The sequence below is a fragment of the Macrotis lagotis genome, chromosome 1, assembly GCF_037893015.1.
Source record: "Macrotis lagotis isolate mMagLag1 chromosome 1, bilby.v1.9.chrom.fasta, whole genome shotgun sequence".
Lineage (NCBI taxonomy): Eukaryota > Metazoa > Chordata > Mammalia > Peramelemorphia > Peramelidae > Macrotis > Macrotis lagotis.
This window is the reverse complement of record NC_133658.1, coordinates 910,990,588-911,062,676: the sequence shown is the minus strand read 5'-3', so window position 1 is coordinate 911,062,676 and position 72,089 is coordinate 910,990,588. Positions and strand designations below refer to the sequence as shown.

General features: G+C 37.3%; 2 pseudogenes; both read left to right on the top strand.

Moving 5' to 3' along the window:
- Nucleotides 1-7,354: 7,354 nt before the first annotated feature.
- LOC141508876 (vomeronasal type-1 receptor 1-like) lies at nt 7,355-8,293 on the top strand (annotated as a pseudogene).
- Nucleotides 8,294-26,568: 18,275 nt separating this feature from the next.
- LOC141508873 (vomeronasal type-1 receptor 3-like) lies at nt 26,569-68,402 on the top strand (annotated as a pseudogene).
- Nucleotides 68,403-72,089: the final 3,687 nt, after the last annotated feature.

The window sequence follows — 72,089 nt, the reverse complement described above, 5'->3', positions numbered from 1 at the left end:
AACTAGAGTATCTCTTGGACCAATCCCAACATATAAAGAAGCAGCTCTCCCAGTTGAGTAACAAGGAAACCTATACAGTCTCCTTTCTTCAAGGCAATGGAAACATTTCAGGGACTGGTAAGACATGCAGCACTGAATTTACCTTGCTTACAGGGTTTTTTATATTTTCTGTTTAAAATCACCAGTCAGTGGCCAATTGACATAGCCTACAGATAACATTCACAATTTTTCCCCAGGATCCTGGTAGTGGGAGTGGAAGAGGCATTTCTCAATACTTCCCTCCTCCCTCCCCCCTCCCCCTTTCCAAGTGAATGACAGAAATGCTAGGCATCATTCATGAAGCACTTCAGTACATGATGGAAACCGAGAAGACAAAGGCAAGCAATGGCTGCTCTCCAGTAACTCACAGTCTAAGGAGGGAGACAACAAGAAAAGATCTCTTGTACACAAGTTAGAGAACAGATCGAGTGGAAATGATCAGCAGAAGGAAGGCCAAAGGTTTCAAGAGAATTGGAGAAAGTTACTTCTAGAGAATGGGCTTTGAGATGGAACTTGAAAAAAGCAACAATGAGGCAGAAGAGCATTTCAGGCATGGGGAACAGCAGAGAAAGGACTTCAAGACTTCAGGGGCAAAATCTCATGGAAAGGAATAACAAAGAATCCAGTCACTCAAGCTAAAAGAAAGAGGTGGCATGTTAAGTAGCAGAAGACTGTAAACACAGGCAATGAAGGGATTTAAATGGTAAACAGAGGACTTTAAAACTAAGAGTTGCATTTATAAATAAGCAAAAGAGATAAACAATTGGAAGATTTCATTTTTGAAAACAGAGAAGAAAAGCAAATCTCTAATATCCTAATTAAAGGTAAATATTCCTCTAAAGAAGATGAAAATAAAGCAATTAATGGAGTTCCTTTGGTCCAACTGTATGAGCATAAATTTAACATTTCAAGTGAAATGAGAGAATATTTATAGAAGCATAATTGCCTAGATTAGCAGAAGAGGCAATAGGATGTTTAAATTGTGTATTTTTGAAAAAAATAATCGACCATATCATATATATGAGATTTCTAAGCACTAAGCAACAGGACAAAATGAATTTCCATGTGACTTGTACCACATATTTGAAGATCCTCTGTTTTTAATATTGAAAAAATTATTTGAAATAATAGACAAATAATGACTACTACTAGACTCCTAATGGAAAAAATAATGATTCTAATATTCAAACTAGTAAAGGCAAAATTAGAGAAAGCAAATTATACCTAATTTATTTTAGGAATATGGGAGGAAGGTGGTAGTGTGGTAACTTTATTGGTAAAAATATCTACTTAGGATTTTATCTTAGGCTTGGGGTGCCTAAGTAGCTCATTGTTTCGAGAACTGGGTCTGGAATCAAACAGATTCACTTTCATGAGTTCAAATCCAGTCTCAGACACTTCTTTACTGTTGTTTTTGGCGTGGGCAAGTTTGCCTCAGTTCTTCATCTGAAAACTGAGCTGGAAAAGAAGGAAAACATCTCTAGTATCTTTGTCAAGAAAACTCCAAATGAGATCACAGAGACCCAAATGACTCAATAAGAACAGTGGGTTCTTTCCAATAGAGAATTTGGTTCCTGTGATGTCCCAGAGTGAGCCTAGTTTCTCACTCTGCTTCTACTTTTGGTCTTCTCAATCATGGTCATGGCCCCACAGAGAACATCTTTTTAAAAGACATTACTTGGGGCACCTAGGTGGCACAGTGGATAAAGCACCAGCCCTGGAGTCAGTAGTACTTGGGTTCAATCGGGTCTCAGACACTTAATAATTATTTAGCTGTGTGGCCTTGGGCAAGCAACTTAACTCCATTTTCCTTGCAAAAACCTAAAAGACATTTCTTTCTGAGCCTACTTGAGTCATCTGAAAAGTCACTATTAAGCTAAAAAAGAAATTTGGAAGGGGAAGGAGGATAAGAGTTATCATAGAATGGGAAAAACAGGGTAGAGGTTTTCACATTATATAAACCATGATATTTGCTCTTCGTATAATTTTCAAAGAGGCAGGAGTGCTGGTGTGACACTTTGCAGGGTTAGGTACAATATGGATTTGTCCATGGAGAAATGAGAGTCAAAGATAATGCATAGAAATTATAGTGAACCACTTCCCATAGAAATGCCACCTGCTCCTAGTGTGTGATCCTAGTGAACCATGGCTAAGATCTTTTTGCTAATATTTTATTCAAAATTTTGCATTAATATTCTTTAGGGTAATTGGTCCGTAATTTTATTTCTGTTGTGGCTCTTCCTTCTTTAGACATTAGCACCATGTTGGTGTCATGGAAAAAAAAAATTGTTAGGCCTCTTTCTTTGCCCTTTTTCCCAAATAGTTTATATAGTCCTAAAGTTAAATACTTCCAATATTTAGTCACATTCATGTTTAATCCATCTAGCCTTGGGGATTTTTTTCTTAGAGTTCATTGATGAAACTCCTACAACTCCTAGAAACCTCTATCTTAGAAAAATATGGAGAGCAAAATGAAGGAGGACTGCTGGTTCACCTTAAATCTTCCCAGAGTCTTTTCCTTTTTCCAAGGTACAGTTGGCCTCTTCCATTTTTCCTTTTTCAACTCAAAGTCAGAAGTATCCAAAGTAATTCAATGTTTGAACACTCTGGAATTTCATTATGGTAATCTGGACCTCTTATGTTCTTTCTTTAGTTTGTTTTTTTTTTTTTCCTTAAAATGGGGGTCCTTTAAAATGCATTTTCCTGACTGGTTAATCTAGTCCATTTGTATTTTTTGCAAATATGAATCCATTTAACCTAGATTATGAGAGTTATAGGCGTATCATTGGGCAATTAGCTCTTATTTATTGCTTTCATTTGCTCTTCATGAGTGATGAATTCAGCCTTTGGGATTCTGATACTCTTATTTGGGTTTTCTTCCACAAACCAGTTCTTAGTTTTATTGATTAGATCGAAGATGTTCTTGTTTTCAGTTTTATGAATCCCTCATTTGATTTTCTGGATTTCCAATTTGGATTTTATTAGGGATTTTTATGTCTTTTTCCATGTTTGTCATTGGTGTGCTGAATTCATTGATCTACTCTTTCTCTATTTTAAGGATATAGCATTTTCCCCATGAATACCATTTTAGCTGCATCCCATAAATTTTGGCGTGTTATCTGATAATTGTCATTTTCTTTCATGAAAAGAGTCATGTTTCCATGATTTATTCTTTAAAGATTCATTTTTCAGGATGAATGGACAAATTTCTTCTCAGTTTTGAATCTTTCTTGCCATGACACTTTATGAAATGAAATGTTTGGTTTGCTATGATCCAAAAAGGATGCACTTAATAGTTCTGCCTTTCAGCATTTGATTGTGAGTATTTTTGTGTGTCCTAATAACTGAACAGTTGAGAAGGCTACTGAGAAGGCATATTCCTTTCCATCCCCATTCAATGGTCTCCAAAGGTCTATGATACCTAGCTTTTCTAACATTCTATTCACACCCTTAACATCATTCTTTGCTGAGCCAGGTCATTTGAGCCTCATTGGCTGATTTGTTTTCGGCCCAGAGGCTTCCTGCAGCCTTACCTGTGTACCATCTGCACTGGGCCATGCTCCCCCATTATTCAACTGAGGCAGACCTCCACTGGAGTCCTTCGAAGTTATCTTGTCCTGGAAACTTGTTTCACCCTGTCCTTTTGTGGGTTCTGTCACTTCGGAGCTCATGTTGAGGCTTGAATTAAAATTGTTTCAATTAAAACTGCAGAGACCTCAGGCCACTTCCTGCCTTTTTGCCATCATCTCATGACATGTGATGGGAAGAACTACATTAAGATGTTGGAAAGTAGGAAGGAACCAGTTTGTATTTTGCTATAAACACAAAAGAGACAATGTTTAATTTTTTTTCATATTGAAAAGATAATGACAACACTTTCCTGAAGAAGGGAGTAAGAATCTTTTCAATTTCTGAGAAGTGTAACAAGAATTAACTGAGATCCTATCTTTAAAGCTAGAAATACTAGCTACTGCTATTTTTGTCTTATAAACCTCTCCTTTTTCACACACTACATCTCCTTCATACAATGGCAGCTTCTTTATCCTCTTGCTAATCTTCAGACTTAGCAACTCTTTCCAAATTCTACTCTGGTATCAAAGAAAAGTCAAAGATCTCTGAATCCTCTTCAGAAGTTGAAGCTCTTTAACCTCTCGATGCTCCTCTTCAGCATTCTTTCCAGAAGCTTCACGAAGGATCAAGTTGAACAAGCCGTGTGTCCCAATCCACTGGTTATAGTGTCCTGTAATCCTAAACGGAATGCAATGGTTAGAAGCAAAGCTAAAGCTTCCATTGATGCAGGTTGGATTTTGGAATTCGAAGCCCTCAAACATCCTTCTGCTTTTTGACACCAACTGCATGTTCTGGGCATTCCAAAGTGATTTGATGTATCCAGGCATGCGTTGTTCTCTAATTTATTCCTTTAACACCCAAACCTTCGAATGTTTCCTATATAATGAGGGCAACACAGCAGTATTTGGTGCTAAACTTTCTAGGACAGCAGTCTACATTCTCAATTTTCAGAATGATCTTTCACCAAGGTCTTTTATACAGGAGGGTTTCATGTGTGAGTTAGGCCTCTTCCCTGACCTGTAACATGGGTGAGTCACTGGGTGACTGTCTCAGAGGGTCTCTAGCCTTTTTGATGCCCATCATTCTCCAAGGGACACTTTAATTCTTCCCAAGAGAAGATGCAGAAAACTGGGACCAATGATCATTTCTCTCCTCCTCAGTGAGACAAGATATGGGTGAAGATTTCGATCTCTGTTCTCTTAAAAGCTATTAGTGTAGGGCATATGAACTAGTTCAGTCTTACTACTGGTACTTTTTTCATTATTGGGAGGAAGGGGGATGCCAGAGCACCTAATACAAATTCCACTATCTTCACACAATTTGAATAGCAAGAGTCTCAGCCAGAGACAGTTCTTGAGCTCACTCAAGGGAGACTTCTAGAAGTCTATAATGTAGCAAACTTAAAGAGCAAAGTGATGGAGGTTACTGGTTTCTCTAATGGATTCTCAGAGTCTTCCTTCAGCCCGCTGAGACAGAGTTCACCTCTTCCATGTTTCTTCTAGAAACTGTAATTCAGAAATTCTCAGAGCACTCTAAAGTTTGAATTCTTGATGTTTACTAAAGATTTGGGGACCTCTGTGAGTCTAGACAACTTTTCCTTACCACTCAATGAGAGCAGAGCATTCATTGCTACAACAAGGAGTCCCATACCAATTGGTTCAGGGTTTAAGGTCATGTTTCTGTGAATCTTGTGAGGGGGGAGAAACCTATTGGGAATGACTGATGAGTCCATCGCTATGACTTGTGAGAACTAGGGTAATCTTTTACTCCCTTTCCTTAATCACAGTTGATACTTTAGACCATAAGTTTTAAAACATTCAAGTTTCTTCCTCTTTCTGGGTGCATTGGCCTATTTATAGCCATCTTTAACATAGTGATAGGGGAAGAAATATCTTCTGCTTTGGTCTTGCCTTGGATTCTGCTTTTTAAAATCCATCCCTGAGGCAGAACCTGCAAGATCATTTCTTCATTAGATTCCTAGTAGCAAGAAAAGATATTAGTTGAAGTTGAATATTTGCCTCGTGAGACATTTCTTGACATGTTATTCACATGAACAATAATTTTTCATAATCTATCAGTTTATGTCAATTCAATGTAAGTTTGGGGTCTGTGACACTTATGTAGATAGATCCTTTCAAGCCAGGCCAGCTCATCAATAGGGTACAGGAAGCTCATGAATCCTGTCAAGTCTTTGTTCTTAGAGATTGAAACTTTTGCTCCTGGCCTGAATAAATTATTGTATCCCTGAGATAGAAACTGGGATGGAAGTTTCCCCCTTCATCAATTTTTATTCCAGCCATAATCAGAGCCCATGCTAATTTTTGGTCATGTCCAATCCACAGGTAGACAATACTCCTTATATTTAAACAGAGGCTGTGTTATCTTGTAACCTTATTAATATTCTACTTAATTGCTGATCTCTTGGTAGTTCCAACAATTTCAATGAAGTAGAAGACTTTGGGTAACAAAATAAAAGATACTGTTATGGTTTCTGCAGTTAGACAATCATAGGGTATGGAAGGTCGGGAAAGAATCAACTTTGGGTCTATTTCCTTCAGACTGGATTCTCATTTCTGTGATGTCCATAGAATAAAGGACTCTCCTTGGCACTCCTTTCCCTGTTATAGCCTAGTCTCTCCTTTGTTCTGTGCTTGCTCCAACATCTATAACCTAGTCATCCAGTTTTTTTCCTCAGATTTTCAGATGACTTTTCCATTTGTATCAAAATAGTCTAGAGCACGAGACAAGTCTCTTGCATCATCAAATACATATATACCTATAGAATAATGCTGAAATCTGTTCATGCAAATGTGAATCTGTGAAATATAATTTAAAGTTTTATTGTTTTTGGATCCAACTCCTATGGAAACATATAAAATAAAATAAAATAAAATCTTGAGACAAGGTCTCAATAATCCTTGCCCTGAGGCTTGGCCCCATGGTTCAGTTAAGTTTCTGGGTTGCCTCTCATTTCTCACTATTTGTTAGAAAGTTTTAAAAAAATTCTCCTATTACCTGCATCCATGGAAGAGAAAGTAACATTCAACTTTTCCAGCTTCCATGTTTTCTAATTATCTGTTTCCTCCCTGAAGGCCTTTGGGACTTCTAATAGAATTCCAATAGGCATACCTTATATATGAAGGAATTATCTCTTTAAAATGAGGAGAGCTCTCAGCTGGAAGAAGAGAAAGGCTCTTTTCATGAAATGGAAAATTCTCCTAATGTTCTATCGAGTCCAGATAAGAAGGTATTTCCCCCAAATTGTTGTCCTATTATCTATCTCATTATCCAAGAACCACATGAGCCCTTTGTGACTTCAAAGTTTTTCCTCCGAATTTGATTCACCAATGAAAAGTCATTGGTTCCTTTTCAAATATTGAATCATCCAAAAAACCCTAGACTTTTCTGGAAGCCCAGTTATACATCCTGTCACTAGGAGTCAGTGTAGCAAATGGGATATTTGGATAGCCCACCTAGAGTAAATGGTAATATGAATATGCAAGTGTATGAGATCTGGTGCTTGTGAGAAAGGGTATGATTTTGTTTATGCTCATGTATACTCATGAGCATGTAATATGAACTTAGGGATTTCTGGGCCACTAGCTAACAATTGATCATTCCTCCTTCCAAATCCTCACAGGTGAACTATGGACCTTCATTTCATTCACCATGAAAGATTTTGGAATGATTTTTTATGTCTTCTTCCATGATATCTCCTTCTATGCCCATTTAACACTCCAAGAGCATGCACCTCTATAACAGAGTAGTGGGGATTATTTTCTTTTCTCAAAGTGGATTTGCTTTCTCTGCTGTTATGGCTTCCCTTTGTTCAGCAGCCACAGGTGAAGGCCAGTGGAACCCATAGTGGTCCAACTTATCTTGTCTAATACCATAGTGCTCCTCTCCCAGGGATGCCCACTAGTACTCTTCCATTTAGAGAAAGGATATTTCCTGGGAAATGCAGGTTGTAAAATGGTATTTTACCTTCATTGTGTTACCGGCAGATATTCCATCTCTACCATCTGCCTCCTGAGTGCTTTCCAGGTGGTCACTGTCAGTCCCTGCCACTGTAGCTTGGCGAAATTCAAAGTCAGATTTCCAAAGTTCATTAGACCATCATGATTCCTCTGGTGGATATTCAACATGCTTATAGAACTGAGGGTTCCCATACATATAAAAGAATCTAGGGGTGTCAACAGCAGCCATACAGGTGGAATGGATTTCCTTTATTGCTAGAGGGAAAGGGCACTTAAAGTGCTTGCCATCTTCCCTTTGAGATATGTTGTTAGTAGGATTCACAGTCTTCACTAGTAGCGACATGAGATTTTCACACTACAGACATCATCAGAGAGTCCGTCATATTCACAGCAGTTGTCTGGCTCCAAGGACATTTCCAGAGATGGAGGCCAGTCAAACCATCCTGCTGCTGGTGAGCATCTTTGCCACTGCTTACTGTATCAGTTGTGGCTTCACACTTTTCAAAGTGTATGTGATACATTCTGGTGCCTGGGTAGTGGTTGTGAGTTCATTCATTGCCCCTTTTTTGTTGAACCCTCCAAGTCCTGCTGTGCTCCCTGACAGAGGCCAAGTCTCTAGTCTCAGAAGAACCATCAGGGCTTGTGAGTCATTTTGTAGTATCTGGGCAAGATTCCTTCATGAAGACGCCTCGGAAAGACCTGACTGAGCTGTCCTTGTCCCAGTAGATAAGTCAAACCAGGATCTACGGGGGTAGGAGATGTCAGCTTTTCTCAGCCCTTACTATGTGGGACAGAGAACCTAAAGAAGGACTTGCGGCCACTAGGACTACAGGTTTTTAGTCACTTCTAGTATTAGCTCTTCGCTGCCTGATCCCATAGTCTCTAGTCAGCATCATCAGATATCCCTTCTGCTCCAACACTCTGCATTTCACTTATCTCTTCTCCCTTTGTTCCTCACCTACTATCTCCCATCTGCATGCTTTTATACTAAAGAAAGACTCCTTACTTCCTACCACTGTCATATCACCTAAATTCATTGGTTCACTCATCTTTTAGATGAAATTTAGATACTACCTATATGGGAAGCCTTTAACAATCTTTTGCTTTCTTAAACAAGCTTCTTTCATAAACTACCTTGGATTCAATTGCTTTGGGTTTACTTGTATTAATTTACATTGTATTTATTTTGCATGAATTTATGAAAGTCCTTCCTGTTTCCTCTTTACAATGTAAACTCCTTCAGTACAAGGACAGTTTTGCTCTTCATATTGTAATCCCAGCTCCAAATCAAGAGCCGGGCACATAGTGACCACTGAATACATACTTGTTGCTTTGCTGATTGATAGGTTTTCCTGAAATGAGTGAGTGGACTTTCTTATACCTTCCTTATAGCAGTCATTTTGTGCCTATGATATATGGCAGGTCAGATCTGTAGGACAATGAGGAGTGTCCTTTACTGAAAAGAGCTCCAGATTTGGAAGGAGACATCCTGGGAGTTCAAACATTCTCTAATTAAGATCCTGTGTAAAGTTCAAATGATTTTATAGCAGCTCTTTTTGTAACAGTAAAGAATTGGAAATTCAGGGGATGTCCATTAATTGGGAAGCAGCTGAATATGTTATAGTATAGGTCTGTTATGGAGGTCTATTGTTCCATAAGAAGTCAGGAATGATTAGACTTTAGAGAAGTATGGGAAGAATTATATGAACTGAGGCCGAATGAGGGGAGCAGAATCAAGAAAATATTGTATACTTTAATAGGAAGAATATGAGTTAATCAATGATGACAGATGCAGCTTTCCCAGCAGTTCAGACATGAAGTGTAACCTTGGGAGACCTGTTATGGACAAGTTCATTCATATCCAATGGAAAAAAAAAACAGAAATTGAACATATACTGTATTCACTTTTCTGACTTTCCTTGTGATTTTCCTTCCTTTCTCATGGTTTTCTTTCTTTCCCCTTAGTCCTAATTTCTCTTAAATAAAATGACTAGTATATAATAAATATGTTTGAACAAATGTGCTTGTACAACTGTTACCAGATTGTTCCCTTCCAAGGGGGGAATGGGTGGGTAAAGGAGGGAAGTAGAAAAATGTATAACGCATAAATCTGCAAAAAATGAATGTTGAAAAACTCACATAGCTTGTACTGTGAAATATAAAATAAAATATCCCAAAAAAGGACCCTGAATTGTCAACATCAGTTGGGTGATGGACTCACAAGTTCTGAGCAACCATGCCACTAAGGACCTGTTCCAGCTGGCCCTCATATTGGTCAACTAACTCATGGGTGGTTGGGGACCCTACATGATCTGGAGCAGAGTCAGCAATGAGGATTCTGCGTTCTAACTAGAAAATGCTTTAGACCAATCCCAAAATATAAAGAAGCGGCTCTCCCAATTGAGTAAAATGGAAACCTGTACAGACTCCTTTTTTCAAGGTAATGGAAACATTTCACACCTGCTAGGACTTGCAGCACTGATCTTTATCTTGCTTTCAGGTTTTTTATATTTTCTTTTTAAGATTTCTGTTTAAGATCACTAGTCAGTGGCCAATTGTCATAGCATATAGATAACATCCACATTTTTTTCCCAAGGATCCTGGTAGAGGGAGTGGAAGAGGAGTTTCTCAATACTTCCCTTCTCCCTCCCCCTTTCCAAGTGGATGACAGAAATACTAGGCATCATTTATGAAGCACTTCAGTAAATGATAGACACTGAGAAGACAAAGAAAGGCAACCAATGGCTGCTCTCCATCAGCTCACAGTCTAAGTGGGGGGACAACAAGAAAAGACCTCTGGTATACAAGTTAGAAAAAGGATGAAGTGGAAATGATCAGCAGAAGGAAGGGAGCATAGTTCAAGAGAATTGGAACTTGAAAGAAGCAGAGATGAGGAGGAAGACAATTTCAGGCATGGGGGACAGCAGAGAGAGAGGACCTCAAGTCTTTGAGACAAAATCTCATGGAAAGGAATAACAAAGAATCGAATATCACTCAAGCTAAAAGTATGAGGTGGCAAATTAGGTGGCAGAAGACTGTAAATGCAGGCCATGAAGGGATTTCTTTTCCTTTTTTTTTTTTTAGGGATTTTTTGTCAGACAAATGGGGCTTAGTGGCTTGCCCAAGGCCACACAGCTAGGTAAGTATTAAGTGCCTGAGATAGCATTTGACCTTAAATACTCTTGACTCCAGGGTTAGTAATCTATCCACTGCATCACCTAGCTGTCCCTCCATGAAGGGATTTCACTGATAAACAGAGAACTTTATATTTGAATCCAAAGGTGATTGAGAAGCACTGAAATAGTCTGAATGGAGTGGGGCATCATCTTCGAATGATACATCATAACTTGAGAAAATCTGGTAATACTTTGCTTTAGGTAAAGCTCTCTGGCAGCTGAATAGAGGATGCATGAGAGTAGTGGGAGATGTGGGGCAAGCCACTCCACCAGTAGGTTCTTGTTATATGTAATAAGTTCAGGTATGAGTTGATGATGCTCTACAGTCCGTCACTAAGTGCTGGTAGAATAAGTGGAGAAATTTAGTTGTTCCTGTTGTCATTCAGTCATGTCTGCCATCCTCCTCAGCTTCTTCTACTTCTATTATCACTTGAAGGCTGTGCCAGTTCATGTTCATTGTTTCTATGACAGAGGATTTTCCTTTTTCTTTAAGTATTTTTTGAAAGGCAATGGGATTAAGTGACTTGCCTGAGGCCACACAACTAGGTAATTATTAAATATCTGAGGCCAGATCTGAACTCAGGAACTCCTGACTCCAGGGCCAGTGCTCTAACCACGGCACTCCCTAGCTGCCCCCAAACAGAGGATTTTCTATTTGATCCTGCAATAGAGAACTACTAGAATCAATTAATTAGTGTGGGGGAGGCTACATACATCATACCTACTTTCAAGCTTTCTGAACATCAGGGTCATTTCCCATGAGTCATGTCATCTCATTATTCATGAAAGTATTCAAATATCAACCTTAATATTGCACTTTACAGTGAATAGTCTGAATTAATTTCTTTAAGTGATTTGATGTCTTTGCTGTCTGAGGGACTCTCTAAAGTCTTCTCTATCACCATAGTTCACAAGAATCAAGTCAGTGACTATGTTTCCTTTATAATTCAACTAACACAGTCACCCATTGCTCCTGGAAAAACTATAGGTCTGGCTATTTGAGCATTTGGTGGCACGGCAAGTCAGTGGCTTTAGTATATTAGCAGGCTGCTCCAGATGAACCATGGCTTTCCTTCCAAGGAGAAGGCATCTTTTAATTTCGTGGATGAAGACACCAACTTCACTGATCTTTGAGCCCAAGAATATAAAACCATTTCATCACCCTCTGTTTGCCAGGAAAGGATGGGACCAGTTGTTAAGATCTTCATTCTATGAATATTTAGGTTCAACAAAAGCTTTTACTGTCTCTTCTTTCACCTTCATCTAGAGTTTCCTAAATCATGAGCAGGTGAACTTCAGAAAATCCTGGAAGGACTTGCTTCCATGAAGTCATGCTGAGTATAGACTGAAGTCTTCTCAGCCATTCAATGAGGAAAGACAATTCCAAAAGACTTAAGAGAGAAAATTCACCCACATCCAGAGAAAAAGCTATAGTGTCTGAATGTAGACCAAATCATATTATTTTCTCTTTGGAAAACTGACTATTTTTCTTCTCATTTTTTTCTCTCTTTTCTGGTGATTTCTTCTTTCATGTCATGACCAATATAGAAATGTGTTCCCCATGATTGACCTTTATCAGTATATATGCTATTATAGGGAAGGGAAGGAGAGAGAAAAATGTGGAACTGAAAAGCTTATAAAAATCCATGGTAAAACATCTTTGCATGTAATTTGCAATAGCGCTTATTCAATTTTCAAAAGATTTATGTTAGTTCCTTTTCACTTTCTGCCATCTCTAGCATCATCTGCATATGTGAGATTGTTAATATTTCTCCCAGCAACCTTAATTATCCCTTTACATTCACCAGGTCTGGCATTTCAAATTATGTACTCTGCATATAAATTCAGTAAAGTCAGGTTCAAATAAATAAATCTCACCTTGCCTTAATCCTTTCCCAATCTTAAGCCAATTGGTTGTTCCATATTTGGTTCTCAATGTATAGTTCTGCCTGTTACTTCTTACCCAGTATTCCTCAGGAGATAAGTAAGATGATCTGGTCCATCCATGTCATTCAGGAGTAGACAAAGATGGTTGGAATCTCCACCATCAAAGGCTTTAGTGTATTAGGTGAAGAGGAGGTCATGTTATTTTTTCTCCTGAAACTCCTTTGCTTTCTGGATACTCCAGAGAATGTTGGCACTTTGATCTCTAGTACCTCTACCAATTCTGAAGTCAGCTTCTTCTTCTGGTCATTCTCAGTCCACATAGTTCAGAAGTGAAGCTTGAAAAATTGAGGCATAATGTTCTGGCATGTGAGATGAGTGAAATTACTTGGTAATTTGGACATTCCTTAGCATTCACTTCTTTAATTCTTCTAATCCAGTGGCCACTATTGTATTTTCCAAATTTGTGCTCAGACCATGGGTCAGGGTCCTGTCTTGTTACTTGACTATGATGTTTCAGGTGCTCACTGTTTGTTCCCAGTATTAGGATAATCCTATCCAGTCCTGCCTGTTGCACCAGTGACCCTGGCATTCAAAATTTGTCCTCCAACCTGGGGTTGGGACTCTCATTACTGGCCTGCTGCACCTCTGGCTTGATGAGCCAGAACTGAACTTTGCTGAGGCTAAGAATTCCTTCTGGCTTTCTAGTTCTCACACTGCTGAGCTATAATGCCCTTTTATTCACAGGAAACAGCCCTTTACTAAAGTTTGTCTATAATATCTTGAATCGCAAACTTGCTTCACTTTTTTTTGTGGGTTTAAGGATCTCTTTGGAAGATTCATTTAAAGCTGTTTCAGGAAAAGCTCCCATCTTGACTCTACCCCCTCCTTCCCAAATTTTATTTTCTTGAAAGTGTTTGGAAGTCTTTTTCTTGGAGTCCTCAAGATGATTGTTTGAGATAGGAGATAATCTGTCTACTAGACTCCTTGTAGAACTTTGCATTTCTGATTCTCATTTCTTTCATTCTGTCCTTGAGCCCCAATACAGAAGCTGCTACCAGTCGATCTTGGATGCTTTTCCAGAACTGATAAGATCCTCCTTACCTTAGGTTATGGAGAAAATGAAAGATGAGCTTCTTTCCTCCATTACCTGCTAATTCCTTTCTTCTAAAATATTTCTTTCTCTTCTCAATGAGGATGGATGCAGCTTTCCCAGCAGTTCAGAGATGAAGGATAACTTTGGGAGAGCTGACATGGACAATACCATTTGTATCCAAAGGAAAATAAAAAATAGATTCTGCACCTATACCATGATCACTTTTAAAGCCTTCCTTTTGATTTTCCTTCCTTTCTCGTGGTTTTCTGTCTTTCTCTTTAATCCTAATTTCTCTTAAACAAAATGACTAGTACATAATAAATATGTTTGATACGAATGTGCATGTGCAACTGTTATGATTTTTCCCTTCAAAGGGGGGGAATGGGTGGATAAGGGAGGGTAGGAGAAACATGTTTATCACAAAAAATCTGCAAATGGATGAATGTTGAAATACCCACATAACTTGTATTGGGGAAAAATAAAATAAAATATCCAAAATAAGGATTCTGTGTAGTCAACATCATTTGGCTGATGGAGTTACAGGTTTTGCCACTTACGACTCAATCCCACTAAGGTTCTGTGACAGTTGACCCTCATATTGACCAACTAACCCAGAGGTGGCTGTGGTCCCTACATGATCTGGTGCAGAGCCAAGAATAGATACATCATGATCTAACTAGGAAATGCCTTGGACCAATCCCAAAATATAAGAAGCAGCTCTTCCAGTTGAGTAACCAGGTAACCATATACAGTCTCCTTTTGTCAAGGCATTGGAAACATTTCAGGACCTGTTAGGACATGCAGCATTGAATGTTATCTTGCTTCCATGCTTTTTTTCATATTTTCTTTTAAAGATTTCTTTTTAAGATCACCACTTGGTAGTCAATTGTCATACCATACAGATAACATCCAATTTTGTTCCCCAGGATCCTGGGAGAGGGAGTGGAAGAGGAGTATCTAAATGCTTAGCTGCTCCCTCCCCCTTTCAAAGAAATTGTAGGCATCATTGATGAAGCACTTCAGTACATGATAGACACTGAGGAGACAAAGCAAGGCAACCAATGGCTGCTCTCCATCAACTCATAGTCCAAAGGGGGACACAAGAATAAAAGTCGTCTTGTATAAAAGTTAGAGAAAGAATGGAGTGGAAAAGATCAGAAGAAGGAAGGCAGCAGGGTTCAAGAGAACTAGAGAAAGCTACCTCTAGAGAAGGGGCTTTGAGATGGAACTTGAAAGAAGCAGAGATAAGGAGGAAGAGCATTTCAGGCATGGGGGAAAGCTGAGAAAGGACCTCAAGGCTTCAGAAGCAAAATTTCATGGAATGTCCAATGTCACTCAAGCTAAAAGTATGGGGTAGCATGATAGATGACGGAAGACTAAACAAAAATCATGAAGGGATGAAAATGCTAAACAGAGGATTTGATTCTGAAGGTAATTGAGAACCTCAGGAAGTGATTGAATGGAGTCGGGGGGAGGGCATCATCTATCATATCTTGAGAAAATCTGGTCATCCTTTCCTTTAGTAAAATTTCTCTGGCAGATAAATACAGGATGCATTAGACTAGTGAGAGGTATGGGTCAGGCTGCCCCCCCCCATTTAGGGTCTTGCTGTATGTAATAATTCAAGCATGACTTGATTATGCTCTATAGTCTACTGCTATGTGGTGGCAGAATAAGTGGAGAAATTTGGTTGTTCCTGTTGTCATTCAGTCATGTCTGAGTTTCCCCTCAGCTCCTTCTATCTCCATTATCCCTTGAAAGCTGTGACAGTTCATGTTCCTTGTTTCTATGACAGATAATGAAGGAGTTAAATGCTAAACAGAGAATTTTCTATTTGATCCTGAAACTGAGACCTACTAGAATTAATTAATTAGTGTGGGGGATGGTACATACATGATATTCCCTTTCAATCTTTCTGAACATCAGGGTCATTTCCAATGAGTCACGTCTTCTCATTATCCGCAAAAGTATTTAATAGTGTACTTTACAGTGAATAGTCTTAATTAATTTCTTTAAGTGATGTGATGTCTTTGCTGTGTGAGGGACTCTCAAAACTGGGCTAAGATTTGATGATGTTCTTCCAACTGATGAAGATATTTGAATATCATTAAACTCCTTCCAAGTGGTAAAGCACCTGGTACTGATTCTATTCCTGCTGAGATCTCCAAGTGGGTGGGGGGAGTCCATGGGTCTTCCAAAAACTGACTGAAATATTCCACATTATATGGCATGAAGAGGTTATACCTATTAAACATGTGGAGAGCCACATCTGTAATTCCCTAGAAAAAGGAAAAAATAGATTATAAAAATAAATCACTTCATAGTCTTTAGATCAATTCTGATCCTTCTATAAAGTCTCCTCTCCATAGGCCCCTGTGAACTGGCACCTTGAGCTCACTGGAAGGAGTGTTATGAAGCTCTAAAATCTTGCCCTATTTACTTTGAGATGCAATTCTGTTGAGAATAGCTTGGAGCCCAAAAGAGTTGTGTGTGAATCTAGATGCATATGAATAGTTGAGGGCATGTATAGATATATTCACATGTGTATGTACATAGCTTTCATGACATTCTTGAGTCATCTTGAGGGATAACCTTTCATGACTCCCGTTTTCTTTCTCCTTTACTCTTTCCTCTCCTCTCCTCTGCTCACCCTTCATCTCCCCTCCCCTTCTCAGGAGGAAGAGGGGCTGGTGTCATTACAGCCTAATCCTCTCTCTCTTTCATCTGTTTTTCTTTCTAGTCTCTGTTTCTGTCACTCCACACTCCTCAATTGTTTAGTAAGGTTGGAATTAATCTCACAGAATCTGAGCATTGGCTTGGGTTTGTGGAAGGTCTTTATGGTTTGGGAAGAGCTCACCTGAGGTGAAAACATGACTAACAAGAAGACTTCATCATTTGATTGCTTGGAGATTAAGGGAAAATTGACTCCTCAGTCCTGAGTTCTTCTGTTACAGGAAAGAAAGGGAGAAGTCTTAAATTCATCTGATTTGAATACACATTTCATAGATGATGAAAGGACCCTAGGAAGGATGTGACAATGTCAAAGCCAAACATGTTACAAGTAGGTAAACTCATGTGTAAACCCCAATCCCATAGTCTTTCCATTTCCCAGTACTCATATTATCACCTTGTGGAGCACTGAGTTTCTCAGACATTTAGTCCAAATAAAAGTTGAAAAGAAAAATCAAAGCTGTTACTATTATTGTAGTAACTATTAATATTAATAATAATAATATCAGTAATAAACTAGCATATGACTCCTTAAAGTCTTATTGCTATCTTATTGTATCCATGCAACAACACTGGCTGGTACATGCCAATCATAATCTTCATTTTACAGATCAGTAAATTGTTCAGGGTCCCAGAGCTGGTTACTAACTGAGATAGGATTTGAACTCAGACCTTCCTGATTCAAGTATTCTCTCCTGGCTAAACACCTGGTTTAAAAATGGGTAAGACTATGGAAAAATAATAATGATGACAATGATAATTTGTGGTTATTTAAGCTTCAGTTAAAATGTTTTATATCTCATAGCTATTGCTATTTTTTCCATTTTATTTATACTGTGACTGATAAAATGTACACGATGCACTCAAAGACACAGGACTAGTTCGAATATGACGTAGTCTTTGAACTCAGGGTTTCCTAACTCCAGGATTGTTGTTCTACTACTACTGCTGCACATTGCCATCTCTAAGCACCTTTATACTCTTTGTTCTGCCCGACCTTTCCAAAGGATGATCTGAACTGAACAATGTCCAGTGTTTTAACTTTCATTTCATTCTTCTACATGGATTCAGAGAAATTTCCTGTATCTTCATTTGCAACAACTCATACAAAGTGTATATAAAATGACTCTCAGGTCTGAGAAGTAAAGCACTTGTAATAAAGTCTTTTCTCTCCTAGTCTTGAAAGGATAGTATAAATTCCTTGAACTTGTTTACTTATTTATTCATTTCTTTATCCATTCATCAATTCAAACATCTCTGATTTATTCTGTGTTTTGTACTTAATGTTTGAGTTGTATCCCTGCCATTAATCTTTGGGTTCATTAAGGGAGGAGGCTATTTATTCATTTCTCTTTCTTCCAGTCCCCTGCCCTTAGAGCAGTGGAGCCAGCGGACAATTGTCACTTAATGGTTACTGACCCAAAAAGTCCAGTGTCAGAATGCCATTCACTACTCCTTCCAGCTCCATTACTATTTTTAAATTTGAACTATATTGAATTGAGAAGGAAAGCAGTAATGGGACCATTATCAGTAAAGAAATCAAAGACACACCTGCCCAATCTATCTCCTTCCTTTTTCTAGGAGAATAAAATAGGAACTCAGATGAGGACTACACCGAATATTGAAAACTCACATATAGTCGGGTTTTATTTTTTTTATTTTTTTGCAAGGCAATGGGGTTATGTGGTTTGCTCAATGCCACACAGCTAGGTAATTGTCTGAGGCTGGATTTGAACTTGGGACTCCTGACTTCAGGGGCGGTGCTCTATCCACTGTGCCACCTAGCCGCCTCTTCAAATTTCTTCTTTATTGGATCTATAGTGTGCTTTTCATACCTGTTATCAATTTCCATGTGAGCAGACCATCACACACCACAGAGATATAGAGACCATTGAAAGACCCTGTTCTCGTCTTTAGAGATATTATGGGCAAAGCCTCTTTTCATCTCAGTCTGACCTCTACCTCTTCTAAACAAGAAGATCCTGCTTTATTTTCCTGACAGCCAGACTATAAGGCATTACAGTTTTTAGTTGAATGTTGAAAATGTGTTTAGGTCAGGCTTTAATGACAAAAAGGATAAGCATTGTCAAAAACAATAGAAACTGCATTTTTCTCTTCCAACAATGTTGTGTTAGTGTATACAGTATTACCTTGGTTCTGCTCCTTTTGCTCTGCATGATTTTGATCAAGTTGATCCCTGGTTTTCTAAAATCTCACTGGTCGCCATTATAGCACAGGAGGGTCCCATCTCATTCATATACCACAACTTGTTCAACCATTCCGCATTTGACAAGCATCCCAACACTTTTCAGTTCTTTGATACTACAAAGAGTTTTTCACCCTTTTTCTCTCATCATCTTAGGAAACTGACTTGACACTACTGTTGCTGAGTCAAAGGATATAAGCAGTTTAATAAATCCTTGGAAATTCTTCCAGATTCCTCTTTCAGAATGGTTGGATCAGTTCACAGTTCCACCAATAGTGAATTATTTTTTTTCAATTATTCCACATCCCCTGCAACATTTGTCCCTTTTCCCTTTTATCATTTTAATTAACACAATAGGTATACAATAGGTATACAATCTCAAGATTGTTTTAATTTGCATTTCTCTAATCAGTGAATATTTCGAACATTTTTCATAAGACTATATATTTTTTCAATTCCTTATTGGAAATCAGCCTGTTACCATTGAGCATTTAATCCATTATAGAATGACTCCTTATAGAATTTATAAAGTTCTTTATTTATTTGAAATGAGTTTTTTTCTGAGAAACTGCCAATAAGTTTTCCCTCAATGTTCTGTTTTCCTTCTGATCTTGGCATTATTTGTACTAAACCCTTTTAATTTAATGTCATTGAAATTCATTCTACAACTTACACAGCTCTATCTCTTATCATAAATTATTTGCCTATATAACTGCTGGATGATATGTGCAGTGTCCTTCAAAGTTTCTTGTAATATCTCTGTTTATATTGAAGTCATGGATTCATTTTCATTTGATGTTGATAATTCTGTAAGATATTGGGAGCTTCCAATGTGTTCGTTTTTCCAACACTACATACTATTGTAAGAATGGAAATAGGCAATAGGCAGGAGAAGTAAGACACTGGTAAAGGGGCCCAGGAAAGTGGAAAGTAAAACCAAGAATGAGCAGGACAAGGAATATGGAAGAGAGTTCTAGCTAGACTGTTTTCCAAGATTCTCCCAGTGGCAGTGGTTTAACAAGGCTATCAAGTTTAATCCTTTAAGAGGCAATGATTACATTCAAACCTGATGGATCATAAAAAGAAAATAGAGGGCACAGGGATTGTGGAAGGGGCCCCAAAAGTTGGCCCTTCAAAAAGGAAAACTGAATGAAAGAAAAATATTGAAAATATGAAATTATGGCAAATGCACCATAGGAACATTAGCAGGGACAAATAAGGAGAGTCTTACAAGGAAAGATATTCATAATTAAAAGAAAATAACCATCTCAATGATGAAGTAAGTTGCAATAAAGAAAATAGAATACAATTTCCTGAGGAAGAGAAAGTTCTAAGAACTAGTTTTGTGAATGTAACCCTAAGTACCTTGGCCCTCTACTGCCTTGGATGTTAGTGAGATACATCTTTCTGTTGTGCCAGGGTTCTCCAGGGTTGTTCTCAAACCCTGCTGTTTCTATGCTCTCTGCCACTGTCCCCTATCTTCATCATTCTGTTTCCTCAAGTATTGGGTTTGTGTCTCCTGCTCCCCAGTCAGCTTAGCTTAAAAAGAGTCTTTACTTCAAAGGTATAGAACCTATTGATACAAATATACTCTTCCAGTTTATGGAATCTCCATTCCACTTTGTTTTGGGTTCAAGGAGGGCTAGGTCATAAATTCCCTAAGTTCATAGTGAGCAGAATGGCAGATTCTCAAGTCCAAAGTCCCTTCCTCCTCTTGAGGTCATCACCCTAGCTTCTTAGGGTTTCGCTAGGGTGCTGGCTTACATTACCATCCTCTTGGAATCCTGGCTCCAAAGAGACCATGACTCTCATTCCTGAGTCCAATGAGGAACCCCCTCAACACCTAGAACTGAGGAAAAAATATACAAAATAGAAACCCTATACCTCAATCCATGGGGCCTAAAAAAGGAGAGTAGGAAGAGAGAGATTCCCCCCTTTCCAGTTCATTTGATGGGGTTCCTACTATGTATAAGCTGCATGTCATCTTTCCCTTCTATAAGCCGTCACAGGTTCGAGGATCCCAAAAAGGCAATGATGAAAACAATCTGGATGTGTGAACAGTATACATTAATTCAGATATACAGTCAAAATAGTAGGGGAAAAGAAGAATGCCTCCCTATTAGGTAAATTGGACATGCTAGAAAATGCCTACAGAGGTCCTGCTAAAATGAATGTAGAACAATTTTTTGAAAGAACTGAAAAGCAATCAAGTGAAAATGCCAAAATATCAATGATAGAAAATTGAGTTTTTAATGAATAAATCTTAAAATATGAGACAAGAAACCTGGGGAATTTCTGGTGGAGGAGGTTAGGTTACTTTGAAGAATAGTAAATTCTTTGAAATAATATTAGAACCAATGACAGAATTAGAATTCAGGGTCAATGAAAAAAGGAAAATTAACTGGATAAAGCAAAAAAAAAGAATACCTGAGAACTGCAGAAAATAGTAATGATATGAAGGTGTATAACCCTGAAGGATGATAGAACTTCAATAATGTCTTGCATGTCACGTAATTATGTTAAATGTGTCAACTATTATAGCTTAATAAATACAGAATACTTCAATGATTTATTATGGCAAATTAGCCATAAATATTAGGAAAAATCCAGTTCCCTTGGGAAAGGAGTGTGACATAAACCTTGAATGACCTGTAAGAATTAGAGTCACCTGGATTTCTCCATTTCTTCCCTCAATCACAAATGTGATCTAAATGTGAATGAGGCCCAGGTGTTCTTAATTAAAGTATCAGTCACTCAAAGGAATTTCAATGGAGTGTAATAGGAAAAATAATGTAATTGGCTGAAGCAAATTAAAGTTTGTCCTATGGATTTTACAGAAAATAGCAAGCCAGTTTGGAAACATTCCATTGTTTGGTCACAGAGAACAGAGAGAAGTTCTGGTGAATCTCCTGAGAGGGCCCTATATGGGTGTGGGTTTGAGTTTGTCTTTACCTCTGTCTCCCCAAAGGAAAAGGATTTGGTGAGGTTCAGAGATTCCAACAACTCAAACCTTCTTCACAATTCAGCAGTATCCCCAGGACCACAGTGACTACTGACAGCATCAGGATACTCATAATCAAAGATAATGTTGATTTACTGGGGAAAGGCTGCTTTAGCACTCCCTGGGAAGATCAGTGGAAAGCCACAATTTACCTAAGGAGGAACACCTTGAGGACTCCAGAAAAATGATTTCGGGAGAGATCTGTGAGTTATCCCCTTGCCCATATATGCCCTCGGAACTTGTGATTAATTTCTCTTGACCTACACATGTACCTGTGGAGAAAGTATCACAGACTGTTAAATGAGTTTTGGACCACACTTACTATAGCACCTTACAAGGTAATTCTTTCTGGTTGAAAAACATCTATGAGCTGATGATCATGGGAGTGGCACTATGATGAAGGCAAATCAACTCTCTCACTCCAAAATCCCTGCCTCCTCCTCCTTCTCCTTAAAACATCCTGAGTGAAGGAACAGCACTAAGTTCTGGAGACTCACTGAGTCCCCACTGGCAGAGTGAGTCACAGAGTCTGTGCTAGAAAGAGCTTTGAGCTAGTTCATCCAAAACTTCAAATATCATAAGATTTGTAAAACTCTTCTAAAGGGCTTAAGGAGGCATTCTTGACCAAGGGAATAACCAAATTGATGATTTAGAAATAGAATTGGACTGCTGTGTGGAGAATAGATTGAGCAAAGAAGAGAGCTGAAGTAAGAAAGCCAACTGGGAGAGTATGGACATAATGCTTGAAATTGTAGTGTTGAGATTAGAAGAATGTTTACATTACGGTGGAAGCTCTGTGCATCTAGAAAGAACGAAACAGAAGAGATACAGTTAAAATGGATAATTTTTGAAATCTGATTTGATTGGGAATAAGGATGAGAGGAGGGAATTATAACTAGGAGTTAAGGAAATTGAGGTGCAGGAAACTCGGTGGTTCTTTCAATATAAAAGTGGAAAAAAGGTGAGAAGATTTAGGGAGGGAACATATGAGTTCTATTTTGGACATAATGAATATGCTGTTGGAAATCTCCAAGGGATGATTGGGAATATTGAATATAGAGAATCCTTTAGGATCTATTGCTCCTAAGGATTTAAGAGCCCTTCTTCATTGATGTGTCATAGACTCCTTAGTGATCCAGTGATACTCATCCACCCCATCTCAGAATCATGGTTTTTGTTTTGCCTTTTGCAAGGCATTAGGGTTAGGTGACTTGCCCAAGATCACACAGCTAGGTAATTATCAAGTGTCTGAGACCGGATTTAAACTTAGATCCTCCTGTCTCCAGGGTCAGTGCCCTATCCACTGGGTCATCTAGCTGCTCCAGAATCATATTTGAAGTGCATAAAATGCATGTCATTAAAATTAGCCAGGTGAAATAAGGTCTAAAACACTGGACCTATTGTAGAGAAGAGTTGAGTTCTAAACCAGACTTCGATACCTGAGTTTCTTCACCTATAAAAGAAAGATAATAATGGAACTCAACTCCCTTGCTTATTATGAGACTCAAATGAAATCAAATCAGTGTTAACTTTTACTATCAGTGATTTATGAGATTTATAATATTAGAGAAATTCTACTTAATAGTTAATATTATATGAACATATGGTACATTAATATTGTCTTACAGATGAGTAAACTGAGATTGGGAGGTGAAGTGAATTGTCCTGGTTTGTCCACCCATTGTCAGATGCAATATGAACTTGAACTTCCTAAAGACACATCCAGTATCTCACATACACGCCCCAGCTAGGCTGTTTTGCTAACTTTTTTTTTTATTTTTGCAAGGCAAATGGGGTTAAGTGGCTTGCCCAAGGCCACACAGCTAGGTAATTATTAAGTGTCTGAGACCAAATTTGAACCCAGGTACTCCTGACTCCAAGGCTGGTGCTTTATCCACTACACCACCTAGCCGCCCCTTGCTAACTTTTTTTAAAGTGATAAGGGAATGTTTTCTCTGCTGGAATGAAGCTTGGGTTCATAGAAGTAAAGTATCTTTTAGCAGCTTTGCTTTGAAGAATGGCATTATACCATGAGGAACCTTTTCCTCCTATGCCTGAAGCAGATCCCTGTACATCTTTTCCCTGAGACTAAGAATGTCCCAGCTAGCAGGCAGATGAGGTTCTCCAGGTGCCACATTCATCTTTATTTTACGTCTTATGATTCTGATGAATGAAAAATAAAATCATAATACATGCTTACAGCGTGGAACAATGGTTCATGTGTTAGTGATGCTTCTCTTTACACTGCCTTTGTCAAGTTATTTCAACCACAATGCTGTTGACAGAAGCTATCTGAAGACCTCACCTGTATGTGGTTTCTACATTCCAGCTTGCCTTTCCTCCTTGCCTGTTGCGGAAGTTGCTTGTCTGCTTGCATTGATAGTTACTGACCTTTTGCTAAGGTAGGGCTCTGCCTCTAGGGTGGGATGTCAAGCTTCTCTGGTTTTCGGCAGCTGCTTTCAGAGCTGTTTTTGGTTTTCTAAGGTGTTATGATCCAAGGAACTACATTTCCTCTCCTCTTTCCCCTGGTCCTGAAGCCCAGGATTGCACCATGGATCCCAGTATAGGGAAAAAACCTCTAGATTCTTGATAGCAAAGGGATCCTGTAATCTCCGACCAATTGCTTGTCCCCCTGACCATCTATAGGTGGAGGATTCTGGCAGCTCATACTGCTGCTGTTCAGTGTGACTCAAGGCCTGCTCCTGGCACAGTTAGTGCCTCTCTGGTGTAATAGGCTTTCCTGTGAAACTCCTAAGTTGTCTTATGCAGGAAAACTGTTTCTCTCCATCTTTTTACTTTATTTTTTGTTTGCAAGACTACGTAATTATTAAGTGCCTGACGATAGATTTGAACTCGGATCCTCCTGACTCTACAGCCAGTGCCACCTAGCTGCCCCTTCACTCCATTTTTTTGTGCATTCTGCCATTTCACAGTCATTATTAAAAGGTATTATTTAAAGGGAGAGCTCCAGGGAGTTCCTGCCTTTACTCTGCCATCAGGGAGCTAGATTTTCCAACACTGATTCTCCATTCGGGTTCCAGTTGTGGATTGTTCTCTTTCCACAGTGCTATTATTATTAAGGCGGGAAGATTGCACAATGGGTAGTTCTCTGGGTAATGTGTCAAAAAGGTCTGCTACGGCAGCTTCTTCCTGGGTCATACTTCATCTCTGTTTGCCTCAGTTTCCTCAACAGTAAAATGAAAATTATAAAAGCACCCTGTTTACATGGTTATTGTGAGGGTCAGAGGAGACAATATTTTTAAAGTACATAGGGCAGTGCCTTCTTTCCCTCTTTTTATCTTTTCTTCTTTCCTTTCTCTTTCTTTCTTGCTTTCCTTTCTTTCCGTTTTTCAAAATCTCTGATTTCTGTCTTCTAGATGAATTGACTTGATTTGTTCCACATCTGAAATTACTGAAGTGGTAGAATTCTGATTCAGTTGCCTTCACTACCTCTTGGTACCATATTCCTCTAATAAAGAAACGTAGCAGTTTTTCTCATTAATGTCAGTATTAACAGGGTTTAGTGACTTCAGACAAAATAACTCTGGCGTTCCAATTCACGTGTCCTTGTATCTTGGCATTTAGTAACTGAAATATATTTTCTGTGTTTTTGCATTGTATCTCTATGTTCATGTTTGCTATCTCTATTTCCCCTGATCTTCTGAGTCTCTGACTGTTCTTTTCCTATTTCTACCTTTCAGCTCTTTGCATTATTCTGGAAGGAGCAGGAGTAAGACAATGATGTCTTTGGGATGGTGCAATAGAAAAAAAAGTTATTTGATTAAGAGAATTTGGGTGTAAGTCATATCTGTCGTTTATTCCCAGCATGATTTTGGACAAGAAAGTGAATATTTCTGACCCTCCCTTTGCTCAGCTTTCAAATAATTGACTTAAACTTGATGACCTCTGAAGTTCCTCCTGTGATCATCATATCCCATAATAACATTTTATTGCCTTCTGATAAATTGCTTCTGGAAATATCTTTACCATTATTTAACAAAATTCTTGACAATTATTCCTTTGGACTAATATGTTGATGCACAAATATTTTTCAATCCTGAATGGAATACATTTGGTTAAACCTCATAAATCTGTTGAACGTATCTTGCATCTTTCCATCTTTCAGATTTCTTTCCTGGTAATAAGCCATATTCGATTCTGGTTTGTTTACTATTTATGGTAAAAATGATATATAAAGCCTTTATCACTGAGATTGTGTCAGTCCTTATGGATCTAGTCTCAATATGACACTGAATCTCTAGCTGATTTTAAATTGATGTGTGTCTCCTTGTATATACATCTTTATAAATGGGCAATGCACAGGCACACATTGTCACTGAAATATATGGGGAAGTCTTTTAAAAATCAAGTCTATTCACATGCCTTATTTATGTGAAAGAAGGCCTCGTTTAAAATCAGTATTTTAACTGAACTATGCTACACATATTATAGCCACTTCTGGTACTGGAAGATGTCTCTGGTCTAGGTGTTACCTAGAGGTGTATGGTGGAAACTCTAATTTTTATCTTAAAGTTTTTACTTTTGTATTCAATTGAATCCAATTTATAAGCTTTAATTGCATGTCTCTGGACTCAGAGCAGAAGAGCAAGAGTCAAAGCAAGTTTCAGTCATTTTTTAACTGAGTGACTCTGCTGAAGTTCCTAACCCAGCTCTCTAAGGGGGAGCTTACCTGCTACTTATCAGCCTTCTGGGCCTCCCCAGGCCTGTTAATCAGCAGCAGTCTTAGGTGAATAGTCAAGGAAGACTGGAGACAAGGAAAGTCTATGCAGCAGTCTTTATTGTGGCCTGTAGCAGCTACAACTTGGAGCCTCTTTTCTCTCTCTCTTGCCCTTCCTATTATCCTCCTAAGTCTACCTGGACCTCCATGCATGGGAGTGAAGGGGCCAATCAAGGAGAGCCTTGCCAGCATGATCTACACCAAGCCCATTCCAACGATTCCCAGAATAGTGGTTCCTGGGAGTAACTCACAACTGGCTGGAGCCCTCAGCACTCATTTAATTCTCAAGGTTCCAACTTTCCCTTTAGTCCCTCGGTCCCATGGGAACTCAGCCTGTACTTGACCTTAGCTCCCTTCATGAATCTGGGCAAGCCCCGGACTCTCCAACCTCAGTTTCCTCATCTGTAAAATGAGAGATAGTTGGGGAGTGAATGAGTTTTGTCTCTGATTCTCACAGATATAGAATGCTTCATTTTTGTATTGTTGGGTAAAGAGTTCTCACACAAAACAAAGATCCAAAGGAAATGTGCCTTGTGAAACTGGGTGGGGGGATTGAACCTTAATTTTTTGCTCTCCCCCCACCTTTTGTACATATCTTTGCCCCCCCCATACATTGAATTCTTCAGAACTCCATGGGGTCATTCCTGGGATTTTCTTTTTTAAAGATACTGGAATAGATTGTCATTTTCTTCTGCATATATAACTGAATACATATGTGTAAACATGAGTGCATGTGTGATGATATGATGATATGAATATGTGTGTATATGGTATATATATGCATATATGGTCTCATTTGTTGGTTTTTGTATTGTATGAGTTGTGTATTATTATTGTCAACATTTGGAAGACAGGGCTAAGAAAAGTAAACTGTCTTCCCTAGGGTCATGGCCTAGAATGGAACAGGAAGCCCTTTAAGGGGCCTCACACCTAACCCTTTGCTATTTTTCCAAATGTTTCATAACTTATTCATTTTATGAAGACAATCTTCCTGTTCCTTTATGTGACCTTTCCCATATCACACCTTTATAATGTCTGCAGTACTATCACTTTCAAGCTTGAATTCCTGCCTTCTCTGGCTTCCTGAAAATTTCACTTTTACAAGAAGTGTTTGGAGTCTCTTTCAGGTAGTTCTTCCTTTATGATAATATCTCTGACTTCTCCTCAGTTTTTTTTTTAGTTTTTTCCAAGGCAAATGTGGTTAAGTGGCTTGCCCAAGGCCACACAGCTAGGTCATTATTAAGTGTCTGAGACTGGATTTGAACCCAGGTACCCTGACTCCAGGGCTGGTGCTCTATCCACTGCGCCACCTAGCCATCCCTCTCCTCAGTTTTCTTCTTAATGTTTGGGTTGTGCCACTGCCATTAAACTCTGAGTTCCTTAAGGGAAAAGTTGTTTCCCTTCCTTCCAATCCCTTGAGAGTGCCAAAGCACAGTAGTTTCTTTTTTTTTAGTTTTTTTTTTTTTTGCAAGGCAATGGGGTTAAGTGACTTGCCCAAGGCCACACAGCTAGGTTATTACTAAGTGTCTGAGGCTGGATTTGAACTCAGGTACTCCTGACTCCAGGGCTGGTGCTCTATCCACTGTGTCACCTTGCTGCCCCCATGCACAGTAGTTTCTTAAGAATGTTATTCACGATTCCTTCCACCTACCTTACAATGTTTTTTACTTGAGAATAGCTGCTTTGCTTGAGCTAGAAGAAAAGTCCCAATGGAATCTATATCAGTAGAGAAATCAAAGACCCATGTGTCTTTTCTCCTTCCTATTGCCAGGAAAAAACTAAAACCCCAGGTGTTGACTATGGATAATTGTAGACTTCCATTTATGCATTATTTGTTCTCTAGAGAGATTTTCTTATTCTTATCAACTTACTTGTGAGCAGGCCATTAGATACCACAGAGATAGAAAAACATTTGAAAGACTCTGCTCTAGGCTTTATAGTAATTATGGGTAAAGCAATTTTTCATCTTAATCTGACTTTCACTTCTTCTAAACAAGAAGATACTTTCCATGCAACCCTACTATAAGACTCTACAATTTTTAGTTGAATATTGGAAACTTATTTAGGCAAGGTTTTAGTGAAAAAAAGGGTAAGCATCCTCCAAAATAAATAGTCACTGCTTTTGGACCTTTTCCTTTGGGATTATTAACGATGGGATACTGGGGAGAGAACATTTCTCCATTCATCCTAAATGAATTGAGATGATTGCTCAAAATAATCATCATGAACAATCTCTTCTTCACTATTATCATCACTATCTTGCTTTTATACCACATTTATGCTTGCTTTTTTGTTCTTGAAATTTGATATTTTCTGATGAAAAATTATTGATACCAATAGATTTAGTCTGAAGTTATTACAAGTCAGTTTGTAATTGGTATCTATATTTTATTTTGTTCCTTGTTTAGATTAAAAATAGTTCTTTTAAATATGCATTGGGTGAGTTTAGATGGACAAAAATCTGCATTGGACATAAATGGTAGATTCAATGTCAGGAAGACAGATGGATTGGATTTCTACCTACTGATGTCTGATAGCTGTGTGGTTATTGATAAACTTGTGGACAATCCTAGTCGTTTAGACTGAGAAGAGACCTCAGACTGATGGCATGGGATCAGAAGACTTCTGTTTGATTTCTGCTGTTTTTCATGGTATTGTTGGGCAGCAAACACCATATGGACTGCTCTTCGAGCCTTACTGAAGTCACACTGGTTCGCAGGGAGGTGACCATCTTCCAGGTGAAGAATTGGCCTATTGAGAAGGACTTGGCAAGTGTCTTACTAACAATGACTAAAAGAGAAATAACCCTGTGATTGTCACAGGATGATCTATTCCCTTTACCTTTATGGAGATGGATGAGGGAGGCATTCTTGAATTATCTTAGGGGATAACCTCTTCATGTCATTTAATGTGGAATATTTCAGTCAGTTTTTGGATGAGCCATAACACCCCCCCCACCCCCCACCCCTGTAGATCTCCAGGTGCTTTACCACTTGAAAGGAGTTTAATGGTATTCAAACCTCTTCTTCAGTTGGAAGCATGTCATCAAATCTTAGATGAGAAAAATGGTCTATTTTGTTATTACAATACTCTGTATCCATCTGAAAATATGATATCAGTATGTTGAAATGATTAGCTTTATATGTATCTATACACATGTCCGTGAATCTCTTTCATCATTGTTGTCTCAGCTATCAGTTAAGTGTATTCAGCTACTAGAACTGTAAGGAACCAGTTAGCTCTCAATTTTTGTATTTCTCTAATTTCTTGTTGGTCTAAAATGTGAACTAAGTCAAGCAGTTGTTGCCTTATCTTTGACAAATGAGTTCACTGGAGAATTCCTGTTGATCACGGGTAGAAATGAAAACTTAGCCCATTGCAGGGATCGTGATTTTACAGAAGTGAGGAAGCTTAATTTACAAGTGAGATCAAAGCAATCCAAAGTCATATGAAAAATTGCTCTAAATCATTGCTTATTAGAGAAATGCAAATTAGAGCTTCACTGAGGTGCTACCTCACACTTCTCAGACGGGCCAATATAACCAGAAAGGATCATGATCATTGTTGGAAGGGTTGTGGGAAATCTGGGACACTATTAGATTGTTGGTGGAGCTGTGAACTCATCCAACCTTTCTGGAGAACAATTTAGAACTACACCCAAAGGACAACAAAAAATGTGCATGCCATTTGTTCCAGCAATAACAGTACTGGGTCTATATCCTGAAGCAATCATGAAAAAGGTTAAGAAAATCGTTTGTACAAAAATATTCATCGAAGCCCTCTTTGTGGTGGCAAAGAATTGGAAATCAAGTAAATGTCCTTCAATTGGGAAATGTCTTAGCAAACTGTGGTATATGTATGTCATGGAACACTATTGTTCTATTATAAACCAGGAGGGATGGAAATTCAGGGAAGCGTGGAGGGATTTGCATGAACTGATGATGAGTGAGATGAGCAGAACCAGAAAAACACTGTTTCCCCTAACAGTAACATGGGGGGATGATCAACTTTGATGGACTCACTTATTCCATCAGTGCAACAATCAGTGGCAGTTTGGGGCTGTCTGAGATGGAGAATCCCATCTGTATCCAGAGAAAGAACTGTGGAGTTTGGGCAAAGACCAAGGACTAATTAACTTTAATTTAGAAAAAACTGGTATCTTATTGTCTTATCTTGCTTTGTCTTATACTTTCTTTCTTCCTTAAGGATATGATTTCTCTCTCATCACATTCAATTTGGATCAGTGTATACCATGAAAACAGTGTAGACTGGCAAATTGCCTTCTGTGGGGGGTGGGGGGGGGAGGGAGTTAGATTAGAGGAAAAATTGTAAAACTCAAAATAAATTCTTCAAAATAAAAAAAAGAAGTGAGGAGCCTTAAAGTATTTATTTGAATATGTTTTACATGATGAAATGATCCTAGGGAGGAAATGACAATAGCAAAGCAACACAAGTTAGTTACCAAGGGTTTGAACCCAAATCCTATAGTTTCCCATTCCGCATCATTCTCATTATCTCCATACGGAAACTTCTATGTCTCAGACATTTGATCCAAACAACACTTTGGACCTGTAATAATAACAACCAGCATTTTATAGCTCTTCAAAGTTTGCAAATAACTTTAGGAATATTATCTTATTTTATACTTCAAATAACCCTGGGAGGTAGATGTTATTATAATCTTTATTTTACAAATTAGGAAATCACTCAGGGTCACAGAGCAAATTCCTATCTGAGATTACTTGAACTCAGGCCTTCCTGACTCAAGGTTTTGTACTCTATCCATTGTGACACCTAGTTTAGATCAGCGTAAGTCTACAGAATGATAATAATCATAGTAATCCAATAATGAAAATTTATATTTTTTAAACTTTACAAAATGGTTTATATTCTGTTTGATCTTCACAAAAGTGGTTACTGCTATTAGCTCCATTTTATTTATACACATGGGAACTGAGACTGATAAAGCTTACATGATGTGCACAGAATCACATGACTAATAAGATTATGAAATAGTTTGAACTGAGGGTTTCCTCCAATTTCTGCACATTGCCATCTCTAAGTATCATTATACTCAATTGTCCTGCCCTACCTTTCCAAAGGATGATGTGAAATGAACAATGTTCAGTGTTTTAATCTGCATTTCATTTTTCTTCATGGATTCTGAGGAATTTCCTGTTTCTACATTTGCAACCATTCACACAAAGCATAGAGATAAGGACTATGAGATCAGAGAAGTAAAGCAGTTGTAATAAAGTCTCTTCTCTCCTAGTCTTGAAATTACAGTATAAATTCCTCAAGCTTGTTTACTTATCTATTCATTTCTCTATCCATTTGTCAATTCAACCATCAAACCATCTATTCATTTGTTCATTCATTCATTGCTTTCTTTATCTATTCATCTATGGATTGACTGGCTTAGTCATGTAGAACATAGTACCTGCCCAAGAAAACACACAAATGGATCTAGCAGGGCTGCCAAAACCTTACTATAGTAGAGTCAACCTTACTTAGATAAAATGCTTCCCTGGTCTCTTAACTCAGCTTGAGTATGTTTTGTTAAGTTTCACATACAGAATGGAGTTCAAATCTTTGAATGTATTCTCAACTTTTACTCTGTATCCTACTGAAAATGGCAGCTTAGGGATCAGAGGTTCAGGTTTCCACCCCAATACCTCCACCCACACATTCTCATATCACAATGAATGGGATTTACTCACATATAATACCTTCTTCAATCAACATAGACCACAGAAAAACTTCCATATGTTCCCTTGAACACCTAGATAGGCATGGCTTCTCCCTATGCAAAAGGGAGGGGGCGTTGATGGAAGTTGTTAATATGAATTTCTTCTATGCAAAGTATATTAAAAGAATTCTAACCCATTAGAAACTGATCACATTTCAGTTTCTTTTTCTTTTTCCTTTTTCCTCTTTATGATCCACACATATCCAGGCACCTGAGGCATACATATTTTTAAACTTTTATTTAAAGCAATGGTGTTAAGTGATTTGCTTAAGGTCACACAACTAGGCAATTTTTAACTCTGATCCTTCTGACTCCAGGACCAATGCTCTATCCACTGTGCCACCTAGCTGCCCCAACTGGGGTGTATGTTAGTCATTCTTTACAGATAAATTAACGTGGTATTCCTGCTTTGTCGAGTCCGGAGGAGGGAACCCAGGCCGATATCAATATGATGCATAAGCTGGTTCGTTTATTGATCACAGGATACATACTTTTATACTCTACATTTACGTAACCAATTACATAAACGTTTTAGCAAGCATTTTTTTCACATGCATACCTTGTGTATGTCTTAGGTGATTGTTTTGAGAACCAAACAGTGTTTTGATAAACAGAGTGCAGAAGTTAATTATCCCAGAATGCCCTATCTATCTGAGCCTGGGAATGTACCTCCTTAGCTCAGACATGAAGCTACTCCCTTGTCTAAGCTCTGAAGTACATCTTGCTTGTTAAAGCACATAACTATTTCTGTATTAACCCTTCATAGCTCTTAGCCTGGAACATATGACACAACACTGCTTCATCAGGACATTGTATAAAAATGATACTGGAGCACTGGCATTTTGTATTTCACACCCAAGGTGAGGTTAGGGGAGTTTAGGGATGAGCGGATGACATTCATTGAAGTAAATAAACCTTAATTTTCTATTTGCAATAGCAATAGCAGACAGTTACAAATTAATAAAGTATTTGAAACTGTTTTTAAAAATTCATTATTACAAAGTGAGATGAATTAGATTTTTGTTTTCTAAACAATGCAAGGGAGATATGAACTCCATCCATGTCTTCCTTCACAGATTTGTCAGTCTTGAAGAAGCTAGGAGGAGACAGAGCCTCTGAAACAACAAAAGGATGCAAGGTCTCTTTGAGGATGTGTGAAGAATCCATGAACTCCCTCCATTGGGTAGATGCCCCAACTGGAAACTTGAACTTCCCCATCACCTAGTCAGATAATACCTGCAACCCCTCCCAGGCATCCTGGGTTGCTTTTATCTCTTGCCCCTGGATCAGAGGGAATCCCCTTTCTGCTCTTAGAGAAGAAAAACTCATTCCAATCAAGGCATGCCTCTTGATGTCAGAAAATCATGGAGGCCTTTTTTCCCCCTGGGTCATTTTCATTGGGTTTTTTTGCCTTTCTAAAGGAGCTGTATCAGGAAAGGTAGAAGAGCAATGAGACAGGCCCCTCCCCTGGCTCAGATGGGGACTGAAGCTGAAGTCAGAAGTGGGAGACAGGGAGGTGTCCCACTACTTCATGTCCAGGGGACCTGTGTTTGGCACAGTCCCATGGGATAAATGGAGGGAATTTGGGTAGTGGACATTCTGATGCAAAGGGTGGGGAAATGCTTAGTGGACATTAGAGTTAGGTTCATGTATCTGGTGGGTATTATACATCACTTGTCCCAATTCCTACTGGTACCACCAACCTGGTAGGACTAAGCACTGGCATGGACCAGTGTGGAGTAGATCTGGGGAGAATGATGTGATGATCTCACTGGAATAAAGGGGCATTACTTGAAACTATGAAAGGTGAGTTACCCCTCCAGGTGTGATTTAGCCACACCAGGCATTAAGTCGAAATTATGTTGTGTTCATTAGGCCTACATGTTCCCTTTGCATTTATCTCTCCACAAGTGAGCCTTACCCACCAAGGGAAACCAAAGTAGAGAGCCACAGGATGGTATTCTTGGAAGTAGCTTTGGATATATTCAATTTAAGATATCTGTAGAACATACAATTCAAAATCTGTAATAGGCAACTGTAAATTAGAGACTGCAAGTCATCAGAGAGGCTCAGTGGATTTCAGAATCTTTAGGTTTACACTTACCTAAGGTTGGGAGATCACTAAGTGAAATGGTGTACAGGGAAGAGGGACCAGGGCAGAGTTTTGTGAGATTCCTCTTTTAGCAGATGTATCCTGAATGCAGATCAAACAGACTGAATAGGAGTGAATCGAGATGTGAAAAGGTGGCCATTGTTGATTGTTGGTAATTTTGTATAGAGCAGTTTCTATTGAATTGAGAATCTGGAAGCCAGACTCTTCAGAATTTAGAAGAAAGAAGAGAGGAAAAAGTGGGGGTATTGATTGTTGATCATGTTCTCAAAGAGTTTCACCACAAAAGTCAAGAGAGAATGCAGAAAAATAGTATGGATGGAAGATTGAAGGAATTTCTGAGTAGCTGGGAGGTAAAGGCATGTTGGTAGACAGAGAAGTAACCCTTAATGGCTTAAGATAAGTGATGAAGGAGCAATCTCATTGAGAAGACACGTTGGAATGGATTACCTTTGTCTCACTAAGAGCTAACTTTGCAAGAAGAGCTATCTTATCATGTGAGATGGATGAAGGAGGGCAATGGGAGTTGGAAAAGGAAGAGAAGGGAAATCTAGGTGAATGACCTCAAAATTTTTCAATAAGATATGAGGCAAAATGCTTAGCTAAGATGGTGGGTAGACAATTAATAGAGGTCTGTTTCTTTAGAGAATAGATATGACAAAACTGGATAGCTTACTAAACTACAGACATATCAATTTGCCAAAAAAGAGTCCTTTAGATAAAGCTATGGTGGGTAGACAGAAAGTCCCAGGGATTTGAGGAAGGATGCCAAAGTCTGAAGAACCCAGTACTATGAGTGGAACCATGATTTACTTAGGGAGCTACAAAAGGATTAACTTTCAAACTTAAATGTACAATGATCCCCCTCCGGTTCTGGGATTTATCAATGCAATTGATGCAGTGAGGGAATGAACTTTTTCCTGAAAAAGGCCCCTTAGTGTTGAGATCATGGTGGAGGTGATATGAGGAGATTCTCTAGATATATATGAGATTCTCTAGAACCATTCTTGCTTCCGTGCTGCTAAACAAAGGAACGAGGTTTCCACACTTCCTTGCTCTTATATATAAAGCCCATAGGTCAGCTACATTTTTTCCCTTTCTGCTAATTACACCATTCTTCCTATTACACTCAATTGACATTCCTTTTCATGATTGATTATTTAAGTAAGGTCACCTAGGTCTCATTTGTATTTAGCTCCCATTTCTGATTGGGTGATTAAATGGAGAAGTCCAGGCGATTCTAACAATTATAGGTCATTTAATCCTTTCTCAAGCTCACAATATTGTGAGCAATATTTCAAATGAACCATGAAGGAACTGAGGAATTTCAAATGTAAATGGTGAAAAGAGGTACATAGAGTTCAATTCCAGCCTCAGACACTTGTGTGTAATCTTGGGCAAGGCACTTAACCCTGACTGCCTCACATCCAGGACCATCTCCAGTCATCCTGATCTATATCTGGCCCTTGGACCCAGGTGATTCTAGAGGAGAAAGTAAGACTGAAGAATTAGCAGAGTAGCCCATCATTAAAATTCTATTCATGTGCTTATCATGATATCACCTCCCTGATTTCATAATCTTCTCCAAAAAAAAGGAAAAACATCACAGATAAAGAAACTGAGGCAAAATACTTGTAATTTGCCAGGGTAACAGAATGAGGGGCTGAAGTCAGATTTGAACTCAGGAGAGTGAGTTTTCCAAAGACTAGGTCCTGCACTCTATGCACCATGACACCTATCTGCCCCAAAATACTACAGGAAGGTTAGTTATCAAGCTTCAAAGTTAAAATTTATTACAGACCTCAAGAAAAGATGAAAATACTCGTTCTTTAGGTTTTTCAGGGGCTAGGGAATATTCTTACAAATATAGAAGGACTTCCTTAATAAAAACAGAACATTAAATCAACAGTAGGCAACAGAACAGAAAAGTTGGCACCATTATCCAAGGACAGTGACAGGAATAGAATGTTCAGAATGTGGTAACGCAAGCTGACCACAGCAGAGATTTGTTTATTTTGGAGTTTGTTTTGTGAAACTAGTAACTGTGGGGAAAGGTTCCAATAAAAAGAGATTTAACTGTTGTTTGGGATGAATAGGTCAATGAGAGCTGACAGCAAAACTTAAAGAAGCTAGGGGGTGCAGATGATAGAATGTGGGAACCTCAGACAGACACTATCTGACTTTGAACAAGTCACTTAACTGTTTGTCTCAGTTTCCTCACCTGTAAGATAAAGATAATAACAGCACCACCTCCCAGGGTTTTGTAAAGGTCAAATGAAATAAAATTTGTAATGTACTTAGCACAGTATCTATTATCAGAAATAAAACAACTTTTTAAACATCATTTTTTTCTGTTTTTTCTTCCAAGTAAAGAGAAATTAGAACTGGCATGGACTGAACAGAAAATAGTATTTGAGAGGTGATATTCTAGAGTAGAGATTGGACAAATCAATGAAAATGGTTGCCATTGGGGAAGTCAAGTCACCTGTATTAGATGAACTAAATCCTTGGGTCCTGAAAGTGCTAACAAATGAGATTCCTGAGTGACAGTTAAGGTTATTTGAAATATCATGGACAATGGGAAAGGCACCATAATATAGGAAAAAAGACACAAATTCCTAAGTTCAATAAGTGAAGAAAACGATGTCATAAATTTATAAGGTGCAAAGTTTTACTTGGGGAAAGGAAACTCTCCTAAAAATCAGTTTCCTAAAGAGAAATGGTCTATCCTAGAAGGCAGTAGACTTTCCTTTATTGGAGTTCTTTGAATAGAATTTGGATGAACAGCCATCAGTTCTTTTGTAATGGAGAATATTTTGCATGTGTGCATTTGACAATATGACTACTGAATGTTTTCTTCAGTCAAAATGTCTAGTAATTTATGTACTAGAATGCCAGAAAAATTTTTTTTTAAAAAGTCTCAAAAGACCCGAAGAGAAACATGATCTCCCATGGGTTGTTAGAGGAGTGGGGGGGTGGGGAGGGATCAAAAAGAATACAAAGAGGATAAGAAAGCAGGACCAAATTTTGGAGTTCTAAGACTTATCAGAGGCTCTTCTTGATTAAGAGTGAGATAATATCTTGGAGAAGGAATTCAACTTAGTAACATCTTTAAAAGTTTGCTGTGTGTGAAAGATTGAATCAAGTGTTAGAGAAAAACAAAATGAAACAACATTTCCCCTCAAGGAGCTTTTATTCAAATAAGAAGACATGTGAGGTATAGAAGTCAATTTGAAATAAGCTATAGAAATAAATATGAAATAAATTTGAAAGGGAAACAGTATTGAAACTGGGTTAGATAAAGTATAAGTTATAGACAGATGCAGATCAATAAAGTTATAGATAGGTATTTGTTGACAACTATGGACATTTTACCAAATGTAAAAATTCAGTGTATTAGAGACACATCATAATCTTAATTCAGTAATAATATGGTCAGAACAAAAATTTTAAATCATCCCTTTTTGACAAAGGGGGAAATTCTTTAATTTAATCCTAAAGAAATGAGAGAAAGGGAGATCGAAATAGATTGATGCTCCTGAATCGACTTGTCTTTTCAAGAACTTTGATATGTGCTAGCTGGTCAAAGTGACTTCCATGTGCTCTCAATTGATTTAGATTGGTCAGAGTCCCTTAAGAAAAGGAAACAGCTGTTGAGGTTTTACTATTTATTCCTAAATTTATAAATCCCTACATTAATGCTCCATTTTTTCTTAGCTGTCACATGAGCCTGTTCACTTGGACATGAACTTTGGAATAGAATAAGACATATTTATAATTTTCGAGAACCTTGATTCTCTCTCATCAAAAATGACCTTAAAATAAACAAACAGGAACCTTTCATAAAACAAATATTTTTTCAAAGTAAGCCTGTATATAATATCAAAATTCTGTTATTCAGTTTTTTTATCAACAGCAAAATAGAGATGATTTGGGGTACAAATGTGGCCTAATGGACAGAGTGTTGGGTCTGGTGTCCTTTCTGAGTTTAAATATGACCCAGAATACTTCTAACCATGTGATCCTGCACAAATCACTGTTAACCCTGTTTGTATCAGTTTTCTCTTCTGTAAAATAAGTGGAGAAGAAATGGCAGACCACACCAGCATCTCTGTCAAGATGCTGACATCATGAAGAATCAGACAAGACTGAAGAAATGACTGAAGAACAATAGGTGATTTATTACAGAAATGCTGCTTTTAGTCAAACAAAAAATCCATTCGGAATGACAAGAAGTTCCATCCCCCCAGCAAAGTGAACTGATTTCACACAGGTGGGCCTTGCATTAAAGGACTGAGCATCATTTATCAGGAAGCATCCAAAAGGTGGTGAGTATTCCTTATCCGATAGCAGAGGTAAGAGTTCTTATTGGGGCTGGAGCCCTGGTAAACTACTCCATGGGTTCATGATCTACTGGATACAATTTATCCCTGCATATGAGAACTGGTTATTCCATGTAAGTGTATTTGTATCAGCAGTCAGCCAACACTTCAGTTCAGATTGATTTATTATTTTGTTGACTGTTTTGTCTTAAAAAGAGGATCAAGAGGGGGCAGCTAGGTAAAGCAGTAGATAGAGCACCAGCCCTGAAGGCAGGAAGACCTGAGTTTAAATGTGGCCTCAGATAACTAGCTATGTGACCTTGGACAAGTCACTTAACACCATTGCCTTAAAAAATAATTAAAAAAAATAGAATTTAAAAAAGTGATAGAGAAAATCTAAATAATATAATTCAACTTAAAGTGGTCATGTATAATGTTTATTTTCTGCGCACTTAGTTGTTAAACATGCAATCTATGTAGGATGCTGTGTTTTGCATGTTTTATCTAGTTAGGAACAAAGACATTCTGTTTCATCTCTACTCATGTGGCTTCTGTACTCAGGATAGTCAGAAGTCTTGGAACTCTGCATCGTCTTTCTCTTCTTGTAATTGAGGATAAAAATTCATTCCTTATTTCTCTGGGCCCTGATAGTGGAGGAGAAATTGACAAAAGAATTTGAATATAATTTTCACAATGTGCATTAAACTTAATAATATAGAAACAATGATCATTTTGCATTGTTTTCTAATCCTTTTCTTTAATAGTGTTTTTTGTTTCCTTTCTTTTTCTTGCTTCCTTCTTTACTTCCTCCGTTCCTTCAAAAAGACATCATTTACTATCCAGCCTCAATGTAAGAATGATGAAGGTTCTGACCCATACTACATGACACAAAGTGAGTCACAACATCTCAATATTAAATCCCTGCACTATCCCAGATAAGTAAATCTCCAGGACTATCAACGTCAGTAGAGCTGTTCTCTAAAAGTTAATGTGACATAAAAGGTAAAGAATAAGTGTTGGAGGGGATATGGGAAAATTGGGACACTAAGGGTCTGTGGGTAGAGTTATGAACTTCTCTAACCATTAAGAAGGTTAAATATTCAAACTGAGCATATCTTTGTTTACAGCAAAATCACTACCAGGTCTGAATTCCAAAGAAATTATAAAAAAGGGGAAAGGATCCACTTTGAAGGAATGATATATGACAAATTGTTTCTTGGTGACAAAGAAATAGAGGGGCTACCCCTCAATTGGGACTTCTCTGAACAAGTTTTTGTTTGTGCCTGTGATACTATTTTTATATAAGAAAGGATGAAAAGGCAGGTTTCAGAAAAACTTGAAGTAAACAGGACTAGCAGAATATTGTACACAAAAATAGCAACATTGCGTGATGACCATCTATGAGAGACTTAGCTCTCCTCAGCAGTTCGGTGATCAGAAGACAATTCCAAGAGAGAGGTGATGGACGATGTCATCCAAATCCAAGGAAAGATCTATGGAGTCTAAGCAAATCCTTGCTTTTGTTCCAATTTACAGTCGCCATTTGATGAGCTACTTGTATTGAGAAAACTCAGACAACTCAGAGGACATTCCAGTGATCCAACCCATATATAAAACTCTGAAAAATAAGAAGTGGGTTGATCCACTGAGTTAACTGAATAACATGGAAGTTGCTAGAGAAACCCACTTTAGGGGGCCTATGGAGAAGTCACTAAGCCATGGAGTAGAGTTGGATCAAAATCAAGGTTAAGTGACTTGCCCAAAGTCACACAGGTCTGTTGGTAGATTTGTGAAGTTATCCAACCACTAAAAAGGACAGTTTGGAACTATGCCCAAAGGCTCATCAAACTATGGAAACTATCTTTTGATACACCTAAGTCACTACTAGCTCTGTATCCCAAAGAAATCACAAAAGAAGGGAAAAGGACCCACTTGTACAAAACTATTTATGGCAAATTGCTTTGTAGTGGCAAAGAAATAGATGGACTACCACTCAGTTGGGGAAAATCTGAACAAGTTTGTGGTTATGCCTGTAATATAAGTTTTCTATGAGAAAGGATGAAAAGGCAGGTTTCTGCAAAAGCTGAAGTACACAGAACTAGGAGAATATTGTAGACAGTAAGAGTAACACTGTGTGATGACCATCTATGAGAGACTTAGCTCTTCTCAGAAATGCAGTGATCAATGTACAGTTCAATGAGAGAGGTGATGGATAATGGCTTCCAAATCCAAGGGAAGAACTAAAGAGTCTAAATGCAGATTAAATCATCTGTTTTCAATTTTTCATTTCTTTCTTTTTCTTTCTCATTTTTTATCTTCTCTGAATTTTCTTTTTCAACATGACTAATATGAATATGCTTGACATGATTGTACATGTGTGACCTAGATCAGATTGCTTGCTATCTTTGGGAGGGAGAAAAATTTGGAATGCAAAATCTTCAAAAAAAAAGAATGTTGGAAATAGCTTTACATGGAATTGGAAAAAATATAATGAAAAAATAAGCATCAATTTTTTTAAAAACGTAAGTGTTTCTATGCATTGGTGATAGTAGTTTTTTGGAAATTCTGAATATCAATGAAGTCACAGGCACCAGAGACACCAAACAAAATCAAAATGAAACAAATAAAAATTACTCTTTAATTCCCACTCCTTAAAATGGAATTTCTTCCATATATGCATATATATGTGTATATATATATATGTATATGTATCTTATAAAAATGCATACAGGTATGTATATACACACATATAATGCAAAGATATACATGTCTACATACATACACATTGACCTTATAATTGTATGGACATATGTGTATGTTTTTATGTATTCTCCCATGAAAACAAATTCCTACATGGACCATGTTTAAAAATGTGAACTTCATTCAGCTTTTCTGAGGACTTGGGCAAAATTTGGTCACTGTATTGACAAATGTTTTGAAATTTTTGCAAAGTTTTTTTCCTATTTATATAAATATATTGTAGTCGTCTCTTCTGAAAAATATTCTCCTATTTTTTTCTAAATTAAAGGTAATAGTCCTTGGTCTTTGTTCAAACTCCATCTCCTGAGTTCCTCTTAATCATCATATTTGGAATTTTTTTAAACTAGTCTCAAGGATCAAATATGTAACTCCATCTTTAGAGTGACAAATATAACAGCTGGTCTACAGCACCGGTGAGGAAACTGAACTCATAAAGGAAACGACTGTAATGATAAAAGAGTTCATTCTGAAAGGAATAAAGAAAAAAAAGATAGAAGAGTCTGACTTTTTCTCTAGTGAACAGCAACATTCAATGAACTAACAAACATCTATTAAGGATCTACTGCATGCCAGACTCTGTGCCACATATGGGATATCTTACTGAATACAAGGAACAGAAACTATATCGAGAAGAGATATGTGACAAGTAGTTACAATGCAAGAATTGACCTGTAAATACAGAATTGGTTATAAATATCTTAAGTATGCAAAAAAAGATTTTGTGGTTTGTTAGGAGTGGTTCTTATTCTCTTTGATTTCCCATAACTATTTTTTTTCTCTTATGACTTTCTCTAATTTTTTTAGGGTAACCTGGTTAGTGTAGTTTTGTAGAAGTTTTATGTCATATTAAAAATTGCATTGAGTCTAGCCTGTTTTCCTGACTTTTTTTTAACTGATATCATTCTCATGAAAATAATGCTATCAAGCTCTCCAAGTATGGGGTATAGCCTGTGTAAGGTTACAGATCTAGAAAATTGAATATTGAGCTTAGGGAACAATAATTATGTCCATTTGGTGATAACAGGATTTGTAGAGAGGACAAAAACCATATAGGGAAAGTTACCACAAGAAAAGTAAGTTTCTTTCAGGACTGAAATTGTGAAGATAAAAAAACATTTGGTAAGGGGAAAGAAAGAATTTGAGGAGTGTTTTGTTTGTTTTGATTTGGTTTTTTGGTTTTGCAAAGCAGGTGACTGGTAATTATTAAGTGTCAGAGGTCTGATTTGAGCTCAGATCCTCCTGACTCCAGGGCCATTGCTCTTGCCACTGAGTTACCTAGATACCCCAAGGTGATGTTTTTTTAAGTATAAAATTCAATTGCTCACCTAGTCAACAATGTTTTGAGCAACTATAGTGAAGATATTTATTTTTACATTATTATTTAAAATAAAAGCATCACTAAAAATTCTAACTGAAACTTTATATTTGTTGTTTGATGTTAAGTTTTGTCTTTGAATTTGGGGCAATGATTGACTTTTTTTGCAAGGCAATGGGGTTAAATGACTTGCCCAAGATCACACACCTAGGTAATTATTAAGTGTCTGAGGCTGGATTTGAACTTGGGTACTCTTGACTCCAGGACCAGTGTTCCATCCACTATGCCACCTAGCCGCCCTGAGTAATTGAGTTTTGATGCATCTGATGCTCAGTACCGGGGAAATTTCTCTTGACTATGCTGTTTTGTTTTATACGACAATTCTATTCTTAATCTTTTGCCATTCTTATCCACAATGATTTATAGATGAGTTAAAATTTAACATGAGAATTGTCCCTGTTTGTCTTATTCCTTCATTACACCAAGTGTTGGGAGCTGGGGTCTCTAAGCTGTTTGATGCAGTCACACTGCCTGATGGAACAACATTTCCTTCTTCAATATATATATATATATATATATATATATATGTATATATATATATATATATATGGATTTCATACATACCAATATTTATAGGTTTATTATTGATTACAATATTTACTCACCCTAATAGTGGAATGACTATACAGGAAGGATTTCAGAAAAATTCCTTGAATAAAACAGATTGTAAACTCTGTCCAGATTTAACAGGACTGCCTCTCCCTCAGGCATACAAAAGGCTTCAATATTATGAAATCTCTGGAAAACCCAACACTGGGAATTCCAAGGAGATGTCAGAATATATATACAGGGAAAACAGATACAAGATGGGTCAGATAGAATTCCAGGGAAATTATTAGTCCCACCCCGTCACCATACACAGGAATATATGAAAAAGATGGTGAGAAAATAGTTAGTACAGGTGACCAATATGTGAACTCCAGCAGCCTTAGTTTCATGGGAAAGAATAAAATTGTCGCAGAAACTTTGGCTTCTACCAACAAGGCCAGAAAGAAAAATTGGTTATTGTAAGAGTTAATGGATGGGTGGACAAGCATAAAGACCCTCACTACAGGTTGTTAAGGAAGTGTATCTAAAAACATTACCTACACAAAAAATATAAAAACTTTACATTAAAGGAATTGCTTAATTAATAACTTTGAATGAACAATTATACAATGTAGTAATAAATAATGTAACAGACAGGTTAAGGTCATCATTGTCTGAGTAGGGATAAGAAATCAATTAACTATATGATTATTACGTAAACTTGTAATCACATGATTAAAACTTGTAACCATATGAACTATATGATTGATGATGAAAATTGTACACTCCTGTAACCAAGGAAATGATCTCAGCTTGCTTGAAACATACATGATTCTGAAGCTAGAAAAATAAATCCAAGCAGCTGACAGTCAACCTGCTCCTGCCCATACCCACTTGTTGACTCAACTCATTTCACAGACTCTGTCCCTCCTGTCAGGCTCCAAGAACCCCGCGGAGGCTGGAGCCTGGCAACCAAGATGTCAAGAACTGCCAGCGAGACTATTTTCTGGTGTTCTTTGGTCTATCTTTTTTGCTTTTATTTTTCTTCCAATTACCTGAGAAGTGGTAATTATCAAAATCAATGACTTTATTTTTTTAATTTCACCAATTTCCTATTTTTTTTTTTAGGTTTTTGCAAGGCAAATGGGGTTAAGTGGCTCGCCCAAGGCCACACAGCTAGGTCATTATTAAGTGTCTGAGACCGGATTGGAACCCTGGTACTCTTGACTCCAGGGCTGGTGCTTTATCCACTATGCCACCTAGCCACCCCTATTTCCTATTTCTTTCTTTCAGAAGAAGAAGATTATGTTAAAAAGTCTGTTTAGACCTTTTGCATTATGCAGTTATCTTCTCATTTTTTTCTCCTTGTTCATGTGGTTTTGCTGATTAATTTCTATCTAGTTCATCAATTATCTCACTTCGTATCCATTCTTTTCCCAACTTTGCAGCTGACTCTTTGGACTTAGCTAGCATGTTTCAGCTTCTTTCTCAGCATGGAACAGCTCTCAGTCCTGGGGAATTTCTCACTTTGAAATATCTATGTACCTATGCCCTGTATTAGGAAATTCCACAATTCTTTTAGGACTGCCTTTTATGCAAGGATCAGGACAACAATCCTTCAGTAATCTCCAAACTCTGCTTCTAACTTTTTTAGACTGCATTTACCCTGGAACTTCTCTCAGGAATTGCCATCCTTCTCATCCACCTTTAAGACTCCCTTTTCCCATTGTCAACACCCTGCCCATGCCTTCATTTTAGGGAAAGAAATGGGTCCTTTTCTTCATCCCCTTTATGACCCTGCCACTAAATCTCTGGACTTTATCACCATGTCCTCTCATGGATATCTTCTCCCTCTCTCTCCCCAATTTTCAGTTTTATTCTCTCATGAGAGTTTAAACTCCTTGAGGACACGAGTGGCCTTAATTTTGCATGTATCAGTATTCTCAGAACCTACCATCCTGTTTGGCATATAGTAAGTGCCTAATACATTTTCTTGTGTGGCTACCTAAACAGGTCATTAAGTAAATAATATAAATATAAATAATATAAAGTAAAAATTAAATAATGATTCCTATGCTGCTTCCTGATTGTTGCCTATATTTTGGAATGCAACTTTCCTTTTTTTCTATTGTCATTCAATGCTATTGACAGCCAATCTTTTATGAATCCCTTCCAAATAATATATTAGTAACTTACAGATATAAGATTTATAAGTAATTTACTGGACTTTGCCTTTTTCCATTTATTAACTGTATTTTCCACTATCTCTTTGATCATGGTACCCAGTAACCATGATCACATTGAAGTCCCTAAATCTGACAAAGCTGCAATCAAATGATTGTACATTTGTAATATGGAAGAAAAATTAGCTTTTTTTCTCATTTGATCTATAGGAAAGAAATGGGTACAATGTCTGGAAATTATGAGGAGAAAGTTTTGAGCTAAACTTCAACATATGTTCCTAATACTTAGAAAACCTTACAAACAAAGTGGACTAGGGGAACAGGTGGTACAGTGGATAGAGCACTGGTCCTGAAGTCAGGAGGATCTGAGTTCAAATCCAGCCTCAGACACTTAATTGCCTATCTGTTTGACCTTAGACCTTCACTTAACCCCATTGTCTTGCAAAAAAAGTGAAGTGGACTTCCTCAGGACTTGTCATAGAAAGAAATGATTTTCCCAAAATTGCTACATGCCTAAAAGAAATTACCAAAAAATTATCATTAAAGAGTGCAATATTTATTGATACATATGCTTTAAGGGCTTACTAGAAATGTATTAGCCAAATATCTAGAAATACATGGTCAGGTTACCAAAAAATTAAGCAAGAGTAATACTTAAACTAAATAATATTAAATCCCTGCACTGCAAACATATATGTTTATGTTAGAATTTGCAAAAAAAAAAAAATTTAGCAGAAGCTGTGCAACAATTAAAGGCATAAATAATGCCCATGGGCAGCTAGGGGGCATAGTGGATAAAGCACCAGCCTTGAAGTCAGTAGTACCTGGGTTCAAATTCAGTTTCAGACACTTAATAATTACCTAGCTGTGTGGCCTTGGGCAAGCCACTTAACCCTGTTTGCCTTGCAAAAACCTAAAGCAAAACAAAACAAAACACAAATAATGCCCAGAGTCCCAGAGCAAAATGCTTATTCACAAAAAAGCATGTTTTAGATAAAGACACCAAGGCATATAGGTATCCTCCAGCAGTCAGACCATGACATGCTTCAGTGTATAACCAGCTGAGTGGCCTCAGCACCTTCCAGACACCAACACTAGATACCTGGCTCAGCACCAGGTAAATTGCCAGATCCCAATGACTTCCAGCAGATCTAATTACCCCCAGTCAATCTCCTAAGTGCAACACCAGACAAGAGAATCCCCTGTGGCCAGTATTAGCACAACAGGTAAACAGTCAGGACCTACAAACGCTGACCAGTGTCCTTTTTAGTCTGAGAGCAAAGCGCAAATTTGAAAGAAAGGGGAAAGGCCAAGAAAAACCACTAGGCAATAGAAAGTTACCATGGGCATAAGGAACATCAAGACAAAAACTCAAAATAGGACAAAAATGTCCAAACACTTATGGGCCAAAGCACAAGTAAAAATGGAAGATGGTCTCAAGCCCAGAACAAACTCATGAAAGGACTCAAAAAGGAGTATAAAATCAAATAAGATAAAAGTAAATTGGGGGAGTAGAATGAGAGTGATACAAGAGATTTATGAATGAAGGTCAATAGCTTGGAAAACTTCTTAAGTTGAATTGGTCAAATGAAAAGAAAGATACAAAATCCTCTGAGGAAATAATACCTTAAAGACTACATTTGTCCTGCCAGAAAAGAAATGAACAAAGTTAGTTGAGGAAAATAACAAATTAAAAGTTAAAATTGACCAAGTAGAATCTAATGACTCTCTCATATATTAAGAATCCTTTGTGCTCATTTCAGCAGCGCATGTACTAAAATTGAAATGATACAGAGCAGAATCCTTCAAACAAATTCAAAAAAATGAAAAAATGAAAGAAAAATATAAAATGCCATATGGGAAAAACAGGTAATCTAGAAAATAGATGCTGGAGTGCCAATATCAGAACCACTGGACTATCTAAAGTCTTAATGAAAGTATCTGGACAGCTGTATTCATGCTTTTTTTGTCCTCTTGAATAATATTATATTCCTTTAAAATCTCTTGTTTTACATACTGCTACTTTATTTTTTAAGCCAAAGTGATATCCAAAGGAATTAAGAAAAAATTACATGAATCTCTCTCAAAAGGTGAGTATAGAAAATGATTATTTACTAGGAGAATGTATCCATGTATCCTGAGAGAAAGTCTTTTGGAATGTATTCCTTTGATCATTTTAAAGTGAGCCTATTGTGATGACTCCTGTTTATATCATAGAAAGATTAGATTGAGATTAAGATGACATTTTCAGAGACTCTGATTTTGTCTGAGGGTAACTTTGACCATGATTAAACAACAGAGTAAGCCAAAAGAGTTCATCGGGATTATCCACCAATAATCTCAATGTTTCATCGATTATATGATGCTTAGAAATACAATAAATGATATCATTAGTCATTAGACAAACATAAAGTTAGTTGAATTGGATGTTTACCTATCTATAGTTTTTTTTTAAAAAAAGGAATATGGCCAAGCAAAGAGATTTATGCTTCATTTAAAGTCATACTTCATTTGAAGAAACTTCTCTGTTCACTATTAGCACTTAGTTCAATTTGATTTATTTATTTTGTTTCTTTTTTCATTTGTTTGTTTCTAAATTCCCATAATATCTCTGGACTTGGGTATTTTGGACCACACTAAAAGATTGTTTTGCCATCAGTTTCTAGGGGGAATGAAAGACTTTAAGGCTATGTTTCTTTTTTTCTTTGTCTTTATTTGAGAAAGACCATAATCTGTGAATTTGTAGACTGGCATTTTTTTTGTAGGTTTACTTTTACCCATACTTTGATCATCCAAAGTCAAAAAGTAGAGTGTACGAGAGCTTGTCATATGAAAGCTTGGAAGATTCGGGCATTGTCTCAGGTTTTTTGTGCCAGTGGTTGCAAGTCCTGACTGTTTACCTGGTGATGCCCTGATGCCTTCTTGAGGTCCCCAGGGGATCCTAGTGCCTACTGTTTCACTGAGGAAGGAAGATGTAGGGCAGTTGGCACTGCTGGACATCAGGGGGTCTGGAAGTTTGTTTACCTGATGATGAGCTGGCCTCCTAGTGCTGGTGTCCGTTGTATGTTGAGACAGTGGGAGATTTGGGGCTGAAAATATTCCTGAATTGTGTTGGGTGCAAAGTTATTATATTCCTTTACTGAGTGACCCATAGTCTTTCTATCAGTATCTTCTGCCTTCTGAGTGGTTTTCAGATGATTATGATCAATCCCCTTATCCATTCAATGTGGTCAAAAGTCCAAACCCATGCCTCAAAGTGTTTTTTCCTTTTGATCTTTTCTGCTGGATCCTTTACATGCTGACAAATGTTTTTCATAATATATAGAATTTTAAAGAACGCAGTAATAAAACAAGGACACAGATATTGGATTCTGTTCAGATTTTGCTCTAGTAACAAAGTCTCACTATTTGTAATTGCCTACTTTAATTATGATTTCCTGTATGTACATCATTTATGATCATGAGGACTGGTTACCTGCTCCTTCTGTTGAAAAGACATCATCAACAAGTTTAGATATTCATAGCTCCCACCTCTACCTAAGTAGGTCCCCTGAGAATAGACACCTACACCATCTTAGTGTTGATCATCTATGTCCCCTTTTTCTCAGTCAATTCCACTTGTCATTTTATTATGTTGAGTTCAATAAATATTATCTACCCCCCCATAACCTCTCTCTTTTGGATGCATGTTTTTTATGCATCTGCCAAGTTGTGCTTATAAGTTATCATTATTAAATTCTCCAATTCTTGTACTCACTCTTGCAAGAAAAAAGATAATTGAAAAATTAAAAAAAAATTCTAAGACTCTCCTTGCCCTTAGAAAGCATCCGATTTTCTCTTCTGGAAGTCGATATTTTTAAGAGGCAAGTGTAAGTAGTTCCTTACACAATAAGATCAAAGAATCACAGGACTTAGAATTTAAATAGGGGGACAGCTAGGTGGCTCAGTGGATAGAGCCCTGGCCCTGTAGTCAAGAGTACCTGAGTTGAAATCCGACCTCAGACATTTAATAATTACCTAGCTGTGTGGATTTGGGCAAGTCACATAACCCCCACTGCCTTGCAAAAACCTAAAAAAAAGGTTAAAATAAAAGAAATTAAAAGGGGAAATTAAGGAAGAGCAATAACCCTAACCATATCTAACACCTATATAGGGCTTTGATGTTTGAAGCATAATTAATATTTAGGCTATCCTGAGGATTCTTTCATTATGAAACTCCCTCTTTCCCTTTTCTCAAACCATTTTGAGTTCTTATTCCTGAAATTTTCGTTAAGTATTGACATTCTACATTAGATTATGTTTGTAATTGAACCTAATGGAATGTTAAGAACAGTGATTTAGACTGCCAGTGAAGGGAAAGTTGAGAAATGTCTATCAATTGCTTCTACCTGTGAAGTCATGGAGAACTTTTATGTTTTACCTACTATCTACAAGGTTTCATAACCAATTTCTAGAGAAGCCTGTGCAAAGTACTCAGGACTGTTCCAAGAAATGCATTATGTCATAAGTAAAATGTAATAAAAAGGTAAACTGTCACAATTCTCAGATAAACATAGCATTTATCAATAGGGCATGCTGCCTATTAAATAGATGCATCCGTGTATTGCTTCCATTCCTGTCAAAGTTCCAAAGCAAAAGTTTTGTTTCTTTTACATAGGTCTTGGACAATATATAACAAAGAACAGAGCAGGGGAGCTGACATTATTAGGTTGTGGGTAAGAGGACTGTGTGCAGAGCTGTGGTCCAGGTAACAGAATAGAGGCTAGTAACACCCCTTCTTCTCTCCTCAGATTCCACATGCAAGGTAACCAACCAGATGTCCTTAAAAGTTAGAAGTTAAAAGGAGTAGTTCATGTCCATGTTTCAACATTAAAGATGTGAGTAAAGATCATTAAAAATGAGTTTGATGGATGAACTTCCTGTTGTGAAGTAAAAAAGTCATTTTCCCCTGTCTCTAGTCCAGAACTCTCATCCACTTTCATGCCGCAAGCAGAGGAACATCACTTGGAAGTGTGGCCTATTATTAGGCTCTCACAGGTTAAAATAACCCCTCATTTGACCACTGATTGACCTGCCTTCAAAATGGGAAATTCCTGTGTATTAAGCTCCATTCAGGTAATGAATGAAATTCCTTCCTAATCAGGGGGAGTTTGTCAATTTTTATATTGTCCAAATAAGAATGAATGACAAACTTTGATAATCACAATTCCCTTGCTATCCATTTCCACATCCATATCCATATCCATATTCATATCCATATCCATATAAACAGTCAGTTGTTACCTGCATCACGCATTGATTGACTCCTCCTAAAAGTCTCTTCTTCCTCTGTCCCTTGGAATCTACTCAGGAACTATCAGATTTTAGGGCAGAGCTCTGGGCTTCTAGCCTGGATATGCAGAACAATCTGGGCCAGATTGTTGGTTGGAAATGAAAAAGCCTGGATGGCTAAGTTGGATGGCAAAGAAGCTGAATTAGAAGAATCTTTAGAGATTAAATTCATCTCCTCTGATCACACAATTCATAAAATACAGAGTAAATATTTAAACCCATCTGTGGTCATTCCAGACTAATGGACCATTCGACCTTTACTATGACATATCTCAGACAACCTCTTTAGCCAATTCTATTGAAAGTCAATTGAGACTTCAGCTAGATGCCTTAGTCAGTTTCAGGGCTAGAATTCAGAACTAAATTTTCAGACCATTGATCCTTCCAAATTCAGGAATCTTTCCATTGATGATTTCTCCATGAAAAGGAAAAATTGTTAGAGATGGAATGGCTTTCTTCTTCCTTTCACATCCTATAATCCAAGGTTTCATTTTGTTGGTGGTGCTTTTTTGGTATGTGTATGTGCAATAAGAGGTTCTGAAAACTGAGAAATTTGAGTCGAAATTTGCATGGGCGGGTGACACCAGCATCTTTAATGAAATTGACCCTATAAAGGTGGAACTGGCCAGTAACTAAACTGGGAGGACAGGGACTGACAAAAAGGCAGAAGCTCAGAAAAAGCGGAAAAATCCAGGCCAGCCTCAGAGAAAGCCTGAAGTTCTGTAATTTGAACTTCAGAGATCCCCTCACCTTCATCCCTCAGAGATCTTGTACATTTGTCATATTCACATCTCCCTTCAAACCTACAAAAGTTTCTCTCTCAAGCTGCTCCCAGATGTATTTTTGTAAATTATTTTTTGTCCACATTCATTCATAACAAATAATTATGAATGGGTATTAACCATCTGCTACTAATTTTCACCTGGGATAAAGTTCAAACTTTGGGTGACACTTCTGAGATCCTATGTAGTAAATACCTTACAAGATAATTGTATCTCTGGAGACAAGGAGAATCTTGCATCTATAACTATCTCCCCCCCCCCCCCCACATACATAACCTGAGGGGCAGAGTCCAGACTGGTAAGTGTCTTCCCTGATTCTTTCCAAGGCAGGTACTGGGAGGCAGAGAATTATTTCTCCTCTTGGAAGTGGTGGTGCAGGGGTAGACAAATATTGTATCTGTTGATGAAGGTTCTGACATTTCCCCCTCAAAATCCTGGTGTAGCAAGGTCTTTGAGGAAGTCTTCCTTGCTATTCAAGTCCCTGTTGCATCCCATGTAAGCTACTGCAGAGTGCCCAGTGAATTTTCCTGATTGGAAATCCCCCTGTAGCCTCTTCTACCCATTCTATTAAGAACACTTTTAATTCCCAACCCAATTTTCTTCATAGCTGTGCCCTTTTATTTCATAGATTCATAGATCTTAGAGTCAGGAAGCAATCCTACTAGAAATTCTAGTTGCTTGATAGTTGTGGAATGGGATGTGATCTGAGAGGTCATCTAGCCAAACCCCCAGAAGGAAAACAAAAGCAATGCAGGTAGCCTCCATCACTTCAGTAAAATGCAATGGAAAATACCTTCTACCTTGCCATCCTTAGACTGCATCTATATCAATTTTAATTTTTAGAAGTTCACGTCCTTTTTCTTTCCTTGAACTTGCTTTTGTGAACTTTCCTTGTGTTATTTGCCAGTGCTGTTAATTTTCTGAGGACCAATCATATGGCACAAATTCCTTCCGCTTCCTTCATTTTTCCTCCTTTGAAAAAGATTAATGTTGAAATAAATTCTCTGTATAATGCTGCCCATTAACTGAGATCCAAAATTTACTTAGAGACAGATTCTTGGATTGGAAAGCCACTTTCCAGGGAGTGGCATTCAAATTTGTTTCATATTCATTTAATGTCTAAAGTTATTTACTTTCTGTTAAGAGATGAAGCTATTGGGGGAGATTCCCACTGGAACCATGTTAACATTTCTCAACCAATTTAGAAATGAGATGAGTGCAACTCTTCTGAGGTCACAGAGAGATGGAAATGAAACCAGTATGTCAGAGGAAAACCACCTAGGTAAGATTTCTTATCCCTGTCAGACTTTCCTGCTTTTATTCAAAACTTTTTGTCTTCCTGAGTAGTTTTATTTTCTTTTATAATGTCTTGTTTTACATGCTGTTATGTTAATTTTTTAATTCAAAATGATATCCAACACATTAAAGAAAAAATTTAAGAAATGTGCTCGAATAGGTGAGTATGGGACAGTGATTATTTACTGAAAGAATGTATCCAGGTACTTGGGAGAAAGTGTGGAGTTGATTTTCTTTTGGAATGCATTCTTTTGATCCTTTAAAGTGGCCCTGATATGGTGACTCCAGTCTGTATCATAGATAGATTAGCCAGAGGTTAAGGTGGCTGTAAGAGACAAACACCTTACCAAGATCTCAGAACCCTCATAAGTGAACCATAAAGGATCCTTTTATTAAAACATCCTTAAGGATGGATTTCCATAATAGAAATTGACACATGTGTCAGAAGAAATCAGGGCTTTTTAATCTAGTGTCTAAATAAACACAAGTACCTCCCAACTCCTCAATTGACTGGGTATTGCCAAGGTCAAAGGACTGTCTGAAGTACCCAATTCTCTCCCCATGTGAGTTCAAATTCCTTATCCAGTATTTGATAACCAATCTAATTATTTGGTCTGACTACCAGCTTCCCCATAATCTGGTAGTCAGACTTTGAAAGGGACAAAACAGATGTATGAATCTGGCTAGTATGCCCCACTGCCTTCACTAATTCTATGGTCCCTTGTTTTCCTCTTCCCTCTCCATTTCCTCTCCGTAGAGAGACTCCTTGTTCCTCAGTAAGATGAAAATTAGCTTGCTTTATATCTGTTAACCAATATTCCTCTGATTCTATCACTATAGCTTCTTTTCTTCATCTTTCCTAGCAATTTCTCTCTAAGATAAACTACTTTCCTCTGTTTCCCACAACTAATGTAGAAATGAAAACTAATCACATAACCCAATCCCTCCTCTTTTTTTTCATATAAAATTTCATTTCTACACTTTTCTTCAATTTCTCAAATGTGGAAAACAATTTTTCACTTTCTTTCTTTCTTTCTCATACATGTCTATATTCTTTCTCTATATTTCATCAAGTAATAAAGCTTTTCTGCTTATACTGTTCTGGTAATGTGTAAATCACAAACATGAAGTCTATCTATAGGGAGGAGCATAAGGATGAGTGACATATTTACAGAATCAAGGGGAAGGATACAGAACTTAAAAGCGGACAGTGCCCAGTGATAAACCATACTATTAAACACCAGATATATTAAAATATAACATCAACTTCTGGTCCAGTTTTCTTTCTTCTGGTGACTTCTGATGTCCTGCATTTTCTTAGTCTGTTCCCAGGAAGTCTTCTCCAGTTCAGGCGTCTTGTTGAGACCTTCTTTTCTGATAAAGGAGCTTTTTAATATAATGTTTTAATCTGATCACTACTCATCTTTTCATCACTAGACACTAAGATTCTGGAGCTTCTTAGATGGTGACAATTTATATTTTGACATGCCCACTGTCATGCTGATAATTTTTTCTCCCTAATTTCCAGATATACTATAGATATTCCTTCTTCTAATATACTCAGTTAATTCCTATTGCTTTCCGTAAGCTAGAACTTGAAACTATTGTACAGGATCATCTCTCTGTCCTAAAACTTCCCATTCTTTTTACCTAAATATCCTCTCTAACATAAAAATTAAGGGATCTTAATCTTTATCTAAACATATAGCTGACAGCAGGTTCCAGAATCACTCAGTTAATCTATTTTTCTATTATATCTGATTGACCTAAAACTTCTTTATCAAGTTTGCTTAAATTACCTTATTATAAAGATCCAGGACATCAAAGAAAAATTCCTTTATAGATAAAATTTTTGAATGTCAGTGTTCAGGCAGAGGTCATGTGGGTAATAAAATATCTTAAGCTAGATTTAATCTACTAAGCTGAGACATTATCCAAATGTCACATTTCAGAAATCAAGTCAGAAAGGGTCCAACCTCAGATCACATTGAAGAGCCACTGCCTCAGTGTATCATCCCTGTCACTGGTAGCCTTAAGTCCTTCAATGGGCTTCCTGGTTCCAGAAAGACATGGAAACACCAACAATTCCTTTTGCTGACCAGTCCTGGTATCAGAACAGGAAGCCAATTTTAAAAGCCCCATCTAAAATAATAATTTTACTTAATTAGAACTTTAAGAGAGTCCAGTTTACAAGGATTAAATATCAATTATAATCATAATGGAGTTTCAATTAATAACCCCCAACCAAATGTTCATATCTGCTCTGAGTGTCCCTCCTGGGTCGTTGCTAAAACCAGGAATTCTAACTCTGATTAGCCCTACACTCCCTGTATCCCATCTCTGACCCAAGTCCTTTGATCTCCAGATTTTGTTTTTTGTTTTCAGATCTTATGCAAAGAAAGTTCTTCCAGCATCTGGAGCATTACAAACACCTCCCTTTCTCAGGCTTATGCCCAAAACGCAACCAAAAGGTCTGTATTTCTGCTGGCTCTAGCTTATGATCTCCAGACCCTCATCCATTTGTTTGAAAACTTATCTCTTCTGTGCCTTCCTCCTCTTTTCCTATACAAAGATGGCTAAAGACCCCCCTGCACAGGCCTTCTGTATTTGACAATAACAAAACACCTCCTTTGACTAGGAGATTGCCCATCATCTCCAGACTTCTCACATAGCAATTAGCTAGAGATTGCCACAGAGAAATTTCAAATTATCACCATTATTTTATCTTTCTCATATTACGTCGATGTTTTGACTTCATAGTAAACAACCACAGTTTTAGGATATATATATGTATATATACATATATATACATATGTATATATATGTGTGTGTGTGTGTGTGCGTGTGTGTGTGTGTTTGTACATCCAAAATAATCCCAGTTTACATACATAACTAGAAAACTTCTATAAAGACAACTTTCATTAAACCTCTTTAAACTACTAGCCATACTCAAAATACAAATACTATTTTCAGAATTCTTTCCTTGAACCATTAGAATATTTTAGATGCCTTAACACCTTGAACATGTGTTATTAATTCCAATGTAACAAATCAGAAATGAGAATATCACATTAATCACTAGATTTTACAAAACAATCTTTCTATTATTTCATGATATATAACCCCACAGATCTATAACAAGTTCCAACATATAGATCCAACACATTGTTTAACAATTTCAAGGATTCCAGAAGAGATCATAATTTTTGATTCTCCACTTATTACCCATCCAAAGCATTAAATCATCAATTCTAGATTTTGACATATTACACTAATTCTAAGTATAATATCTCTGCTACAAAAGTCTATCACATAACTAATAAAGATTTCTCCACATTTTACTTATAGGAGGTTATATAATTTTTTTAATTACCCAATCAAATTTCAGACTCCCTCCATACCAGCAGAAAGAATCCTCAGCTCAGGACATGTTTTCCAGTGTCCTGTTCACTAAACTTCTAAGTCTGCAGTTACCATGTGGGAAGGAGTCCACAATTTTGACTTCTTGAAAATTAGACATACAATTATTAATTTACATTAAACATAAGATTCTGAAGCTAACATCTTATTCTCTAAGAAAAACAAACAAGAAAATGATTTCTTTTTCTTAAGGTAAACTTTGTAACCTCAATATCTTTTTCATTTTGTTTTATATGGTTAATTGCCTCTATCCCAATTATACTTCAATTTTCAAAAATAAATTGAGATTTTCCAAGAATACAATCTCATATATCTGATAATTTTTAAAAATCCAATTCTTATTTGTGCTATGTATGCTAGGCAATGTTACATTTACATCAAACACGATTTCAAATTGACGTATTTTCTTATTTTCAAATAGCAGGTGTTAAGTAGATTTTACTTTAGTCTTATGTATACATATTCCCTTCCATAAACATGTGATGAGGGACAAAATTATTACCAACTTTCTTCTTTCACCAACAAAAAATCCTTGTGAAACTGTTGACAATGTATTATCATTATTAGTTTAGCAAATTACTCCCAGCTTAGAAATTCCTAAATCCACTACATAAATGCCTTTTATAACACCTTTTCTCTTCTAACAGAGTCGCTCTTCCCCCCCCCAAAATCAGCAAATATTCCTGATAACCTAATAATTATTTTTCTTTTTTTTATTATTTTTTTATTCTCATTTTGTACAAATGTTTTTTTACATTAATAAAATATTCTTATTTACAAGTAAACAAATACCCCTCCTCCCCCATGAATATAGATAGACTTGCTTAGGCGAAAAAAGTAAAGGGGAGAGAAAAACATTAAAATAAAAAAAATAATAGTAATAATTGTAGGTATGGCCAGGTGGCGCAATGGACGAAGCACCAGTCCTGGGGCCACGAGCACCCGAGTCCATATCCAGCCTTGTAAAGCCAACTATCACCCAGCCATGTGACATGCAAGCCACCTGATCCCCACTGCCCTGCAAAAACCAAAAAAAAGAAAGGAGAATAAGACCCAAAATAAAATAAAATAGTAATAATAGTAGGGGTGGCTGGGTGGCAGACAGAGCATTGGCCCTTGAGCCAGGATCACCTGGGTCCGAATCCGGCCCCAGACACCCAAAGATCACCCTGCTATGTGGCCCCAGGCAGGCCACCCAGCCCCACTTGCCCTGCACCCTCCCCCAAATAATAATAACAAAAAATGTGCTTCAGTCTTTGTTCCAACACCAACAACTCTGTCATGGGTGGATCACATTCTTTATGGTAAGTTCATCACAAAAGTTATTTGCATATTTTTCCACCTTTGCCATTGCTGATCACAACTCCCTCCTTTCTTATTTCTCCACTACCATGTACTCTATTTTCTCTCTCCTTTCACTCTGACTCTGTTGTAGGGTAGCTGAACAGCACAGCAGACAGATCCCTGGTCCTGGGGCCAAGAAGCCCTGAGCCCCCATACCACCCCTTAGGCCCAGAATCCACCTGGCCCTGTGGTCCTGGGCAGGCCTTCCAATCCCAGCCCTTTGCAAGAAGTAAGAAAGAAAATGTGTTATATCTGACCACTCTCCCCCCATGGTCCATCCTCTCCTCCTTTATTCCCATCCCCACCACTTAGCCCTGCTCCCCCTCCTTCTTACTCCAGATGCCTATACCCCATTGAGTATATATGCTGTTTCCTCTCCTAGCCATCTCTGATGAGAGCAAAGGTTCCCTCATTCCCCCTTGCCTCCCCACTTCCATATCATTGCAATAGCTCATTTTAATAAAAAAAAATCTTATTATGTGAAATATCTTGGACTATTCCCCCTCTCCTTTTTCTTTCTCCCATTCCATATCCCTTTTTTTCTATTGACTCCATTTTTACACCATATTTTATCTTCGAATTCAGCTTTCTCCTGTGCTTCAACTATAAAAGCTCTCTCTACCTGCTCGATTAACTGAGAATGTTCATATGAGTATTATCAGTGTCATTTTTCTATACAGGAATACATGCAGTTCATCATCATTAAGTCCCTCATATTTTCCCCTTCTCCTCCACTCTCTATGCTTCTCCTGAGTCCTGTATCTGAAGAACAAACCTTCGTTCAGTTCTGGCTATTCCAAAGGGAACATTTGAAATTCCCCTGGTTCATTGAAAGTCCATCTTTTTCCCTGGAAGAGGACATTCAGCCTTGCTGGGTAGTTCATTCTTGGCGGCATTCTAAGCTCTTTTGCCTTCCGGTATATTGTATTCCAAGCGGTATGAGCTTTCAATGTAGCTGCTGCTAAGCCCTGTGTGATCCTGACTGTAGCTCCACGATATTTGAACTGTGTCCTTCTGGCTGTTTGTAATATTTTCTCTTTGACTTGGGAGTTCTGGAACTTGGCTATAATATTGCCAGGGGTTAGTTTTTTGGGATCTCTTTCTCTTGGGGATCGGTGGATTCTCTCCATTTCTATTTTGCCCTCTGCTTCTAGAATATTAGGGCAATTTTCCTGTAGTAATTCTTTGAAAATGATGTCAAGGCTCTTTTCCTGATCATGACTTTCAGGTATTCCAATAATTTTTAAATTATCTTTCCTAAGTCTGTTTTCCTTACAAGTTGTTTTTTCAATGAGATATTTCACATTTTCTTCTAATTTTTCATTTTTTTTTCTTTTGAAGTATTGATTCCTGATTTCTGTTAAATTCATCAGTCTCCCTGAATTCTATTCTTTGTCTGAAGGATTTGTTCTCCTCAGAGAGTTTTCTTATCTCTTTTTCCATCTGGCCAATTTTGCTTTTTAAAGCATTCTTCTCCTCAATAACTTTTTGAACTGTTTTATTCATTTGACCTAAGCTGGTTTTTAGCATGCTATTTTCTTCAGCATTTTTTGGATTTCCTTGACTAAGCTGCTGATTTCATTTTAATGTTTTTCCTGCATCTCTCTCCTTTCTTGTCCCAGTTTTTCTTTCAACTCCCTCATTTGATTTTCAAAGTCTTTTTTGAGCTCTGTCATAGCCTGAGCCCAATTTCTGTTTTTCTTGGAGTCTTTAGATGCAGGAGCTTGTGCTTCCTCATCTTCAGACTGAGTATTTTGATCCTTCTTGGGATCATTTGCAAAATATTTCTCAATAGTATTCCTTTTGTTTCTTTGCTTGCTCATTTTCCCAGCCTGGGCCTGGTTTGGGGGTGCTTCCTAAGCTTTTGGGACACTCCCACAAGGGTCTCAGTGTGTGAGGCTCTGTCCTCCCTCCTGGTCTGTGAATGACCATAAGCACCTCCCTCTGCCACGGGGCTGAGGTGGGGGGGGCCCTGCTGTTTTGTAGGGGGGCCTAGACTGCGATCAGGATCTGAATGTGGTCAGAGCCCCAGAGTCCTGTTCCAGAGGCAGAGGACCCAGCTCACAGTCTCTCTTCACTCCCCTCCCTCAGCTCAATGGGCTTATGCCCTGGGGGCTCCTGCTTACAGGCCAGCCTGCTTATGTTTCCTTGATCAGGGCTTGGGAAAGACCATGCTGCTTGCTGTGTGCCCTGAGGACTCAGCTCCATGTGCTCAGGCTGGCAGAGGTGCCCCGCTGTTCCCCCACTTTGTGCCCCGTGCTCCTCAGGGTGCAACTCAGGAGATTCCCCTGCTGCTGTGAGCTGAGACTCCCAGTGCCCTGGGGCTGCCTCCTGGAGGCTGAAGTTTTTTGGGTCTGGCGGGCCACCCCTCTGGCTGGCCGCCCCTCCGACCCGGGGAGCAGAGCCTTTCTGCTCTTTTCCAGGTTACCTTGAGCAGGAGAACTGCCTCACTGGGTCCCTTTGTGGGTTCTGTCTCTCGAAAGTTTAGTTAGAGTCCTTAGTTTATGAGTTTTTATCAGAGAGCTCCTAAGACTTGATTCCTTCTTGTCGCCATCTTGGCTCCACCCCCCTGGATTCCTAATTATTATTTCTCAGTAGCATATATTGATCCGCAATGTGATAAATGCCCATTCCCATAAAACTCCTGAGTCTCACTTCTCTTGAATGCAAGGTGGGTCCACAGGGACACAGTCTCAGTTATTTTCTTACTAAATTACTCTTCAGTTTAGCAGGTTTCCCCTTAAACAGGAGCAAGAGGGGGTGTTGGTGTTGGTGCTGCTAGTGGTGGTACTTTTCCTTTCAAAAAGCCTCTAGTCCCATCTTTTCACAGAGGGGCTTCTAATATGGATGCAATGTGCTTTACTATGAGTGAAAGTAATCTGTGGGTGTTTGGGTTCCACAAGAATTTGAAGGGAGAATTGTTAGTTTACATTACAAATACTGGGCTCTGCCAATAATCCTGCCTATGGGCAGCCCCAATCTGATCCAAAAATGAGATTAAGATGGGTGTGCCCCACCTTTCTTAGTTAATTTACCTTAGAAAGGAATGAACAAACCTGACTGATAGTCCTCCAGTCCCAGAATCCAGAAAACCTTAGAAAGCTAAACTTGGTGAAGGAGAGCAGGTACTGATGATTTTAAATGCACCCACCCAACCCAGTCATCCCTTCAGGTATTCTTCCCTGCATCCTCCTTGCTTCTGAATTTTCTTTTTATCCTTTCCCTAGTGCATCTAGCACTAACTCCAAATCCTCAGGGGTTCCTTTTACCTTCCCCTGATGTCCTGGTACCAAACACTTTTCCCCATTCTGCCTTGGTAAAAGACTCCAAGTGCTCTTGTGGCCTCAAGACATTCACACCCTCAGTTTCTAATCCCTGTGGCATTCTTAATAATTCAGATAGTACTTGCCAGTCCACCTTGCCTTTCTTATCTTGAATTCTTAACCTACTAGGCAACACAAGGCAGCTCACTGATCTTACCATGGATTTTATGCACAAAGATTGCTTTTTTCCCCCCCACTATTCCTTTGGTCAGCTCCTGGCAGTATTTACTCCATGTGGTCCTAGGATCTTTGACCAAGCAGGGAAACCCACTGGCAACATACAGGACCTTGGAAATCATGGGTTGTGACTTCCTGTCTTTGTCAGCTGTCCTCCCTGATTCAGGATGTCTGGATTCTGAATCAAACTCCGATCTGTAAGAAACAATTACCTCACCAAGAACCCAGAATCACCATGAGTAGACCAAAGTGGATCCTTTTATTAAAGCATTCTTATAGAGGGTGACCATTATAGAGATGGGCACACATGTCACTTGAAAGTAGTGCCTACTCTAGAAAAACAATTCCCTCCCAAATCCCCAGTTGGTTAGGTATTGCCAAGGTCAAAGTTTTAGCCAAAGGGTCCAAATTCCTTACCAAACCTCCCCTTGCCCACAATCTAGTAGTCAAACTTTGAAAGGGCTAACACAGATGTGTGAATCTGACAACTAGGTGCCCCTGCCTTAACTAATTCTAAGATCCCTAGTTTTCCTGGGCCCTTCATTCCCCCTTTCCTCTCTGTAGAAAAAAGAGATTCCTGACTCTCAGTAAGATGTAAATTAGCTGGATTTACATCTGTTAACTAACATTCCTCAGATGCTCTTACTATAGCTTCTTTTCCTCATCTTCCCTAGCAGGTTCTCTGTGTGATAAAGCTTCTTTCCTCAATTTCCCATAACTAATGTAGAAAAGCAACCGAATCACTTATCACAGTGACCTTTTTAGAGACTGATTTTCTCTGAGGATAAATTCAACAGTGATCAAGCCAGAGAACAAGCCAAAGACTTAATAAGAATTATCTATAAGTATCTCAATCTTTCATCCAATATACCCTGTTAAGAAATATGGTTGATGATTTCATTTAATCCTGGAAAGCTGTAAAAATTATTTGAATTGGATAAGTTGACCTATTAATTGTTTTGTTTTAAAAGGAATGTGGTCAACCAAAAGATGCATGGTTAATTTAGAAGAAGAAACTGTTTCTCAGTTCACTATATTCCCTACTATATGATCCTAAACCAGAATCAGAAAACTTTTTTTTTATAAAAGTTCCCGTATAACAAAGATTCATTGATGGATGCCACATTAAGTTGTACCCAATAGCTCAAGATTGGTATAAGCAAATGTACTCAATAAACATTTTAAACTGTACATGTCTAATAAATAATTTGCAACAATTTTTTTTATTTTACCTTTAGCCATGTTTAGAATGAACAAAATTTCCAAGTGAAGAATGGATCTTTCCTTTAAAGCAGTTAAAAATAGATCAAGGAGGCATTATTCTAATATAAGCAGCCATGTTGATATTACGTTTTCCTTAAGGGAACTTGTTTTGTTGTTGTTTTTTGCAAGGCAGTGGGGTTAAGTGACTTGCCCAAGGCCAAAGAGCTAGGTCATTAAGTGTCTGAGACTAGATTTGAACTCAGGTACTCCTGACTCCAGGACTGGTGCTCTATCCACTGTACCACCTAGCCATGTCAAGGCAACTTGCTGCAATAAAGAATCAGATCCCATGTTAAATAAAATGCCAAGACTAAATACTTGCCAATTATTAAAGATTTAGCAGAAAAAGTTCCAGTGCCTCACTCTGATGCTTAATTTTGATGATACTGGCATGATTATGGCAATTTGCTATTAAAGAGCAGAGACGGACACTAGGACATGTTCCCTTATGTATTAGATATCTTTTACAGGCAGAGGTTCCAGACAATCCTTTTCAGTGAGCCAGGTTCTGGGTCTGCCAGGTTAGTGCTTCCTTTACCAGAATTCTACCACAACCAAGGCTGAAATCATTCTCTCCAAAGGCCACTCACTCCCTCTGTAGTATTAAAGGCAAACCGCATAGGTTATTTGGCTTCACTGGCATGTTGTTGTCTTTCTATTTTAACCCAGCTGATGTCAGTCAGATCAATTATCAATATATTATAATAACTGTAATATTGTAATTGTAAATATATTATAAAATATTGTACTATCTATAACTAAATATTCAGGTGACTTGATCACTAAAAAAATCAGAGTGTGCCAGGCTGTAATTTAGTTTACAAGATCCAGAGAAAAATCATAATTCATCTGTTGCTCATGTACCTAAGGACAGTGAAGTAAAGAAAATACAATAAGCAGAATTTGAGATGTAAAAATACAATAATCCTAATTGACATTTAGAACTGAACTTTTATATAGAAAGAACTTTTGGCATTGAACCCACTTAGTTATTAACTGTGTTTAAAATGACAACATCTCCTTTGGCTAGGAGGTTGCCCATCATCTCCAAACTTCTCACATAGTAATTAGTTAGAGATGACCACAGAGAAATCTCAAATTATCACTATTATTTTATCTCTGTCACATTATATTGATCCTTTTCCCTCAAAGAAAACAGCCACAGTTTTAGGGTATACATATATATACATATATTATACATATTCAGAATAGTCCCAGTTTACATATATAACTAAAAACTTCTATAAAGACTACTGCATATTAATCCTGCTTAACTGCCAGCCGTATTCAAAATGTAAATTATTTCTTTCAGAATTCTTTAAAACCATTTGAACATCTTAGGTGACTTTAAATTTCCAACATGTCTTATTAATTCCAATGTAATATAACAATTATAAGAACAATCAGATATTCCAATCAATTAACTCATGTAGTATTAAATTCTACAAAATAATATTTCCATTATTATATTAGGCATTATTTAGTAATATTTGGAACCCTAGTTGAGGTCTTAGTTTTGATATTTCCCTTCCATCAGCCTTACAGAATAATCAGTTATTAATTTTAAGCTTCAATATTATTACAGTATTCAAATAGCTTATATGTTCATAAGAGATAACCAAATAATTATAAGCATATAAAAGCATATCACATAGCTGATTAGAATTTTTCCACATCTTATTTATATACCCTCACGTACACATCAGCAGAAAACACCGCACAATCAGGATATACTTTCCAATTTCCTATTCCTTTGCCTGCAATCTACATGAAGGAAAAATCTGCAATTTTTGACCTCTTTTAAAATTAAATATATAATTACTGAATTACATTAAACATAAGATACTTGGGCTAACATCTCATTCCCTTAGAAATAACCAAACAATGAAGAAGTTTTCCTAAACTTAAGGCAGATCTTATAACTCAGTATCTTTAACAATGTGTTTTATATGTTTTTTTGCCTCTATATCAAATATGCTTTTTATTTTTTATTTATTTAATTTTTTGAGGATTTTACAGGCAAATGGTGTTAAGTGGCTTGCCCAAGGCCACGCGGCTAGGTAATTATTAAGTGTCTGAGGACAGATTTGAACTCTGGTCCTCCTGACTCCAGGGCTGGTGCTCTATCCACTGTGCAACCTAGCCCCTGCTACATGTATTTCTTAATAAGAAAATTAAATTCTCTTAACAGATTCTCCACTAATTCTCCATTAATTGAATGTACTGTAATCTTAATCCAAAATCTTTGGAGATCTATTGATGAATTAAATGTTTTCCCTGTTTTTTCTGTTGACATGACTAGTCTCATCCACAACAGCATCAAGACCAGCAAAATCACCCCAACCAATAACAGCAGCAAGCAACAGCTATGATAGTTATGCTGAAAATAGTAATAGTAGCAGGGGCATTACTAGCTGAAATAGAACACATAGTCATAGCAGTCACAGCATTGGCATTTTCTTTGATCTAAGTGCTGTTCTTTGTCTCAGTCTGAGATTTCTTTAGTATAAATGTGATGCTTCCTTTACCACCATAGATCAGAATTTTTTATGAAACTTTGAAGCTGAGTAACATGGCAAGCGTGTGAATGACTTGGCCCAGGATTACTGACACTATATCACAGGTCACATTCGAAGATAATTTGGTTTTGAGGCAGTCGCTAGTCACTGCCACCTATGTCCTTTTAATACATATTACTGAATGACATTTTTACAGGTTTAGTAAACGATACAGCACTTACAGTTCCATTGTCTCTAAATTTTCTTGATATTATGTTCAGTTTTCATAGCAATTTTAATATGGCCTTATTGATCAAATAGATTAAAATTTTTTGAATACTCTTGAAGTCAATATACATAAATTAATCCAGGAACTTCATTAAGCTTTATCAATTTTAGGATTAGCTGGCAGATGTTATTTGCTTCTTGGCATAGTAATTTTCATATTTGGAATCTCTAAAACTATGAAATGGATTTAAACTCTCCAATTTCATGGAATAATTAGTGAAAATATTTATTCTTTTTCTTTTTGTTATTTTTTGCAAGACAATGGGTTAAGTGACTTGTCCAAGATCACACAGCTAGGTAATTATTAAGTGTCTGAGGCTGGATTTGAACTCAGGTACTCCTGACTCCAGGGCCGGTGCTCTATCTACTGTGCCACCTAGCCACCCCGAGTTCCCCTTTTTAAAATAAAAAAATTTTATATTTACCTTTTATTTTATGCAATTCTTTTCTTAAGCAGTTCATGTTTTCATTTTATTTTATTATCTTATTTGCTTAATTTTTTGTCTTATCTATTCTCCATTTTCTGTGGGTACATCATCCTTTTAACAACTAATTCATATTTAAGTTTTGTGTTAACATTACTTTTCAATGTGATAAATTTGAATCAATTTTATATTTTAAAAAACAAGGATTTTCACCTATAGTAATGTGTTGCTGAAGTAAGATGTGACATGATCCTTTTAATCATTCCACTTTTATCATCACATTTCTGTAGTGCATTAAAAAAATTTCAATATGAATATATTTTTGTTAAATTGAATCACATAAATGATGGATCTAAGTATGAACTAAAGGATAAGCATAGAATTCTTGTATTACTAAATATATTCACTTGCTTTTGTTCCAGCACATGAATAATGCATAATATTCTACCATGTCTACGTAACTCATTAAACTTTCATTTCCTAGAGTTTAAATTTGCTTTATTTAATAATGTATTCAGTTTTGTTATTTTCCTTTTTATTGAATTTTAGCTTATTTCAGTTTTGAATTGTCTTAACTCTCTTTGCATTGTGGATTTTTGGATTAAAATTGAGCATTCATTTTCCCAGACGCATCAATTCCTTTCACTGACTGAAAAGAACAATCCTGTTGGCCTGATGAAACTGTGGTGTTTCACTTATAGTACTTCCTAAAATTTGCGTTATCTACCATCTCCATTATCGGTGAAAAAATCAGAAATACAAATCAGGTTGAGGATTACATGCTTTATGCTTATCGTTAGTAAATGCTCTCCAGGAAAGTTTGGAAGCTGTGTTCTTCCTCCCTCCTTTCCTCCTTTCCTCCTGTCCTACTTACTTTTCTTTCTTTCTTTCTTTCTTTCTTTCTTTCTTTCTTTCTTTCTTTCTTTCTTTCTTTCTTTCTTTTTCTTTCCCTCTTCCTTTCTTTCTTTCTCTCTTTCTCTTTCTTCCTCCCTGCCTTTCCTTCTCTCTTTTTTTTCTTTTTTCTTCCTTCCTTCCTTTCTTTCTTCCTCTCTTCCTTTCTTTCTTTCTTCCTCTCTTCCTCCCTTCCTTCCTTTCTTTCTTCCTCTCTTCCTCCCTTCCTTCCTTTCTTTCTTTCTTCCTCTCTTCCTCCCTTCCTTCCTTTCTTTCTTTCTTTCTTCCTTTCTTTCTTTCTTTCTTTCTTTCTCTCTTTCTCTCTCTCTTTCTTTCCTTCCTTCCTTCCTTCCTTCCTTCCTCCTTTATCTCTTTATCTCTCTTTCTCTTTCTTTCTCTTACTCTTTCACTTTCTCTAATTTCTTCATTGCTTCATGCTTGTTTGCTTGCTTGCTTGCTTTTCTTCTTTCCTTTCTCTCTCTCCTTCCTCTTGCTTTCTTTCTTCCTTTCTCTCTCTCTCTCTCTCTTCTCTCTCTCTTTCACTTTCACTATTTCTTCTTTCCTTCATGCTTGTTTGCTTGCTTTTCATCCTTCCTTTCTCTCTCTCCTTCCTCTTGCTTTCTTTCTTCCTTTCTCTCTCTCTGTCTCTCTCTCTCTCTTTCTTTCTTTCTTTCTTTCTTTCTTTCTTTCTGTCTGTCTGTCTGTGTTTCTCTCTCTCTTTCTCTTTCTTCCTTCCTGCCTTTCCTTCTCTCTTTCTTTTTTATTTTTCTTTCTTTCTTTCCTTCTTTCTCTCTCTCTCTCTCTCTCTCTCTCTCTCTCTCTCTCTCTCTCTCTCTCTCTCTCTCTCTCTCTATCTCTCTCTCTCTCTCCTTCCTTCCTTATTTCATGTTCTTTTTCTGATGTTGGGAACAATCCCTAAGAGAGTTTTTTTCCTTGACTAGTTCTAGGTCTTGTCTTCTTCATACAGACAGGAGCTGGTCTACTGGGAAACATCTTCCTCCTTTGCCATTGTGTCTCCACTTCCCTAAGTAGCAGCAGGATGAGGGCCAAAGAGTCCATTTTTTTCCACTTGGCCTTGGCCAACTCCATAGTGCTTCTTGCCAAAGGGGTCCCTCAGACATTGTTTGGGTTTGGACTGAAATATTTCCTGAGTCATATTGGGTGTAGACTTACTGCTTTCTTCCACCGTGTGGGCCGGAGTCTTTCTCTCAACAACACCTGTCTTCTGAGTGGTTTTCGGATAATCACTCTTAATTCTTTTACCGGTTCCACATTATCAGAACTCAAAACCCATGCCTCAATGTACCTTTTCCGATTCTGTCTTTTCTGCTGGATTCTTCACATTCTGATAAATACCTATATGCTTATGAATCTCAAGAACATTATATTCATTAACAACACAAGGATATGGAATCTAGGATTCTGTTATGACTATAGCCCAGCCTCGTTCAAAGACATACAATTTATAATTTTGTACTCTATTCCTGATTTCCTGTGTGTGGGATTTATGGTCATGGTCAATGGCTACCTGGTGCTTCTCCTTCATCGACATCATCAACAAGTCCAACATCTTCACAACTCCAGCCAATTGTCAAGAAAATCACCTGAGATTAGAGCCACCTACACCATCTTGGTGTTGGTGAGTAACTATGTCTTCTTCTATTCAGTCAGTTCCATTTTGGCACTGTATTTCTTTCAGGTTAGGGCACACTATCAGTTATTGATGCCCACAGTAGCTTTCTTGGATGCATGTTACCCAAGCATCAGCCCATTTGTGCTGATCAGTTCTGATTCCCAAATTCTACATTTTGTAATCCATTCTGTCCAAAGAAAAGATCATAAGATTCTCTTTTCCCTGAATGTTTCACTGCCCCAATTTCTATTTCCAATTTTTCAAAAAAGATATTTATCAGTAGCTGATGAGAGCAGGTCAGAAAACAAGAGAATTAAAGAATTTTAGGTCTTAGAAACTAGAAGACATTAGTTATCACAGTAATTATCATATTGAGTATTTGAATAAAGTTTGAAAGTTTGAAAAGAGACTTCACATTTAGCCTATCTAAATGTACTTTTATTCTTTATATATTTGTTTCCCTTTCCTAAGACCATTTTAAACTCTCAATCCTGAAATATTTCTTTAGTTTTCTCATTCTGTGTTAGAAAATAATTTTGACATAGAATTGAATGAGATGCTGAGAACAGCATTCTGTAGGAAATGTTTATTCATTGCTTCTATATATAATAAAAAAGGAGAAATTTTACATTTTCCTTTGAATCTCAAGGACACAAATATATCTGTACAAAACAAAGATTTTTATAAAGCTTGCTATTCATAAGGACTGATATTAGTGATGTATTATGTTTTAACTGAAACTCAGCAAATTATTGATTTGAGGCAATTTGCAGAGAATGAAAACAGTTTTAAAGAGGGCCATCCTCCCTGTCTATAAAGATCCAGCATAAAAAGTAAATTCTGCTTTGTAGTTTTTAGAGGAGTACAGAAGAAGGAGAACATGATTGAAGACTTCATGTAACTGGGCACAATATGATGGTTTTTTGGGCTGAAGCTCAAGGAACATGTTTGGTTGGTAGTTTGGTAATAGGAGCTAGAAACCACCCCTCCTGCCCTTCTGAGGGTCTAGGTACACGAAACCCAACCAAATATCTCTGAAGGATAATTTTATGCCTGACTTCCTTGTTGTTCATACTCAACTCCTAAGAACAACTAAGTATTTTGATGCAAGAATAAATGAATGCATGACAGTAAATAATTTGTCCATTATAAGCCAGCTGAATTCTGTTCAAAACCTAGAAACAGAGAACCATGACTTACAATGTTATGCAGCAAAAGCAGTTATAGAACAAAGTCAATAACTTCCTATTAGGATCAACAGGAAAATAACAGAGAATTACCTTGATCATTTTAATTTAATTTCCCCCCGGTGAACCATACTAGATACATTTGTCTCACAGAACATTTATATAGAGAGCCAAATTCTGTAAGAATCTTTAAAAGAATCATTAATAGAGGGTGTACTTACACAATAATTGTACATTGATTTTCTAATAAATATTCAAAACCATTTTGAACAGTAAATCATGTTAAGTTTTTAAATCATCAAATTAGCTAAAATGCAAGCCATTAAAAATATCTAAAGCCATCAATTTGATTTAGAAGAGACATTTTCATCTCAAGGCAAGTGAGAAAACCTAGCAAATGTTAAAGTAAAAGGCCAAAATTGTACAATAATGAACAACATTAAATCTTCTTGTATCCCAATAGCACACTCCCAATATCCATTTAATCAGAATATTTGTTCTTGAGTTCCAGGTACCTCGTTAGGTGACTGTCTATTACAATTTTCTTGAAAATTGTCAAATTAGTCTCATCCTAAGTGTAACTTTGAAGATGCCTTCTTCACAAGAGTTGTTTCTCTGGTTCAATGTGTCTTACAGATTAATAGAAGTTCTGGCCACAGCCTTTTATCAAATAGCTCTCAGGGTAATTTAGCATATCCTCTTAAATCTCCCATAATAACCAGTTCAAATCAACTCAGATTTTGTGGTTTGGTGTTATCCATTTTAGCATTATAAGAAAATATTTGACTTGGTGAATTATAGTTCACCTGAACCTTCAGAGAATTTAAGTTCTTAAATACCCCTTTCTGTTTCTATCTTTTTCCAAACTCTTTGGTTGATATAAATGTGCTAAAAATGATAAAACATGAATACTAAAAAAGCAAATCAACAAAACAAAAACTATGAGAACCTAATGTGTAAAATGAATCCTTCTTTTTGCCTTGCTAAATTATCAGAGACTTCATCATAAGTTTCTTTCAGCAAAGTAAATTATCAAAATGTCATATTTTAAGAAATTTGAATAATATCCACAAAATTCAATACTAAATATTTTGAAATTCCAGAGAAATGACAACTCTGGAAAATATTTTAAATTACATATGATCAATATCTTTTGTTGTTTTCTTAAAATATTATACTTAATTTTTTGCTGCAATTATTTAGTACTCTAAATTTTTAAATAAATACAATGTTTTTTCCTTTCTTTTTGACCTCAAATTCATTCCCATATATTTGCTTTCTTATATTATTGTATAATTGCCTCAAAATTTACCTTCAGTGAAACATTCAAGGTTCTTTCAAACAAGGACTCCAACATGAATTCCAAAGAAAAAGAATGGGGAAGTCCATATTGATTAATAGTTTAATAATCAATCTGGGATACTTACATTGCATCTGTCTGAGGAGTCTGGGGCAACATATTGAATCCTCTTGCAAAAATCCACTTCCCTCCTGTTGGGAGCCAGGGTCTCTAAGCTGTTTGACACAGTCGCAGCAAGAAGACAAGGCAGTCACACTACCTGAGGGAACAACATTTCCTTCTTCAATATATATAGGGATTACATGCATACCAATATTTATAGGTTTATTATTGATTACAATATTTACTCACCCTAATACTGTAATGACTATAAAGGATTTCAGAAAAATTCCTTGAATAAAACAGATTGAAACTCTGTCTAAATTTAACAGGACTGCCTCTCCCTGAGGCATACAAAAGGCTTCATAATTATGAAATCTCTGGAAAACCCAGCACTGAGAATTCCAAGGAGATACCAGAATATATACAGGGAAAACAGATACGAGATGGGTCAGATAGAATTCCAGGGAAATTAATAGTTTTGCTTCCTTTACCATACACAGGAATATATGGAAAAGATGGTGAGAAAATAGTGAGTACAGGTGACTGATATGTGAACTCCAGCAGCCTTAGTTTCTCGTGGGAAAGAATAAAAAAGTCACAGAAACTGTGGTTTCTACCGACTAGGCTAGAAAGAAAAATTGGTTATTGGAAGAGTTAATGGATGGGTGGACAAGCATAAAGACCCTTACTACAGATTGTTAAGGAAGTGTATCGAAAAACATTACCTACATGAAAAATTTAAAAAACTTCCCATTAAAAGAATTGCTTAATTAATACCCCTAAATGAATGAACAATTATACAATGTAGTAATAAATATGGTAACAGACAGGTTAAGGTCATTGTGGTCCAAGTAGGGATAAGAAATTAATTAACTATATGATTATTACTTAAACTTGTAATCACATGATTAAAACTTGTAACCATATGAACTATATGATTGTTGATGAAATTTGTACACTCTTGTAACCAAGGAAATGATCTCAGCTTGCTTTCTTGCTTGAAACACATGATTCTGAAACTGTAAAAATAAATTCAAGCATCTGACAGTCAGTCAACCTGCTCCTGCCTATATCCACTTATTGACTCAACTTATTTCGCCTATTCTATCCCTCCTGTCAGGTTCCAAGAACCCCGCGGAGGCTGGACCTCCACACCCTCCCAAACTATGTTAGGTGACAGCACTGCATTTTTACCCCAGACACTAGTATTTTGTTATTGCCTTTTGGGCTAGAGACCCTGACATATGAGAATATTGACTGAAAATATAACAGTGATGCTCTGGTTTTTCTTGGTTAGTGTGATTTCTTTTAACTTTCATTAATCTTGGTTGAATAATATTATTTATGGTTTTCTTAGATAAGGACACAATTTTGTTTTTGATGGC